General features: G+C 41.5%; 3 protein-coding genes and 1 pseudogene across 3 annotated transcripts in view; 1 reads left to right on the top strand and 3 right to left on the bottom strand.

Moving 5' to 3' along the window:
- Positions 1-527: 527 nt before the first annotated feature.
- On the bottom strand, positions 528-9,621 carry LOC139163270 (vomeronasal type-2 receptor 26-like). The gene is made up of 5 exons (XM_070744220.1): positions 9,460-9,621; positions 8,505-9,317; positions 4,550-4,759; positions 3,456-3,582; positions 528-1,423 (listed from the first exon to the last, which is right to left on the bottom strand). Exons 1-5 carry the CDS (start codon positions 9,619-9,621, stop codon positions 528-530), a joined length of 2,208 nt encoding a protein of 735 aa, XP_070600321.1.
- A 13,334-nt stretch (positions 9,622-22,955) lies between these two features.
- On the bottom strand, positions 22,956-35,771 carry LOC139163269 (vomeronasal type-2 receptor 26-like; annotated as a pseudogene).
- Positions 35,772-47,498: 11,727 nt separating this feature from the next.
- LOC139163268 (vomeronasal type-2 receptor 26-like) lies at positions 47,499-58,914 on the top strand. Its single transcript, XM_070744219.1, has 5 exons — positions 47,499-47,660; positions 48,663-49,472; positions 54,594-54,803; positions 55,810-55,936; positions 58,019-58,914. The coding sequence occupies exons 1-5, from the start codon at positions 47,499-47,501 to the stop codon at positions 58,912-58,914; spliced, it is 2,205 nt and encodes a 734-aa protein (XP_070600320.1).
- Positions 58,915-67,713: 8,799 nt separating this feature from the next.
- The window catches only part of LOC139159117 (vomeronasal type-2 receptor 26-like), a 20,425-nt gene continuing 16,049 nt past the window's right edge, over positions 67,714-72,089 (bottom strand). The window contains exons 4-6 of the mRNA XM_070736477.1: positions 71,849-72,076; positions 69,343-69,469; positions 67,714-68,609 (exon numbers count right to left, since the gene is read on the bottom strand). Coding sequence (XP_070592578.1) covers positions 67,714-68,609; positions 69,343-69,469; positions 71,849-72,076 — 1,251 coding nt within the window. The remainder of the gene's footprint in view (positions 68,610-69,342; positions 69,470-71,848; positions 72,077-72,089) is intronic.

Below are 72,089 nucleotides of genomic sequence, written 5' to 3'. Positions count from 1 at the left end.
TGTTTATGATTGCTGTTAGCCACCCCGAGTTTTTGGAGAGGGGCGGCATATAAATCCAATAAAACTAAACTAAAGTAAACTAATTGTCATTTGGGCATGTCCAAGGGGTATCAGCCACTGGATTCCTGCTAATAGGCATATACATGAGTGGATTGCTGTAGTAGAATGTACCAAGATGATGGATGAAGTTGTAATCAGAACATGAGGCTCTAGACATATTAATGGAATTAAATTCTTCTCTATGGGAGCAGTTGGCAGCACATAGAGAAACAAAGGTTGGGATAGAAAACTCTTTTACAGATTCAGCAATGTAAAGCAAAAGAAAAACCAAAATTTTGGAGAAAGAGCGAGGGAGAAATATTCCAACAGGAGATTTTTAGTAATCAAACACATACAAAAAGGAGGAAATGTGTTGATTAAAAATAGTATTTGTGTGAACATATATTTCTTGTTACAATTTTAAAGGACATATTAGTGTCTTTAGGTTATTTATTGGCATTTGAGGGAAGGTCAAGTTCATTTCTATTTTATTTTGACATCAAATGTTCTTTTGTATTCAGGTCTGGTCTTAAAAAAATAATGTAGCACTTAGGGATAAAGATGCAGCCTAGCAGGCCAGTGCTTGAAGCCAACATGGAGAAGACCTGTACAGCCACCATATACTTTCCCTTGGTGCTCAGATAGGTGGGAACAAAGGATATCCAGACACTGCAGAAGACCAGCAGGCTGAAAGTTATGAGCTTGGCTTCATTGAAGGCCCCAGGAAGATTTCTGGCCAGGAAAGCCACCGTGAAACAGATGAGAGCCAGGAAACCCATGTAGCCAAGGGCAAGGTAGAACATGGCAACAGAGCCTTGATTACATTGCAGGATGATCTCTGCAGATTGTGAGTACATGTCCGACTCAGGAAATGGGGGAGAAGTGCTCAACCAGATGCTGCAGAAGAGTACTTGGATACCAGAACATGAAAGAATGATAGAATTGGCCAAGGTCTTCCCTAGCCATTTCTGTATATTATTCCCTGGTTTTGTGGCAAAGAACGCTAATACCACAGTGACTGTTTTGGCCAAAACTGTAGAAATGGCAACTGTGAAGATGTTGCTGAAGGCTGTTTGTTGGAGAAGGCACATGGCTTTCCTTGGCTGGCCAATGAATAGGAACGATGTCAAGAAGGAAAGCAGGAGGGAGATGAGAAGGATGTAGGAAAGATCCCGATTGTTGGCTTTGACTATGGGAGTTTCTTGGAATTTAATGAAGCTTCCCAAGACTAAGCCTGTTAACAAAGACAGAAACAGGGCAAGTGCAGCTAGAACGATCCCCAGATTTTCTTGATAGGATAAGAAAGTATGAATCTTAGGTATACAGTCATCTTGATTGATGTTTGGATGCTGATCTGCTGGACATTTGGTACATTTTTTGGCATCTGAAATAGAAAAATTAAAATGTACCGTAAAGGAGGGTTCTTCCATTATGAGCACAGTTAGATTGAAAATGTTTATTGCATTGTTTATATCCCAAATCTCATTAATCATAACACTCAACAGACCCCTTAGCATTAATCCATGGAGAAATTGTCATTGGGACCTCCAAAACTGCACTATTTCAAGCCTAGGAAGGGGTAAAATGTTAGATTCAAGGTCTCTGTGTGTGCTTCCAGACCTGATTCATCTGGTCATTTATGAATAAATCGAAAGCTAGGAAACTTCTTTTACTAAATTCCCCTTTTCAAATGTCAATTTGATGCCGCCTGTCAAGAGCTCTTTGTTAGGTCACTGGGGAGGGGTTGCCATTCCCTTCCAGTTCCCCGATGGTGCCACTCTTCCTCCTCACTCATACAGGGTGGCTCTGACCCAGTGCTGATTGAACCAGATTGCTAGGTAATTATGAGTACAGGATTCCCGTCTTCTGCCTCATGTATCCCAGCGACCAGTCAGGGCCCACAGAGTTGGCCTTCTCTGGGCCATGCCCTCCTCCCAACGCTGGAAGTTTTTATGAAGATGTTGGATAACCATTTGTCTGAACTGGTCCAACCCCCCTAAGTGGGGGTTGGACTAGACAACTTCCAAGGGCCCTTACAATTCTGTTATTCTATTCTATTCTATTCTATTCCATTCCTCTCCACCCCATTCCACTCCATTCCACCCCATTGCACTCCACTCCACTCCATTCTACTCTACCCTATTCTATTCTAAATACCATCTCTATTCTAATTCCTGTTGTGTATACTCCCTTTCAGCCTGGGGAATCCTTGGATTTGGAGAGAGAGAGTGATTTAGAACTGGTCATTCTACCTGATTTAGAAACAGGGGGGAATGTCAGTGAAGAAGAAGAAGAAGAAGAAGAAGAAGAAGAAGAAGAAGAAGAAGAAGAAGAAGAAGAAGAACGTGACATTTATTCATTTATTTATTTATTTATTTATTTTGTCCAATACACAATGAGGGATTTAGCACACACACACACACACACACAGTAAAATACATGATGAAGGTTATAGAGGAGATACTCATAGTAAAATATATCTAAGAAAGGATAGAAAAGAAGATATAGTAATAGAACATATCAATGAAAGAATAGAAGAAGAGATATAGGAATAGAAGAAGAGGTATAGGAGATATAGGAGAGCAATAGGACAGGGGATGGAAGGCACTCTAGTGCACTTGTACTCGCCCCTTACTGATCTCTTAGGAATCTGGATAGGTCAACCGTAGATAATCTAAGGGTAAAGTGTTGGGGGTTTGGGGATGACACTATGGAGTCCGGTAATGAGTTCCACGCTTCGACAACTCGGTTACTGAAGTCATATTTTTTACAGTCAAGTTTGGAGCGGTTAATATTAAGTTTAAATCTGTTGTGTGCTCTTACACGAGTTCAGATGAATCAAATGGGCAGGATTGGAGATGGGTTAATCCCCACTTCAGGCACCACCAGAGACGATTAGAAGAAGTCAGAGGGAGGAGATTTTAAAGTATTTTAGAGAGTGAGGAAATAATTAATTAATTACCTCACATCTGGGGGGGGGGGAAATGGAAAAGACACTTTGATTGCGTCAATTTTGTCCCACCAAGATGGATTCGCCCCATTTGGCTCTGGCATGTAAGATACTGATCATGTGATTTATAACCTGTTTTATGGCTTGTTTCGCTAGCAATGATTAGCCCATAAGTTTTAGAATGACTTGTGGAATGCATTGAAGTAATTACTTAGAATAACTTCCTAACTGCTCAAGAGGGAAATAAGAATGAATGGTACCACTAGCAGTCAATTATTCCAATTCCAAGGCTTCTTTGGCCCTTTGTCTTTCAATACCTTCCTTCGGATTTAATCTCAAAGATTTATTTTTTCATTTATTATTCAAAAAATTAATTGGTTTTTAAAAGTCACAAACAAACTTTTGTGAGCAATGTAAGCTTCTATTGACACCCCCAAAGCCTGTCCCATTTTCTGGTGTCATCCACCTTCTATAGCAGAGATGGTTCCTTCTGCACAAAGGTGACAGTCATAGCAGCAGATGGGCTTCCCTTCTTGAGCTACTTTCATGAATCCAGGATGACAGCTTTCCACACAGGTAGAAGAAGGCAAGGGCTGAGGAGAGAAAAGGAAATAAAATTCTGGATTGTGAAATGGGTGGCATACATAAAATAAAATAATCCCCCAGGATATATTGCATGGACATTTTGCTTTGGCTAGGTAAACCACTTTATTTAAATGACTCCCTCCAGTCTGCTTTCCATCCCACAGACTCAGTGAATAGTTTGTATGAAAATTTAAGATTTTTGTTCTGCTCTCTGAATAGCCAATAAGAATCTGATGAGCTAATGTGAAAACTCAAAGACATTAAAAGCAGTCATCTGCCCCCAAATTACAATACTGAGTTTGCTCCCCTCAGTGGAATAATATTGATTTATTGATTTATTGATTTATTGATTTATTGATTTATTGATTTATTGATTTATTGATTTATTGATTTATTTTTGATTTATTTTATTTATTTTATTTTATTTTATTTATTCTTTGTCCAATATACAATATATATGGAAGAGAATAGACATTAAGTAATATATATAATGATAGAAAGTAAAAAAGAAGAGAAGTAGATGGGAGGGAGAAAATATATATGATATAAGAGATAAGGAGAGAATATGTATGATATATATATATAATAGATAGATAGATAGATAGATAGATAGATAGATAGATAGATAGATAGATAGATAAAGAGAGAATATATATGATATATGAGATAAGGAAAGACAATTGGACAGGGGACGATAGGCACATCAGTGCACTTATATATGCCCCTTACTGGCCTGTTAGGAACCTGGAGAGGTCAATCGTGGAGAGTCTAAGGGAGAAGTGTTGGGGGTTGGGAGTTGACACTATTGAGTCCAGGAATGAGTTCCACGCTTCGACAACTCGATTGTTAAAGTCATATTTTTTACAGTCAAGTTTGATTGATTGATTGATTGATTGATTGATTTCTAGGCTGCCTGCTCCTGAGACTCAGGGCAGCCTAGAATAATATTAGTCCCAATTTGCCCAACATTTCTACCTGTGTGATACTCTTCTGGTCAATGGAAAATTTTAAATCCTGGGATTGCTGTTTTATTAGACTGCCAGATTTCACTCTCTTGACAGATCTATTTGGGAAAACATTCCAGTTCACAATATCCAGGTCAGCTGTAATGTCTCCTTTCTCATCCAAGTATACTCCTTCTATGGAATCATTGTAAAACTGAGAGCTTTGAAGGAAGGGGTGAAGCTGATAAGATAAATAAGAGTTTTGAAGAGACGTCAAAGGTTATTGAACAAGATATGCACACACCCTTGGTCTATCCTGGTTGGGATTTCTGTCCCTCTGCTCAAAAAACAGATTTTATTTTTTGTTTCATATTTGGGTCAAAGAATATCTGAATAATGATTATAAAGGACAGAAGTTAAGATCATAATCCTGCTCCCACTGTTTTATCACAGCAATATACTCTAAAGACAAAAATCCAATTCTTTTTTCACTGATGTTTATTAATCTAAAAATAATTCAGCTATAAAAGACATTTCAACCATTCAAATTTCCCTTCAGATTGAGGGCTTTCGTTACACTTTTTGACTGTTTTGTATAATTAGCTGCATAAATAAAGCAGATAGCTTCTTTATTCTTATTTTCCTGTATTCCTTTTCAATGGTGCTATTCACCCATAACATCTCGGAGAGGGGCGGCATACAAATCTAAATAATAAATAAATAATAAATAAATAAATCTCTCTCCTAGCTGCTAGTCATTCCTATCTGAGAGCGGAGCTAATTACCTGATTGTATCAGATGCGCGAATCATGCCGCCTTGATTGCATCAGCGGAATCCCGCCCGGCCGCTCTGTTTAGGGTGACCCGCTCCCTTCTTAACCTGGGGGGAGTTGGGGAGCCCTTGCAGAGTAGTGCCGAGGATTTTAACACGTTTTTCGCTGATAAAATTGCTTGGATCCAGGCAGACCTCAACTCCAATTGGATAACAGAGTTGACTGACAACAAGTCAGTCGAGGTGACTGGGGCCTCGTACTTGTCCACCTGTCTGGGAAGAGTTTGATCTGGTGACACCTGATGAAGTGGACAAGGCCATTGGATCTGTGAGTTCTGCCACCTGCTTACTGGATCCATTTCCCTCCTGGCTGGTCTGGCCAGCAGGCAGGTGACACGGAGCTGGGTCCAGGAGATTGTCAATGCTTCTCTGGGGAGGGGGTCCATTCTGGATCCCTACAAGGAGGCACTTGTGCGCCCCCTCCTCAAGAACCCTTCCCTGGACCCAGCCATTCTTAACAACTATCGGCCAGTCTTCAACCTTCCCTTTATGGGGAAGGTTGTTGAGAAGGTGGTGGCGCTCCAACTCCAGCGGTCCTTGGAAGAAGCCAATTATCTAGGCCCTCAACAGTCAGGATTCAGGCCTGGCTACCGCACGGAAACTGCTTTGGTCACATTGATGGATGATCTCTGGCAGGCCCGGGACAGGGGTTTATCCTCTGTCCTGGTGCTTCTTGACCTCTCAGCAGCTTTCGATACCATCGACCATGGTATCCTTCTGCGCCGGCTGGAGGGGTTGGGAGTGGGAGGCACTGTTCTTCAGTGGTTCTCCTCCTACCTCTCCGGTCGGTCGCAGTCAGTGTTATTGTGGGGTCAAAGATTGACTTCTAGGTTACTCCCTTGTGGGGTGCCTCAGGGGTTGGTCCTCTCCCCCCTGCTATTCAATATCTACATGAAACCGCAGGGTGAGATCATCCAGGGGCATGAGGTGAGGTATCATCAGTATGCTGATGATACCCAGCTGTACATCTCCACCCCATGTCCAGTCAATGAAGCAGTGGAAGTGATGTGCTGGTGCCTGGAGGCTGTTAAGGTCTGGATGGGTGTCAACAGACTCAAGCTCAACCCAGATAAGACAAAGTGGCTGTGGGTTCTGCCTCCCAGGGACAATTCTATCTGTCCGTCCATAACCTTGGGGGAGGGGAATTATTGACCCCCTCAGAGAGGGTCCGCAACTTGGGCATCCTCTTTGATTCACAGCTCACATTAGAGAGCCATCTTTCAGCTGTGGCGAGGGGGGACGTTTGCCCAGGTTCGCCTGGTGTACCAGTTGCGGCCCTATCTGGACCGGGACTCACTGCTCACAGTCACTCATGCCCTCATCACCTCGAGGTTTGACTACTGTAATGCTCTCTACATGGGGCTACCTTTGAAAAGTGTTCGGAAACTTCAGATCGTGCAGAATGCAGCTGTGAGAGCAATCGTGGGCTTCCCTAGGTATGCCCATGTTACACCAATACTCCGCAGTCTGCATTGGTTGCCGATCAGTTTCCGGTCACAATTCAAAGTGTTGGTTATGACCTATAAAGCCCTTCATGGCATCAGACCAGAATATCTTCAGGACCGCCTTCTGCCACACGAATCCCAGCGACTGGTTAGGTCCCCAGAGTTGGCCTTCTCTGGGTCCTGTCGACTAAACAATGTCATTTGGCGGGGCCCAGGGGAAGAGCCTTCTCTGTGATGGCCCCAACCCTCTGGAACAAGCTCCCCCCGGAGATTAGAACTGTCCCCACCCTCCTTGCCTTTCGTAAATGTCTTAAAACTCACCTCTGCCATCAGACATGGGGGAATTGAGACACCTCCCCCAGGCCTATACAGTTTGCACATGGTATGTTTGTGTGTATGTTTGCTTTTAATAATGGGTTTTTTAGTGTTTTTAAATTATTAGATTTGTTTTACATTGTTTTATTTTTGCTGTGAGCCGCCCAGGGTCTACGGAGAGGGGCGGCATATAAATCTAATAAATAAATAAATAAATTGTCTCTAATAGTCTAAAGTGTGACTGTGAGAAAAAATTAGGGCCTATACATTCAGAAAACACTCTAAACCTGTAAACTTAAGAACCTTTGTTTTCAAAAATCAGGCCTTGCCGGGAAAAAGTTGCAAAATACTGCAAGAGAAGAGAAACAAGTTGATTTCGGGAAATATTTTGATATAAAAATTCTAAGAAATGTTTTAAAATAAAGATAAGGGCACAGTGACTTCCAAAAAGAGCCAGAAAAACAAAATAATTAAGGAGGTTATGTTAATGATTGATGACGTGGAAAAAACTCAGAAAGGGATGGTGAAATATAAAAATGAAGTAATATCTTTTGGCAAAAACAACACCATATATAGAAAGGGGAAGGAGGAGGTATCGATTTTGGTAAAGAATATACAGATATTCTGTATATTCAGATTCTTTGTGTAACCAAAATGTCTCAGTATCAGCAAGCCTGATCCAGGATCCGTTTTATGCATAATCGTTGGGGTTGGGGTTTCTTTTGTATTTTGTATTTTTTTTTGACAATAAAGTTTTTCTCCTTTATTGTGAAAACTCCTGGAGTTTTTTCTTACAGTGACCCCCTCAGTTAGCCTCTGCTTTGTACCACGTCATCATTTTGACAAAAAAAGAATGGCTGAAGAATCGAGTTAGCAGTGTTATCAAGTTATCAATTTTAAAGTTATCACTTTGAAAAACATAAAATCAAATAAGAAAATTTTGCAAAAAAAAAAAAAAGTGGGGGACATCATATGAAATGAAAATAAATAAATAAATTGGATTTGAGTTTCAGGATAACTTAGGGTTGGATTGTCTTTTCCCCCCCCAGAAAAAATAACCAAGGCATCTGTTTACAAAATTAATTCCTGTCTTTCAAGAAAAGAGGTCCAATGATTTAGCTTTACTAGATAAATGGTCAAAGCAATGGAAACTGCAGTTTAATGTTTCCAAATGTAAAATAATGCACTTGGGGAAAAGGAATCCTCAATCTGAGTATTGTATTGGCAGTTCTGTGTTAGCAAAAACTTCAGAAGAGAAGGATTTAGGGGTAGTGATTTCTGACAGTCTCAAAATGGGTGAGCAGTGCAGTCAGGCGGTAGGGAAAGCAAGTAGGATGCTTGGCCGTCAGACTTCTATGTTTCTATGTTTCTATGTTTCAATGGAAAAGAAATACCTGCCAAGCCTTCAGTCTTGGAGCTTCCATCTTCATACCGCTGTTCCTCACTGATCTCTGGAATGTGGATATGTAAGCTGAATTTAAGGCACTTCCCACAGCCCAGATGTTGTGGTAAATGAAGTAGCTGTCCAAAGCCAAGATCTGATCAATCTCCCCTTTCCTTGGAGAAATCAGATCATTTCTCTGTTTGCACCGTCTCCTGATTTTCATTGAAAAGACATCCTTAGTAGATGAACATCTGAAATTTTTCACTAAAAACTTAAGTAGGGATTCAACAAAGATATCAAAATCATCATAACTTGCCCATTTCCTTTTCTTTAGCAGAAAGGAAAAAATGCCACCAATATATTTGAAGGAATTCCCGCTAAACATAAAATTAAGACTGAAATCCCACTGCACTGTGGTGATCCACACTTTATCTGCAACATGTTCCGAAACATGTGTAAGTATCGCATATATAACTAGTATTCCTAACGAGAATGAACTAGTCTCCGAACCATAAACAAAGACATTGAGTTTGCTCCATTTCCTATATTCTTTTACATCAAAAGTCATATCTGCGACATTCATTGGAAAGCTTTGATATATAACTGTACAAATGCCATTCCTTAACATCAAAAAAGACATTGACTTTGTGAACCTCTCTCCCTGGTCAGTTTCTGGAGCAACAAGACCAACCAAGGTCCACTTGAAATGAAGGAGCAGCTTGACCATCCCTGGGTATTGGACTCCTTCAGCAGGGAGCATTGGGTAGAAGAAAGGAAAATATGTTTTATCCCCCAGAATCCTAGAAGCAAAACTATAACTGATCTGAAAGAAATGGAAGATGGTATTTTAAATATAAGAAGGATAATGCAAGTCCTACCATTTACATTAAAAGCCATGCTTTTGATTTGCAGATGATCTCTGATCAAAGTTATATAATTCAAACCTATCTTTGAGAAAGACACACCTGGGGGATTTTGTAGATGCCCAAAATGGTTGAAATCTGGATGGAGATGCCAGTCTCTGCCCCTTCCATAACAGCCACTGTGTTCCTCTGCCTTCCACACCTGTAGTTGGGCACATTGGATTCTCCATCTGAAAGCAGATCCAGCAAAGGATCTGTAGTCATTTCCACCTTGAAGAAATTTTCATAGACCTTATAACCCAGAGTGATGTTAGGTAAGAGGTGGCCCTTCCGGTTGATGTCCTCGATAGCAAAAAGGAAGGGCAAAAATTTCCAATAAAATTTGATTGGTATTCTGCAGGTACAAACATGTCAATGAAAATAACATTTACGTGTTAATGTGTGGAGGTGAATAAACCAACATTGGAAATAAAATATAAGGAAGAGTCAAATTATTATGAATGTTGGGGTGAGTGCTACTGCTGGCTAGAGAAAAGGAGAAAGTAAAAAATGTACATTTAGTAATAATAGTAGTAGTAGTTCTTGGTAATAAATGGCTTAAGGGAAAATAGATATAGGATTAGACACATAAATAAGATCAATGTATATGACTTGTCTATAATAATATGCAAAAATAGTTGTGTAATAGGTTGTGAGCTCAATAAGAAATGTAACAGATTTGCTACACAAATGTCCAATGTTTTTAAATGTCTTGTTTTGTGTGTTATGTATATATGTGTATAAATAAAACTTATTTTAAAAAAAGAAATGCAAAATAACATTTAGCTTTCATTCCATGATAATACATTTACTACACCCAGTCAACCTTTTTTCCAAACAATTTGCAATATTCCAGCATATTGACATATAAAAAGGGTAACAGCTATAAAATATTTTAAATCACACAATGTTATTTAAAAGTCACTCTCTTAGTCGGTTAAACTAGCACTGCATCAGTTTCTTTTCTTTTCTTTTGAAAATATTTTTATTGTTTTTCTTTAGACAGACAAGACGAACAACATTTAACATTTAAAGGAGCTACCATTGCTCTGCTCGTCATAGAAGTCTAACTGATATTTTAAAAAATATAACTATAGTCAGATCAATACAGAAATACAGTTTATAATATTCTACATTCTTATTAAATTTACCTCTATATTTCCATTTTTATATTATAATTCATATAACTCAAATGAGTTCTCATATCTATAAATTTTTCCAATTTATTTCTAAAATATCATTTTGATAATATAATTAAACTAGTTAAAGTCAATTAATTAAACAAATAAGAAAAATTGCATTTAAAATTTCTAAAATTACAAAAATACTCTATGATTATACTATTTTTAATCTACTTCAGTTTCATATGGTCATCTTCTAGCATTTGGTTCCATATTTGAACGATGAAGATATACCGCAAGATGAAGAGATGGTCAAAAAGATACTAGATTGTGCAGAAATGTATAGATTTACTTTGAAAATTAAACAGAAAGAGGATGTAGAAGATGATCAAACATGGAATTTATTTTACCAATGGTTGGAAAAAAGGGGTGGAGATTAAGAAGCAAATTGCATACCCAAGCAACACAATGCCTTTCTTCTGTTCGTCTATGTACAAACTCTGCTCATAGAACTGAATGGAAAGCAGATGGAGAAAAATATCTCCACTGGATTTTTATACTTTCATGTTTGAAATAAGTTTCACATTCTGCAGAGTGCAATAGAGATCCCAAGATAAAATCAAAAAATAAGTTAGCAAAGGGAGATCAGTTAGATTTATTCAATCAGTTTATGCCGCACGAATCCCAGCGACCGGTTAGGTCCCACAGAGTTGGCCTTCTCTGGGTCCCGTCGACTAAACAATGTCGTTTGGCGGGATCCAGGAGAAGAGCCTTCTCTGTGGTGGCCCCGACCCTCTGGAACCAGCTCCCCCCAGATATCAGAGTTGCCCCCACCCTCCTTGCATTTTGCAAGCTCCTTAAAACCCACCTTTGTCATCATTCCCTTCCCCCTAGGCTTATAGAATTTATACATGGTATGCTTGTATGTATGATTGGTTCTTTAAATTGGGGGTTTTAAGATTATTTTTAATATTAGATTTATTTACATTGTCTTTTTAATTGTTGTTAGCTGCCCCGAGTCTTTGGAGAGGGGCGGCATACAAATCTAATAAATAAAATAAATAAATAAAATATATACATAAATTATTGAAGTAGCTCTAATGCAATGCAGGAAAATTGACTTACGTGGAGAATATTGTTGACGGGCTTCTATCAAAGTATAATGGTTGAAACCTAGTCTGTATTTCAGAGACTAAGCCACTGATCATATAATCTCCTGGCTTGTAATGATTCTCTAGGTCCACTTCACTCTGCTCCAGAGTCAGGAGGTATTTGGCTCTGTGCATCACACCAGATCCGCATGTCCATTGAATTGGCACAAATAGAAGTAGCAGCAACATTTTTTGTGTGTTCCTGACTGAGCCTTCCCAGGGGCACCTGCTTTTTAAGAAAGAAAAAGAAGAGAGGGTGAGGCACACACAAAAATCTCTTTCCAGACAGAAGCTTCAGATATTGTCAGAATCAGCCAAAAAGTACAAACACACAATCCCTTTATCAAGAACTAACTTCACATTCTGATACAGGCACCAACCAACATCGTTTCTGGGTCTAATGTTGACATCAAACATCAAGAAATTTGCGGAAATGTCTCTCGTGCCCTAGAATAAATACAACAGATAAATCACTATGATTTATGATTTGGATAATTGAATAGAAGAGAATTTTTGCTTTTCTGAAACCTGTGTCAGCATTCCAATTAACATCTGAGAAGTAAATCAGAGACCAAACCTTGGCCTTCTTCCAAGGTCCAATTTATTGACAGAGCCATGTTGCTTACAAACTGTAGTCAACCCAATGCTAACTTTCTACAGTTCTCCACCCAGGTTAATGTCCATCCCTTGCCATCCTACACCCACAAGTTCGTCACATGGTTCCCTCAATGTCCACGATCCTCCCCTAAACTTCTGGCTTGTGCTGAACAAAAGATGATCTTGAATCTTTGGAAAGAATTAGTTGTGGCTAGTGTTTTTTCTCTATCATGCAACCAGCCTCCACCAATTCCCACAGTACTATTCTATTTGTGACAGGCCAAAGTCTCCAACTCAAAATGATGGTTTCGGCCTGACACCCTGAATGAAAAAATAGGAAAAATTAACAGATTCTACCCCCTGCTCCAGCAGGAGACCTTATATCGACTCTCCAGAGAGGAGCGGCATACAAATCTAATAAACAACAACAACAACAACAATAATAATAATAATAATTATTATTATTATTAATTGGATTTGTATGCCGCCCCTCTCCGGAGACTCAGGGTGGCTAACAGCAATAATAAGACAGCGTACAATAATAATCCAATACTAAAAACGATTAAAACCCATTAATATAAAAAACCAAACATACATACAGACATACCATGCATAAAATTGTAAAGGCCTAAGGGGAAAGAATATCTCAGTTCCCCCATGCCTGGTGGCAGAGGTGGGTTTTAAGCAGCTTACGAAAGGCAAGGAGGGTGGGGGCAATTCTAATTTCTGGGGGGAGTTGGTAGCAGAGGGCCGGGGGCTCCACAGAGAAGGCTCTTCCCCTGGGTCCCGCCAAGCGGCATTGTTTAGTTGACGGGACCCGGAGAAGATCCACTCTGTGGGACTTAACTAGTCACTGGGATTCGTGCAGCAGAAGGCGGTCCCTGAGATAATCTGGTCCGGTGCCATGAAGGGCTTTATAGGTCATAACCAACACTTTGAATTGTGACCAGAAACTGATCGGCAACCAATGCAGACTGCGGAGTGTTGGTGTAACATGGGCATATTTGGGAAAGCCCATGATTGCTCTCGCAGCTGCATTCTGCACGATCTGAAGTTTCTGAACACTTTTCAAAGGTAGCTCCATGTAGAAAGCGTTACAGTTGTTGAGCCTTGAAGTGATGAGGGCATGAGTGACTGTGAGCAGTGATTCCCGGTCCAAATAGGGTCGCAACTGGTGCACCAGGGCAAACCTGGGCGAATGCCCCCCTCGTCACAGCTGAAAGATGTTTCTCTAATGTGAGCTTTGGATCGAGGAGGATGCCCAAGTTGCGAACCCTCTCTGAGGGGGTCAATGATTCTCCTCCCAGAGTAATGGACGGACAGATGGAATTGTCCTTGGGAGGCAAGACCCACAGCCACTCCGTCTTGTCTGGGTTGAGTTTGAGTTTGTTGACACCCATCTAGGCCCCAACAGCTGCCAGGCACCGGCAAATCACTTCCACTGCTTCGTTGACTGGACATGGGGTGGAGATGTATAACTGGGTATCATCGGCATATTGATGATACCTCACCCCATGCCCTTGGATGATCTCACCCAGTGATTTCATGTAGATATTAAATAGCAGGGGGGAGAGGACTGACCCCTGAGGCACCCCACAAGGGAGAGACCTAGAGGTCGACCTCTGACCCTCCACTAACACCGACTGCGACCGACCGGAGAGGTAGGAGGAGAACCATTGAGGAACAGTGCCTATCGAAAGCCGCTGAGAGATCAAGAAGCACCAGGACAGAGGACAAGCCCCTGTCCCGGTTCTTAGATATTTTCAAATAAATATTAGATTTGTTACTGTATATTGTTTTTATTATTGCTGTGAGCCGCCCCAAGTCTGTGGAGAGGGGCGGCATACAAACCTAATAGATAGATAGATAGATAGATAGATAGATAGATAGATAGATAGATAGATAGATAGATAGATACCCAAATATACCTATGGGTGCATTATTTGGAACACTGACATCTAGTGGAATACAAGAGAAAGCTAGTACTGCAAATAATCAGGAATGACTAGTGCAGTGATGGCAAACTTTTTTCCTGAAGGTGCCGAAAGAGTGTAGGTGAGTGCTATCGTCAGGGATGGGCAGCAGGCAGGACGCGGTGGAATACAGTTCCACTGGTGAAAATGAAGCTGTGTGCCCAGCTCCAGCTGACCATCCCACCCTCCCATCCTCCTCCTCCTCCTTCTGGGAAACTGGCAGGGAGACCAGCACCAACAGATGTTGCAGGGGGCCCATTTCCTCCCTACCCTTTTCTCAACAGCTGATCGGCACCTGTTTGCCTAGCTACCCACTCTGAGGCAGGGGGTGATCCAGGAAGGAGAGTGTGGGAAAATCGAAGCAAATTTTCACCCCAGAGAGCGACACTGGTGAGGTTGTAAGTTGAGGACTTAACAGTTCACTTGAACAATGATGATTGTTCAAGCCACTCTCACCTGATCACATGGCCAGCAAGCCACTCCTACCCAGTCACATGACCATCAAGCCAGACCCACAAAATAAGCCACACCCACAGTGTGGCAGTAAAATTTTTGGCTCCCCATTACTGGCTATCGTGCATACGTGAGTGCCCACACCCATAATTCAGTGCCTGGAGAAGGTGTAAACAGCTTCCCCTGCCTTGTGGAGGCTCTCTGGAGGCCCTCTGGAGGCCGGAAATGGCCTGTTTCCCAACTTCTGGTTGGCCCAGTAGGCTAGTGTTTCACTCTCGCCAGGCTCCAAAGTCTTCTCTGAAGTTGAGGGAGGGTATAAACGCTCTTCCACATCCCCCTGGAGGCTCTCTGGAAACTAAAAACACTCTCCCAGCACCTCTGTGAGCCAAAAATCAGCTGACTGGCACACAGATGCACATTGGAGCTGAGCTAGGGCAACAGCTTGGTGCCAGCAGATATGGCTCCGTGTGCCACCTGTGGCACCCGTGCCATAGGTTCGCCATCATTGGGCTAGTGGGAGCAGTGTTAATATGATGTAATGAGTTGCACCCATAAGCATCCACAATCACTTATTATGGGCCACATATGTCTTTGCATGAGGATCAGTGAGATCTTCATGCAAAGACATATGTGTAGTGCATTGAAATAATCCTTGCAGGAAATGGAGCTAAGATGATTCTTCAAGTTTCAAAAAACTCAGATATTGCTAGAGATAATGATAATGATAACGATAACAACAACAACAACAACAACAACAACAACAATAATAATAATTTATTAGATTTGTATGCAACCCCTCTCCTTGGGGCGGCTCACAACAATCATAAACAATGTACAAATCCAATATTTAAAACACAATTAAAAAAACCCCTTATAATAAAATAATCACACAACCCAATCAAACCATACATCAACCAAGTAGTTAGGGGAGGTGTCAATTTCCCCATGCCTGGTGGCACAAGTGAGCTTTCAACAACTTACGAAAGGCAAGGAGGGTGGGGGCAGTTCTGATCTCCAGGGGGAGCTTGTTCCAGAGGGCCGGGCCGCCACAGAGAAGGCTCTTCCCCTGGGCCCCGCCAGATGACATTGTTTCGTCGATGGGACCCGGAGAAGGCCAACTCTGTGGGACCTAATTGGCCACTGGGATTCGTGTGGCAGAAGACGGTCCCAGAAAGCATGAAGAGGGCAAAGATGGACACCCCCCCCCAAAAAAAAATTTCACAGATTGTATCTACACTATGTTGCTGCACATAACTGTTTTAGGCTGCTAAGATTCTGTCTGTAGATGAAGGACAAGAAAGGAAAATTACTCAGAAGGAACTATTGTATTGGTCTTGGTTCTTGGGGCCTTATATCAATTTTGCACCCTTGAAGGTGCCAATAGACAGGACCACAGGTATTTTATCAATACTACAGATAGTAGGAAATTATCTCCAGGATCTTATTTCTCTTTAAACATTTTTTTTCATAAATGTAAGGTAAAAATTGTAAAGTTTTTGCTAATAGACTGCAATTTTTTTAAAAAAATAAACTGTTTAGTAATGCTATGGATCCTACACTTATGTTTTATTGGCTGTGGTAAGATAATTTGTTGGAATTCTTTTCAAGAATCTACGATTTGTTCACTATTTAAAAATAGTATTCGTTTGGCTAAGATCATATACAAAATGGTTGCTGAAATTGGGTATGTCTAGTTTGAGGAAAAGAAGGGCTAGGGTAGACATGATAGCAGTGTTCCACTATCTACTGCCAGGCATGGGGGAATTGAGATCCTCTTTCCCCCTAGGCCTTTACAATTCTATGCATGGTATGTATGTTTTTATATTAATTGATTTTTAATCATCAATACCAAATTACTATTGTACACTGTTTTATTGTCGCTGTTAGCCGCCTCGAGTCTCTGGAGAGGGGCGGCATACAAATCCAATAAATAAATAAATAAATAAATCTCAGGAGCTGCCGCAAACAAGAGGGAGTCAAGCTATTCTCCAAAGCAACTGTGGGCAGGACAAGAAGCAAAAAACTAATCAAGGAAAGAAGCAACTTAGAACCTCGACTCCAATTGGATAAAAGAGTCGACTGACAACGAGTCAGTCGAGGTGACTGGGGCACGTACTTGTCCACCTGTCTGGGAAGAGTTTGATCTGGTGACGCCTGATGAAGTGGACAAGGCCATTGGAGCTGTGAGTTCTGCCACCTGCTTACTGGATCCGTGTCCCTCCTGGCTGGTTTCGGCCAGCAGGGAGGTGACACGGAGCTGGCCTTTTCTGGGTCCCGTCGACTAAGCAATGTCGTTTGGTGGGACCCAGGAGAAGAGCCTTCTCTGTGGAAGCCCCGACCCTCTGGAACCAGCTCCCCCCAGATATCAGAGTTGCCCCCACCCTCCTTGCCTTTCGCAAGCTCCTTAAAACCCACCTCTGTCATCAGGCATGGGGGAATTGAAATTTCCCTTCCCCCTAGGCTTATAGAATTTATACATGGTATGCTTGTATGTATGAGTGGTTCTTTAAAGTGGGGTTCTTTAGATTGTTTTTTAATATTAGATTTGTTTACATTGTCTTTTTATATTGCTGTTAGCCGCTCCGAGTCTTCGGAGAGGGGCGGCATACAAATCTAATAAACAATAATAATAAATAATAATAAATAACTAAGGAAACATTTCCTGAAAGTTAAAATAATTAATCAGTAGAACAACTTGCCTCCAAAATTTGTGAATGTTTCAATACTGGAACTTTTAAAGAAAGATATTGGATAACCATTTGTCTGAAGTGGCATATGGTTTCCTGCCAAAGCAGGGGGTTGGACTAGAAGATCTCTAGTTTCCCTTCCAACTCTTTCATTCTAAATTTACAAAATACAAGCTTCCCATCATTGCTGCCTATCCTTCTATACACAAGATCCTTTGAATGAACACAAAGTCACTTCTCACTTTAAAAGATCCAAAACAAAGAGGATGGGGTCATGAGAGGTCCTTTGATCCTTGCCTTTCTCCATTTTTAAAATAAATAAATAAATAAATAAATAAATAAATAAATAATAAATAATAAATAAATAAATGGATGGATGGATGGATGGATAGATAGAAAGATAGATAGATACAGTAGATAGATAGATAGATAGATAGATAGATAGATAGAAAGATAGATTGATTAACAAATTAATAAATTAATAAATTTATTTATTTATTTGTTTGTTTGTTTGTTTTTTGTTTGTTTATTTGTTTGTTTATTTATTTATCTATCTATCCATCTATTTATTTATTATTATTTATTATTTATTATTTATTATTTATTTATTTACTTACTTATTTACTTACTTACTTACTTACTTACTTACTTACTTACTTACTTACTTACTTACTTACTTACTTACTTACTTACTTATTTATTTATTTAATCCACTCCTCTGCTCACAATAGAATGCCTTATGTCACCAGGCTTGAAATTTTGGGCTTGGACAACCTTGAACCCATCACCTATGGTCTGACTTTAGCATAGTACACAAAATTATCTGCTACCATGTCCTACTTTTTAACAGTAACTTCAGCTTCAAATGCAATAATATACAGGCAAACAAAAGATGCAAACTTTATTTATTTATTTTATTTATTTATTTTGTCCAATACATAATACACATTGAAGAGAATAGATATGTAATAATATAAATAAAGAAAAGAATAGAAGAAAAGATATAAAAGTATAGGTGAACATATTTGAAAGGAAGAAAAGATCAATGAGATAAGGAGAGACAATTGGACAGGGGACGGAAGGCACACTGGTGCACTTATGCACGCCCCTTACTGACCTCTAAGGAACCTGGAAAGGTCAATCGTGGATAGTCTAAGGGGAAAATGTTTGGGGTTAGGGGTTGACACTACTGAGTCAGGTAATGAGTTCCACGCTTCGACAACTCGGTTGCTGAAGTAATATTTTTTACAGTCAAGTTTGGAGCGGTTAATATTAAGTTTGAATCTGTTGAGTGCTCTTATGTTGTTGCGATTGAAGCTGAAATAGTCATTGACAGGTAGAACGTTGCAGCGTATGATCTTGTGGGCAATACTTAGATTGTGTTTTAGGCGACATAGTTCTAAGCTTTCTAGATCTAGGATTGATAGTCTGCTTTCGTAGGGTATTCTGTTTTGAGTAGAGGAGTGAAGGGCTCTTCTGGTGAATTATCTTTGGATATTTTGATTTCCAACTCATAGCCCTGACACATAAAATGGCCCTAGTAAAAAGCAATGGTTTCCATGGAGAAGATATGGTTCCACCACTACACTCACTTTACCAGATAGAGAAACACACACACACACACACACACACACACAACCTGGAGCACTTTGTAGCTGCCTAATAATGTTGTCATCTGCATGGAAATCTCCCTTTTAGCTGCATCAATAAGAGTCAAAAGGTTGTCCTTCTTTCCACAGCTGTAGTTGGGAACATTGGTTTCTCCAGTAGAGAGCATGTCCAGCAAAGCATCTGAGGTCTCAAATGTGTTCAAAGAGTTATCATGGATGTTTTTATTTATTTTATTTTATTTATTTATTTATTTTGTCCAATACAAATTGAAAGTTAAGGAGAATAAAACGTGTAGTAGTAAATATCAGGGTAGGGATCAAAGAAGAGATATGAGAATAGAATACATCAATGAAGAGTAGAGGAAGGATATATGGATGGGAGAAAAGATATATAAAATATAGGAGAGACAATTGGACAGGGGACGGAAGGCACACTAGTGCACTTATGCTCGCCCCTTACTGACTTCTAAGGAATCTGGAGAAGTCAACCGTGGAAAGTCTAAGAGAAAAATATTGGGGGTTGGGGGTTGACACCACGGAGTCTGGTAATGAGTTCCATGCTTCAACAACTCAATTTCTAAAATCATATTTTTTACAGTCAAGTTTGGAGCGGTTGATATTAAGTTTGAACCTGTTGCGTGCTCTTGTGTTATTGCGGTTGAAGCTGAAGTAGTTGTTGACAGGCAGAATGTTGCAGCATATGATCTTGTGGGCAATACTTAGATCATGTTTAAGGCGTCGTAGTTCTAAGTTTTCTAGACCCAGGATTGTAAGTCTAGTTTCGTAGGGTATTCTGTTTCGAGTGGTGGAGTGAAGGGCTCTTCTGGTGAAGTATCGTTGGACCTTTTCTAGGGTGTTGATGTCCAAAATTTGGTGTGGGTTCCAGACAGGTGAGCTGTATTCGAGGATGGGTCTGGCGAAAGTTTTGTAAGCTCTGGTGTGTGAGATTGCTGGAGCAGAAGCTACGTAGGATCAGGTTGACAATTTTAGAAGCCTTTTTGGCAATATTGTTGCAGTGGGCTTTGGCACTTAGGTCATTTGATATTAGTATTCCAAGGTCTTTTACTGTGTGCGGGTTGTTTGTCAGATTTTGTTTATTTAGTTTGTATATGTTAGACCCCCTGCAATTTGCATACCGAGCAAATAGATCAACAGATGATGCTATTAATTTGGCTCTACACTACATCCTTCAACATCTTGAATCTCCAATGACCTACGCCAGGGTCCTCTTTGTGGACTTCAGTTCAGCATTCAATACCATCATACCGGACATTCTCTTAACCAAACTAAATCAGCTAGCGGTACCTGAACACACTTGTAAGTGGATCACAAGCTTCCTAACAGACAGGAAGCAGCAGGTGAAGCTAGGAAAAATCACATCAGATATATGTACAATTAGCACAGGTGCCCCCCAAGGCTGTGTACTTTCACCACTTCTCTTCTCTTTATACACTAATGACTGCATCTCATACGATCCATCTGTTAAACTACTGAAGTTTGCAGATGATACAACAGTGATTGGACTCATTCGAGACAATGATGAATCTGCATACAGACGGGAAGTTGAACAACTATCCTTGTGGTGTGACCAGAACAATCTAGAACTGAACACACTCAAAACTGTAGAAATGGTGGTAGACTTTAAGAGAAACCCTTCCACCCTTCCACCTCTCACAATACTAGACAACACAGTATCAACTGTAGAGACCTTCAAATTTCTAGGTTCTATCATATCTCAAGACCTAAAATGGTCACCTAACATCAAAAACATCATCAAAAAAGCACAACAAAGAATGTTCTTTCTGCGCCAGCTCAGGAAGCTCAAACTGCCCAAGGAGCTGCTGATTCAGTTCTATAGAGGAATCATTGAGTCTGTCATCTGCACCTCTATAACTGTCTGGTTTGGTGCTGCAACCCAACAAGACCGACACAGACTTCAGAGGATAATCAGAATTGCAGAAAAAACAATTGCTGCCAATCTGCCTTCCATTGAGGACCTGTATACTGCACGAGTCAAAAAGAGGGCGGGTAAAATATTTACTGACCCCTCACATCCTGGACACAAATTGTTTCAACTCCTACCCTCAAAACGTCGCTACAGAGCACTGCACACCAAGACAACTAGACACAAGAACAGTTTTTTCCCGAACGCCATCACTCTACTAAACAAATAATTCCCTCAACACTGTCAGACTTTCTACTAAATCTGCACTTCTATTCTACTAGTTTTCCTCATCATTCCTATCACCCATTTCCTCCCATGTTGACTGTATGACTGTAACTTGTTGCGTATATCCTAAGATTTTAATTAATATTGCTTCTTCATTGCTTATTTGACCCCTATGACAATCATTAAGTGTTGTACCACATGATTCTTGACAAATGTATATTTTATTTTATGTACGTTGAGAGCATATGCACCAAGACAAATTCCTTGTGTGTCCAATCACACTTGGCCAATAAAATTCTATTCTATTCTATTCTATTCTATATGAGGTTTGGATTCTTTTTGCCGATGTGGAGAACAGAGCATTTGCTAGATGATATTTGAAGTTGCCAAGTGTTAGACCAATCTGAGATGAAGTCAAGGTCTTTTTGGAGAATAGCTGTGTTGTCTGTGGTATTGAAAAGTTTTACATCATCGGCAAAAAAGAACACAGTTGCTTATGATATGATTGCAGAGGTCGTTGATGTAGAGAATGAAAACAGTAGGTCCTAGTACACTGCCTTGGGGAACACCACTTTTAACAGGGACGGGGGTGGAAATGGTGCTTCTAATTTTGACAACTTGTTTTAGCCCATTGTGAGATTGTGCAGAATTTGGGCACTCTTGTTAATTTGTTGAAAAGCAAAAATGTACCACAGGAGATCTGATTCTCCAAAAGGTAAACTATCGTAAAAAAATGTTCACATTGTTATTATCATTATCCATAACAAACCAAAATAATGTTTTCAATTTTATCCTGTTTGTCCTCAGAAGCTGACTGGATGTTAAGTTTGTATTGCATAAAACTGACCCCAAAGCAGAGGTAAATAAAACCCATCACTATTTATTTATTTATTTAATTTTTACTGTCAAGAAGATGGGATGGAATCCACCACATATAAGAATCACAAATAGACAAACCACTGAATTACAGAGCAAAATTGGAGAATTGGAGTACAAATTACAAATCAACCCCAAAAATAGCAAAAGTAAAGATGAAAAAGACTTACTTAAATATAAGATAAACCTAATAACACAAGAGGAAGTAGTACAAATGATAAAAATGGTTAGACAGAATAATTTTGAATATGCTAACAAGCCAAGGAGATGGTTATCTTATAAACAAAGGAAAGAAAAAGAGAATAAATATATAAACCAATTGGAGGATGAAAATGTTAATATTAAAACAGGGATAGAGGGAAAAAAGGACATCATAATCAAATACTTTGGTAAACTATACAGAAAATATTAAATAAAAGAAAAGGACATACAAAACTATTTGCAAGATACAAATATAGAACAGATAACTCAATTGGAAAAAGAAATCCTAGATGATGAAATTATAATGTCTGAATTGAAAAATGAAATTCATAAACAAAAAAACCCAATATCAGGTCTGGATGGTATCCCGGGGGAATGCTATAGAGAACTGCAAAATGTCTTTAAAAATTTATTATTAGTAACATACAATGAAGTTCTACAGAAAGGAGGAATCCAAAATTTATGGATAGAGTAAATAATTATTTTTAAACAAAAAGCAGGTGAATTCTAGCATCTTCAGAAAAGTTCTATGAAAAGTTCACTTTTATGTTCTTTTCTATATAGCTCTGATCTTAAGTGGTTTAATTGGTTTATTTATGTTGGAATGTGAAACAAAAACTGTATCAATGCATATTTTTAAAGAATTTTGAGGAGAAATTAATATATTTGACTTGTTAACTGACATTTGAAGGAAAATCATAAGAAAAGTTCATCTCTGTTTTATTTTGACATCAAATGTTCTTTTGTATTCAGGTCTGGTCTTAAAAAAATAATATAGCACTTGGGGATGAAGATGCAGCCTAGCAGGCCAGTACTTGAAGCCAAGATGGAGAAGATCTGCACAGCCACCATATACTTCCCCTTAGTGCTCAGATAGGTGGGAACAAAGGATATCCAGACACTGCAGAAGACCAGCATGCTGAAGGCGATGAGCTTGGCTTCATTGAAGGCCCCAGGTAGATTCCTGGCCAGGAAAGCCACCGTGAAACAGATGAGAGCCAGGAAACCCATGTAGCCAAGGGCAAGGTAGACCATGGCAACTGAGCCTTGATTACATTGCAGGATGATTTTTGCAGATTGTGAGTACATGTCTGACTCAGGGAATGGGGGAGAAATGCCCAACCATATGCTGCAGATGAGAACTTGGATGCCAGAACATGAAAGGATGATAGCATTGGCCAAGGTCTTCCCTAGCCATCTCTGTATATTATTCCCTGGTTTTGTGGCAAAGAATGCTAATACCACGGTGACTGTTTTTCCAAAACTGCAGAAATGGCAACTGTGAAGATGTTGCTGAAGGCTGTTTGTTGGAGAAGGCACATGGCTTTCCTTGGCTGGCCAATGAATAGGAACAATGTCAAGAAGGAAAGCAGAAGGGAGATGAGAAGGATGTAGGAAAGATTCCGATTGTTGGCTTTAACTATTGGAGTATCTCGGAATTTAATGAAGATTCCCAATACAAATGATGCTACTAAACACGGGGACATTCCCAGGGAAACTAGGATGATTCCCAAATTTTCTTGATATGATAGGAAAGTTTCAGTCTTAGGTATGCATTCATCTCGCTTGATGTTTGGATGCTGATTTGCTGGACATTTTGTGCATTTTTCAGCATCTGAAAAAGAGAAATATTAAAATTTAACAACAAGCGGGTTCTTCCCTCAGAGGTATATTTGGAGTGAAAATGTTTATTAAATCGCTTCCATCCGAAACTTCATTAACCACTCTTCAGAGAAGAAAAGAGCACTCCACTGAACCATGATCATTAATCCATGGAGAAATAGTCATTGGGATCTCCAAAACTGAACTATTTCAAGACCAGAAAGGAGTAGAATGTGACCCCTTCCAGATTTGATTTGTCTGGTCTTCTGTATCAATAAACTGAAGGTTAGGAAAACTCTTTTACTAAACCTCCCTATTCAAATGTCAATTTCCCCCAACTGCTTTGACAAAGAAAATTGGACATTACTATATTGGACACCTTGTTTCAAGGTTTAATCTGACTCAGTCCATCTGCAAAGCCCCATCATAATCTGAAAGCCTGGAAGACTAAACTTTGGTCCCAGTGATTGACTCAGATTGGAACCTGCAACATTATCTTGGTGCGTATACTGTATATTTGCCTCTATTCCTCTGTTTCTTTATCCCGCCACCCATTTCCAGGAAAACAGATACTAATGGCTTCTGTCTGCTTGGGCATCTCTTTTGAGGGTTGAGGGAAAAGATGAGTTTTAAAATTCTTGCTGTGAGACCAGCTAGAAGAGGAAATTCTTGTAAAATTCTTGCAAAAGACAAACTCACTGATGAGGAAGGAAGGAAGGAAGGAAGGAAGGAAGATGGATGGATGGATGTGGGACTGTTTCTGGGATTCTTAAACAAACAAGTTCATCCTTCAAGACTGCTAGATTCACCGAGAGAGGTCGGAGGGTAGAGGAGAAGAAAGTATTTCTCCATTTTGTTTCAGAAACACCAAAGAAAACAATGGTAGAAGTTGAAATAAGATGAGCATAACACTCCATCTCTCTTTTAATTCCAAGATTCTTTGATTCTCTGTTTTTAAATATCTGCCTACTCATTTAACCTTCAAGACCACAATATGATATGAATCTGATATGCATGATAGTGTGATTCTAATGTGATATTAAATTGGTTTTTATACTATTTTATTGTTGTAAACCACCCAGAGTCCTTCAGGATTGGGTGGCATACAAAGATAGATAGATAGATGGATGCGTGGATGCGTGGATGCGTGGGTGCGTGGGTGCGTGGGTGCGTGGGTGCGTGGGTGCGTGGGTGCGTGGGTGCGTGGGTGCGTGGGTGCGTGGGTGCGTGGGTGCGTGGATGCGTGGATGCGTGGATGCGTGGATGCGTGGATGCATGGATGCATGGATGCATGGATGCATGGATAGATAGATAGATAGATAGATAGATAGATAGATAGATGATAGATTGATTATTATTATTTATTTATTTATTTATTACTTAGATTTGTATGCTGTTTGATTTGTTGTTGTTGTTGTTGTTGTTGTTGTTATTGTTATTATTTATTATGGAAAAATATATTATTTTTAAAGGACCCATGCCTATTAACAAAACATTCACGAGCAATGTTTGCTTCTACAAACATTTCTAAACTTGCTCCATTTTCTGGTGTTATCCACCTTCTATGTTGGAAATGGTTCCTTCTGCACAAGGCTGACAATCATAGCAGCAGATGGGCTCCCCTTCTTGTGGTACCTTCTTAAATCCAGGATGACAGCTTTCCACACATGTAGAAGGAGGCAAGGGCTGATGAGAGAAAAGGAGAGCAATCACTGATTTAAATACCCAGAAAATTAACTGATTTCCAGAAAAGTTGCAGAATGTTTAGTACAAGATTTAGCTTTGACTATGTAGAAGCCAATAGGAAAGGTGTGGAAGATGAAAAAGATTGAACTGCACAGTCCTCCCCTGTTTCTCTTTCCATTAAATGTTTCACACATGCAATTTAGACTTTTATTTGAAAGTTGGATACAGTAATTAATTGTCTGGGATTATTGACTGTAAAAAATATGACTTCAGTAATCGAGTTGTCAAAGCGTGGAACTCATTACCGGACTCCATTGTGTCATCCCCAAACCCCCACCAATTTACCCTCAGATTATCTATGGTTGACCTATCCATATTCCTAAGAGGTCAGTAAGGGGCAAGTACAAGTGCACTAGAGTGCCTTCTGTCCCCTATCCTATTGCTCTCCTATATCTCCTATACCTTTCTTCTATTCCTATATCTCTTCTTCTATTCTTTCATTGATATGTTCTATTACTATATCTTCTTTTCTGTTATTTCTTAGGTATATTTTACTATGAGTATCTCCTCTATAACCTTCATCATGTATTTTACTATGTGTGTGTGTGTGTGTGTGTGTGTGTGTGTGTGTGTGTGTGTATGTATATATATATATATATATATATATATATATATATATATATATATATATATATATATGTATCAAATGTTTTTAGCTGAAATTTTTTTAAAATTAAGGGAGACTAGGATGGCATCATTTCGGCCTTGTTCTGGGATTATTCCATGGCGAGTACCAGTAATAATGATGAGTAAATGGTTGTTAAGGGAATGGGAAATGGTAATTTAGGGATGACTTCCTCGGTCTATCTTCCTTTCCATAGACTCAATGAATAGTTTCCATACAAATGGAAGATTGGTATTCATGGCCAATGAATAGCTAATTAAAAAGTTTTCACTTTTTATTTCTCCCCCCCCCAAACTTTACATCTATACATATACCATAATATCAAAACATTACATACTTATAATGTTGAGTTCTGATACTGAAAAGTCAGGAGACTTGCATAGTGACAACTCTTTATTAAGAATAGTGAGAACTCCATCAAAAGTTCAGGCAATGGCTCCTACTTAAATAGGGAGCTCCAGCTTGGAAGAACCAATCAGTGTTCAGCACTCTCCTGCTCAATAGAGCAGACCTGTTTGGAAACTTACACGCTAGCATACAAATCTCAGGACATAACATATACATTTATCCAAAATGCCATAAGAAAATATCCTAAATTTGCACCTTTTATAACTTTATTTCCTATCTCTTCCCTCTAGCTTCTTTCTCCCTCACTCCCTCACCTACTTCCCTTCTGTATCTTTCCCCTTCCTTTCTACATCTTCTTCCTCCTGCTTGTCCTTCCCTGAGGACTGTTCAGTCTAAAACATTATGTGGTTAACAGATGAGCAATCCAAAACCCTGACATCATTCCAACATCGGTGCTATTAATAACAATAACAATAACAATAACAATAACAATAACAAGAACAATAACAATAACAATAACAATAACAATAACAATAACAATAACAATAACAATAACAATAACAATAACAATAACGAAAAGGGGGAACATGATCGAAACATTTAAATATGTTAAAGGGTTAAATAAGGTTCAGGAGGGAAGTGTTTTTAATAGGAAAGTGAACACAAGAACAAGGAGACACAATCTGAAGTTAGTTGGGGGAAAGATCAAAGGCAACATGAGAAAATATTATTTTACTGAAAGAGTAAAGATCCTTGGAATAAACTTCCAGCAGACGTGGTTGGTAAATCCACAGTAACTGAATTTAAACATGCCTGGGATAAACATATATCCCTCCTAAGATAAAATACAGGAAATAGTATAAGCGCAGACTAGATGGATCATGAGGTCTTTTTCTGCCATCAGACTTCTATGTTTCTATGTTTCTAATAACAATAACAATAACAGCAACAGCAACAGCAACAGCAACAATAACAATAACAATAACAATCATCCTTATCCTCCTCATCATCATCCTCCTCATCATCAAAAGCAACAACAGAGTTGGAAGAGACCTTGGAGATCTTCTAGTCTAACCCCCTACTTAGACATGAAACCCTTCATTACTTCAAACAAATAGCTATCCAACATCTTCTTAAAAACTTCCACTGTTGGAACATTCACAACTTGTCTAGAATCATTCCAACTCTGAGTCCCTTAGATCAGCGTTTCCCAACCAGTGTGCCGCGGCACACTAGTGTGCCGCGGGACATGGTCAGGTGTGCCGCGAGCCCGGCCTGGCTGGAGCTTCCCTGGCTGTGACGGGAAGTGAACTTTTGGGGCTCGGTGGGAGGGCGCCGGCCACTATTGTTTCTAAGCTGCGTGGGCGTGCGCACGCAGTCATTAGGAACAACCCCCCCCGGCAGAAATTTGTGAAGTGGCGCAAAGCCACGCAGTCCTGAATCGCTCCCTTCTCCGGCCAACAAAGTCGGCTGCCCGGGAAAGCGTCACCTTTGAAAAGTGCGCGTTTAAAAAGCGCGCCGTTTTCCCAGGCAGTCAGCTTGCTGGCCGGAGAAACGAGCGATCCGGGACTGCGTGGCTTTGCCCCGTGATGACAACGGTGCCGTGGTGGCCTCCAAGTGCCGCCCTTCGTGGCGCCCCACCACCCGTTCCTGAAGGTAGAAGTCGGGCGGGGTACCGGGAGGCGGAGGCGGTGTGTGGCCGGGCGCTGAGCGCCATAGACACCTGGGAGGGCAAAGGGTTGGATGTGGCTGCTGCCTCTTAGGCGGAGGCGAAGGCAACGGCGGAGTTTGTGCTGGGGCCATGCGGGGCTGCTGATCCAGGGGGCCGCGGACCGGCAAGCCGCCCTCCACTCTCTCTCCGCTCTCTCTTTCTCTCTATGTTGCCGGTGTGGTGCACGAGCGAGAAAGAGAGAGAGAGAGAAAAAGGAGAGTTAGAGAGAAAGCAAGAGAGAAAGAGGAAGAGAGAAGGAAAGCGAGAGAGAGAAAGGGAGAGAGAAAGAAAGAATAAAAGAGATAGCAAGAGAGACAGAAAGAGAGAGAGAAAGAATGCAAGAGAGAGAAAGCGAGAAAGAAGGAGGGAAGGAGGGCGAGAGAAAGCAAAAGAGAGGGGAAGGAAGGAAGAAAGAGGGATGGAGAGAGAGGGAAAGAAAGAGATAGGGGAGAAATAGGGTGAAAGGGAGGAAGAGAGGGTTTTTTTGTCCAAACATTTTTAGCCCCTCCCCCCCTTCAGTGTTCCCCCGGATTTTGTAAGTGCGAATAATGTGCCGTGGCTCAAAAAAGGTTGGGAAACACTGCCTTAGATTACATCTGGGTCAAAACCCCATATCACATCCCCACACCCACAAGTGCAGTCACAAGGAACAATCCTATGCCGGATTCCTAATTCCTTCCTGTTCAGTTGCTATGGACTCTGCAGAAAGGAATGTGTGATGGCCTCTCTCTCACACACACACTCCCAAACTGTGTCAGGCCAACCTTTGACTTCACATAATGACTTTGGGCCTGACATTGGTATTAACACTTCATGTGATCTTGATTCTAGTCCCACCTGGATCCTCGTTTCCACCTGTGCGATCGCCTTCTTGTCAATGGATAATTTAAAATCCTGTGATTCCCATTTTATTAAACTCCCAGATTTCACTTCTACATAAGATTTGTTTTTTAATGTCACCATGTATACAATATTCAGGTCAGGTGTAAGATATTCTTTCTCATCCAAATACAGTATACCCCTTCTATGGAATTATTGTAAAACTGAGAGCTTTGAAGGAAAGGGTGAAACTGTAAAGAAAATAAGATAAATCAGAGTTTAGAAAGGACATCAGAGGATCTTTGAAAAGACCTCCTTAGCCTGTGATAGGAGGGATCCAAACATTCCTGTCAATTAGATAAAACAAACCAGGATTTTTTTGTCAGATTTGTTTTTTGTTAGAAGAATATCAATAGACAGAGGAATAATAACAGTGGCTAACTTAATGTTTAAATATATAGCAATAGCACTTAGATTTCTATATTGCTTCACAATGCTTAACAGCCCTCTCTACAGGGCTTTCCTTACAGAGTCAGCCACCAACAATCTGAGTCCTCATTTTACCAACTTTGGAAGGTGTTGTGGTTAGCTCTGGCCCAGCTCCTGCCCCAAGGACTGTGGATGTGGGGGAGACATCCACATGCTGCAGGCCTGTTTTGCCCCTGGTGGAATCTGCTGATGAAGGCTCCTCTGTCCAAGAAGACATGAGTGACAGGGAGGAGGAGAGTGTGGCAGACAGCTCAGAAGGAGATCAATTCTCTAGCTCCTCCTTGGATTCAGAACAAGAGTTAATGATACAGCCACGCATGCGGAGAGCAATGCATAGGCAACAACAACTGAGAGATTATTATCAAAGAAAATGAGGCTACCTGTGGTTGGGTGGGGCTGTGGTGATTAGTGATTATTTATAGCAGCCTGTGGGTTTGGCCATTGTGGAGGATTATCTGATCATTGTGTTTCGTGACTGCTTTACTGACTTTGACTTTTTGTATGCTGATTTTTCCCCGCTTTGAAACTAAACCAGAGCAAAGTGTGTTTCACTTTGTGAAAGAAGGACTGTGAATTGCCTCACAGCTGCAAGCTAAGTATCACAGAACTGATAAGGGACTTGTACAAATTACCAGTTTGTTTGGAGACGAGTGCTCTTTGCTATACCAAAAGAGGGCTTAGTTTAAGTGAATTTTCATTGTAAAGAACATTGTTTTGAATTTTCAAACGTCTGTGTGTCTGAAATTTGTACCTGTGAATTTTTGGGAGGAGTCTACCAGAGAGCCCAACAAAAAAGAAGGATGGAAGACTGAGTCGACCATGAGCCATTCAGAGTTGAACTCCAGGGGTGAATAGGGAATTCACCTGCATACTGCATTCTAATCACCTCACCAATATTTATTCTTTCAATGAATTTTTAATCAATCTAAACAAAATCGGATTCACTGTTAGTCCCCCTGCAATTTGCACATCAAGCAAATAGATTGACAGATGATGCTATTAATATGGCTCTGCACTACATCCTACAGCATCCTGAATCTCCAAAAACCTACGCTAGGGTCCTCTTTGTAGACATTAGTTCAGCGTTCAACACCATCATACTGGACATTATTTTAACTAAACTAAATCAACTAGTGATACCTGAACACACTTGTAAGTGGAACACAAGCTTCCTAACAGACAGGAAGCAGCAGGTGAAGCTAGGCAAAATCACATCAGATACTTGTACAATTAGCACAGAGGCCCTCTCCCCTGTTTGTTTGTTTGTTTGTTTGTTTGTTTGTTTCTTTCTTTCTTTCTTTCTTTCTTTCTTTCTTTGTTTATTTATTTATTTATTTATTTATTTATCCCAGCATATTGCCCCCACAATCTGGGTCCTCATTTTACCCACCTCAGAAGGATGGAAGGCTAAGTCAACCTTGAGCCGGTGATGAGATTTGAACCGCTGACCTTCAGATCTACAGTCAGCTTCAGTGGCCTGCAGTACAGCACTCTACCTGCTGCGCCACCCCGGCTCTTACCACAGAGAGTACAGAGCATCTATATACCAATGACTGTATCTCAAATGATCCATCTGTTAAACTACTGAAATTTGCAGACGATGCAACAGCGATTGGTCTCATTTGAGACAATGATGAAACTGCATACAGATGGGAGATTGAACAACTAATTTGTGGTGCGTCCAGAACAATCTAGAACTGAACACACTTAGAACCGTAAAAATCATGGTAGACTTTAGGAGAAACCCTCCAATCCTACCACCTCTCACAATACTAGACAACAAAGTAGAGACAGTACAGACCTTCAAACTTCTAGGTTCTATCATGTCTCAAAACCTAAAATGGTCACCTAACATCAATGTCATAGAAAAAGCACAACAAAGAATGTAATCCAATTACTACTACTATTACTATTAGTTTTTTTCTCATCATTCCTATCACCCATCTCCTCCTACTTATGACTGTATGATTGTAATTTGTTGCTTGTATCCTTAAGATTTTTATTAATATTGATTGTTTTCTCATTACTTATTTGATCCCTATGACAATCATTAAGTGTTGTACCACATGATTCTTGACAAATGTATCTTTTCTTTTATGTACGCTGAGAGCATATGCACCAAATTCCTTGTGGGTCCAATGAAGAATTCTATTTTATTCTTTAAAAAAGCCCTTTAACCCTGTTGTGCTGTTCGGGTCGGTGAGACCCGAAATCAAAATTTGACACCCTGTAAATAATTTTCATAACTTTTCATCATTTCAGGGGTTCTCTCTATGAGAATTTTTTTGGGGGGTGGGGGGTTTCTTTCTTGCTGAAAAAAAAGTCACACTTGTACTGTTCCCGGGTCATCCTGACCTGGACCGAAAATTCTTCATTTGAAGTGCTTATGTTTGGTCAATTTGAAAACCTTTTTCACTTGGAAAGTAGTCTGAACATTTCCGCCCACAATGATATGAAAATTGACCTGAAAAAAATTATGCATGTTGCTTTATTTTGATTATAAAAGGCAGACCCCCCCTTTATTTGTGAAGTTTTTTTCAATTTATGGATAGTTTAGCTTGCAAAATGTGTCCAATTTTACTAAAGTTGGTGTGGGATTGGTAGTTTGAACATTTCTGAACATAAGAAAAATATAAATGAACTGAAAGAAATGATGCTTATTGGTTTTTTAAAATAAGAAATAAGCCCCCCTCCCCCCCTGGCTGCTTGCAACCATTTTCACTTTATATTTTTTTAGGCTCCAAATCCGAAATATTTTTAATATCTTAGGCATTCATTTACTCAATTTAACATTGCTGGTCATCATAAAAATATTTGTGGGGGAGAGGGCTAATTTTTTCTGGGCAAAGAAAGAAATCACATTGAGTCTGTTTCGGGTCGTATACGACCTGGACCAAAATGATTTTTTTTAGGTACTTGAATTTGGTCTTTTTGAAAACGTTTTTCACTGGGAAACATGTTTGAACATTTCTGAACGTAAGGATATGAAAATTGAACTGAAAACATTGAGGCTTATATTTTTATTTTGATCAAAATTCTCCCCCCCCCAATTTTTTCTGAAATTCGTGTAAATTTATATTTGTTTAGGCTACAAATCTCTAAGGAATTTCCCCCCAAAAGTTTTGATATACTAAATTGAACATTCCTGATCATATGAAAAATAGAAATGAACTGAAAAAAATGATTCTTATTTCTTTATTTTGGCCACAAAAGGGCCACCCCCTCTCTCGACCTTCCTGTGTTATTTTCACTTTTTATATATATTTGGCTAGAAATATTTGGAATATCCTTTTGAAAAGCAAGCACATGATAGCCAGACAACTACTTTTATGAAAGAAATCCTTTTACTAAAAACAAGTATGTAAGTTTGGAAATAACAATAAATAAATTGAAATAATTGAACACAGGGGGGGGGAGAGACATTTATGTGCAAAATAAACAAATATGCATCAGTTTTTCCAGTTCAATTTTCATATCATTATGTTCAGAAATGTTCAAGCTACCAATCCTACCCCAGGTTTAGTAAAATAGAATGCATTTTGCAAGCAAAACTATGCATAAATTGAAAAAAAATTACAAAAACGGTAGCGCATACATTTTATCAGCAAAATAAACCAATAAGCATTAATTTTTTTCATTTCAATTTTCATTTCAATGTGTGCAGAAATGTTCAAACTTGTTTCCAAATGAAAAAAAGCTTTCAAAAAGACCAAATATAAGTACTTAAAAGGATCCATTTTTGGTCCGGGTCAAATAGACCAGGGAAAATAACATTAGGGAGTTTTTTTTTAATAACACAGCAGACGTTTCAGCCATTCATATTTTCCTTTAACTTGAAGGATGTTGTTAGATTTTTCTCTCATCTTGTATCATTAGGTGCATAAATAAACTAGAAGCTTCAGTAGTCTTACTTTCCTATGTTGTTCTTCAGCCGTGAAATTTGTCCAAAACAACTCTATTCTGGCTGCTTATCATTGCTTTCTGAGAGTGGAGAGAATTACCTGATTGTCTCTAGTAGTCTAATATGTAAACTCGAGTTGATTTCTTGTTTATACATATCCCATCAGTTTGAGTTTTAAAAAAAGATAGCTGAACAACCAAGCCATCATTAATTTACTTTGACAAGTTGAAACATGAAAATATTGCTAAAACAAAAAGATCATAGTGAAATGTAAAATAAAATGAAGTAAATGGAAGGTTGGAATGAAATTGGTTTTGACTTTCAGGATAATTTTTTTTTTCAGAATGAATAACCAAGGCATCCACTTATGAAACTAATTCCCATATTTCAAGGAAATGTGACTAATGGAAAGGAAATACCTGCCAAGCCTTCAACCTTGGAGTTTCCATCTTTATACTGTCTCTGTACTTCACTGGTCTCTTTGATATGTGAGCTGAATTTAGGGCCCTTCCCACAGCCCAGATGGTGTTGTAGAGGAGATATCTGTCCGCATTCAGGATCTGATTAATCATCTCTTTCCTCACAGCCACCAGTTCTTCTTTCTGTCTACACCGTCTCCAGACTTTCACTGAAAAGGCATCCTTGATGGATGAACATCTAAAAGTTTCCTTCAAAATGTCAACTAGGAAGCCAACAGATACAGCAAAACCATTATAATTTGCCGTTTCCTTTTCCTTTATCAGAAAAGAAAAAATGCCACCAAAGTGTTTCAAGGAATTTGCATGAAGAATAAGTTGAAAATCAAAATCCCACTGAGCTGTTTTGATCCACACTTTACCTACCACATGTTCAGAAATATATGTAAACGCCCCATCTATGATTCTCAGTCCCAAAAGGAATGAACTAGTGTCTGAACCAAAAACAAAGACATTGACTTTTACCCATTTGTAATATGCTTCTGTATTTAATTTTATATCCGCAGCATTCACTGTAAAGCTTTGATATATAACTGCACAAATGCCATTCTTTAGCATCAAATGAGACATTGTCCTCATGAACCTCTCCCCTTGGTCAGTTTCTTCAGCAACGAGACCAACCAAGGTCCACCTGAAATAGAGGAGAAGCTGGACCATTCCTGGGTATTTGACTCCTTCAGTAGGGAGCATTGGGTAGAAAAAAGGAAAAGGAGTTTTATCCATCATAGTCTTGGAAGCAAAAGTATAACTGATCTGAAAGAAATGGAAGATGGTATTTCATATGTAACAAGCAATATCCAACTTTTATTAATTAATTAATTAATTAATTAATTAATTAATTAATCCGTTCATTCATTTGTCCAATACACAAATACATAGGAAGAAAAATAGACATGTAGTAATATATATAGGGGTAAAGTGAACTTAGAGGAGAGGATATATGAAAGAAAGAAAATATATATGATAAGTGAGAGAAAGGAAAGACAATTGGACAGGGGACGAAAGGCACACCAGTGCACTTATGTACGCCCCTTACTGGCCTCTTAGGAACCTGGAGAGGTCAATCGTGGAGAGTCTAAGGGAGAAATGTTAGGGGTTAGGGGTTGACACAATTGAGTCCGGCAATGAGTTCCATGCTTCGATAACTTGATTGTTGAAATCATATTTTTTACAGTCAAGTTTGGAGCGGTTCGTATTAAGTTTGAATCTGTTGCGTGTTCTTGTGTTGTTGCGGTTGAAGCTGAAGTAGTCATTGACCAGTAGGACATTGCAGCATATGATCTTGTGGGCAATACTCAAATCGTGTTTTAGGCGCCGTAGTTCTAGGCTTTCTAGGCCCAGGATTGTTAGTCTATTTTCGTAGGATATTCTGTTTCGAGTGGAGGAGTGAAGGGCACTTCTGGTGAAATATCTTTGGACATTTTCAAGGGTGTTGATGTCTGAGATGTGGTATGGGTTCCAGACAGATGAGCAGTAGTCTAGGATGGGTCTGGCAAAAGTTTTGTAGGCTCTTGTGAGTAGTGTGAGATTGCCTGAGCAGAAGCTGCGTAGGATCAGGTTAACAACTCTAGAAGCTTTTATCATTTCCATGAAAGAGACATGTTTTTCATTTGCAGAGGAACTCTGTTTCAAAGTTGTCTCCCCAAGAAAAACACACCTGAGGGGTTTTGTAGGTGCCCAACATGGTCAAAATCTGAATGGAGATGCCAACCTCAGAGTCTTCCAGAACAACCATTGTGTTTCTCTGCCTTCCACATCTGTAGTTGGGTACATTGGCCTCCCCACCTGAAAGGAGATCCAGCAAAGGATCCATAGTCATCTCTACCTTGAAGAAGTTCTCATAGATATTATAACCCAGGGTGATGTTGGGTAAGAAGTGGTCATTCTGGTTGATGTCCTCAATGGCAAAAAGGAAGGGCATAAATTTCCAACATTGCTTCATTCCATTTCTGCAAATGCAAATATATTGATGAAAATAACATTTATCTTTCATTCCATGGTAGCACATTTAATATACTCAATCATAATTTTCCTTCCAAACTATTTGCAATATTCCAAAATATTAAAGAAAAAGAATAAAACCAGTAAAACATTTTAAATCACACAGCATTATTTAAAAGTCACTGCCCAAATTGGTTAAATTAGCACAAGCTCAGTTTCATGTGCTGCTCTTCTATTCGATGAACTATCTCTTCTGTCTTAGAAAGATAAAGAAAATATTTTTTATCTTTTTATATTCTAGAAATGATGAATATTTTTGGAGTTGGGTCAAGAGTTTAGACTGATTCTGAACGGCTGCTCCATTGAAGATATTAAAAGTTCCTAAAGACTACAAAACTTTTGCCAGACCCATCCTGGACTACTGCTCATCTGTCTAGAACCCATACCACATCTCAGACATCAACACCCTTGAAAATGTCCAAAGATATTTCACCAGAAGAGCTCTTCACTCCTCCACTCGAAACAGAATATCCTACGAAAATAGACTAACAATCCTGGGCCTAGAAAGCCTAGAACTGCGGCGCCTAAAACACGACTTGAGTATTGCCCACAAGATCATATGCTGCAACATCCTACCGGTCAATGACTACTTCAGCTTCAACAGCAACAATACAAGAGCACGCAACAGATTCAAACTTAATACGAACCGCTCCAAACTTGACAGTAAAAAAATATGATTTCAACAATCGAGTTATCGAAGCGTGGAAATCATTACCAGACTCAATAGCCTCATCCCCTAACCCACAACATATTTTCTTCCTTTCATATATTCTCACCTATAAGCATAGTTCCCTCTAAGCTGAGCAGTGAGCAATCGCTCACTTAAAAATCATCATCAACTCAGAGTTTTCCAAACCTGTCCAGAAGCCGAGAGGGAAAGAGTGAGAGGGAAGGGGAGAGAGAGGAAGAGAGAGAAACAGATAGAAAAATGAGAGGAAGGAAAAGATAAAGAATGGGAGTAAGGAAGAGAGAAAGAAAATCAAAATCTAGTTTGAAACTAGCTCAATTATTTAAGTGGCATTTTGATATTGATAGAGTTGCCCTATTATGAGCTCACTGTTATAGACACACAGTACAGTATTTTATTTTGATATTCTCTGAGGCAAAAGAGGGTGGGTTTTTTATTTGTTTGTTTGTTTGTTTGTTTATTTATTTATTATTTCTGTGCCGCCAAGTCCCAAAGGGACTGCCGCTCAGACACTGTACTTTTCCGCCCACCCCCAAAAAAAATTAGAGGGAACACTGCCTATAAGTTCACTTTTACCCTTATCTATATTACTACATGTCTATTTTTCTTCCTATGTATTTATGTATTGGACAAATAAATACATAAAATAAATAAATAAAATAAATAAAATAGATTATTTTTACTCTGTCTTAGGCAATCAAGGTTGAATCCCTGTTGCTGGTTTTTATTTTGAGAGGGTGTTCTTTTCTTCTTTTCCATTTCTTCTTTTAATTATGTCACCCAGAGAACATGAATTCTAAAAAAAAAAGTAAAATCTAAAGCAATCAATGGACGAACCAACCAGTAGATTTTTCTTCCTTTCTTTTTTTTTTAAAAAAGATTCTTTTGGTCCCTGGCATTAACTCAGGAATGAAAATGAGATATAGTTTCCCTTTCCATAAATTCCTATGTTCTTAATTCAAACACATTCACCCCAGTAGCCAAGTTCAGTGGAGAGAAACAATGGTGGAGTTATTATCTGATGCATAGAGAAAATATAGCATTCTGCTGTATTTGGACCAGGTTTTTCACACATATACCAGCTCAATGCTAGAATGGAGTAGGAAAGAGATTCCATTGTTTCTTCTGTTTCTGCACTCTAGCTCTGTTTATAGCAAAGAATGAATAGCTGATGGGAGAAATATGTCAACTGGGTTTTTATACTTTAAGGCAACATGCAACAAGGAGCCCAAGGTGGAATCAGAAGTAAGCTAGCAAAGAGAAGAGATCAAGAAAAAAGCACCCTGTGTTTTTCAAGGGCAACACCTGCAGACATGAATTGTTAATACCACTTTATAAGGCCTTGGTACGGCCACACTTGGGATACTGCATTCAGTTTTGGTAGCCACATTGCAAAAAGGATATTGAGACTCTAGAAAAAGTGCAGAGAACAGCAACAAAGAGGATTATGGGACTGGAGGCTAAAACATATAAAGAACGGTTGCAGGAATGGGCATGCCTAGTTTAATGAAAAGAAGGACCAGGGGAGAGATGATCGCAGTCTTCCAGTATATCAGGGGTTGCCACAAAGAAGGAGTCAACTTATTCTCCAAAGCATCTGAAGGTAGAACAAGAAACAATGGGTGGAAACTAAATAAGGAGAGAAGTAACTTAAAACTAAGAAGAAATTTCCTGACAGTCAGAATGGTTGACCAGTGGAACAGCTTGCCTCCAGAAGTTGTGAATGCCCCAACACTGGAAGTTTTTAAGCAGATGTTGGATAACCATCTGCCTGAAGTAGTGTAGGGTTTTCTGCCTAACCAGGGGGTTAGACTAGAAGATCTCCACGGTCCCTTCCAACTTGTTGTTGTTGTTAGTATTAGTATTAGTATTATTACATTTATTGAAATGGCTGTCATGCACTGCAAAATAATTCTTCCAACTCTGTTAATCTATTAATTCACTTACATGTAGAATTTCATTGAAGGACTTATATCAAAGTTTAATAATGGAAACCTAGCATCCATTGCAGAAACTATGCCACTAATCATGTAATCTCATGTCTTGTAATGATGCTGTGGGTCCACTTCACCCTGCTGCAGAGTCAGGAAGCATTTGGCTTTGTGCCTCACACAAGATCCCCTCGTCCACAGAATTAGAACAAAGAGAAAAGGCAGCAACATGTATTCTGTTACTAACTTAGCCTTCTCTGTGATACCAGCTTGTAAGCAAGAAAAAAGAGGAGTTAGAAAGCAAGATCAATGTTCCAACAGAAGCTTCAGATTAAATCACAATCAGCAATGTCCATAAACACAGAATCGGTTTGATCTGAAAGTATCCTGAGATTTTTGTACTGAATATTTCTGATGCAGACTCCACCCATGTTGTTTGTGAGTCAATCTGACACTAAGTTTGCAGAAAGGTCTCCATAGTTTTAAAATAAGGACAGCAAATAAATCACTATGATTTGGATGATTGCATGGAAGTGAACTTTCACCTCTCTGAATTCTGAGAACTTACATCTGTAACTCCAAAGTTTGAAGATTGGCTATGAGGGACACTAAAGAATTTGGCTTAAGTCCTTAGATTAAAACACTTCTAGAGAACCCATGATAAAAAGAGATTTTTAGTTTCTTATTATAAGTTTAGGTAGGCTTTTTACCCAGGAGAATTTACAGGTAGATCTGTCGGTAGGGAGGCAAGAATTAAGCTGAAATTACTACAAGACTATGCCCGCTGGCGACTTACCAGCCGGCAGTCGTTGCGGCGCGGCCGGGGAATGGAGGCCGCCATTTTGGGGCAGAGTGACGGCGTTTGGGTGCGCTGGGCACCGATTGGTCCGGGCGAGAGGGAGGCAGCCCTATAAAAGGGGCTGCCTCGTGGAACAGTTCCTCTTCGCCCGGCATCGTGGGACAGCCCAGCAGCACCCGGAGACAGCAGCGCGACAAGGGACAAGGCCCGAAGGCCGAAGAAGGCATCGGACGGCGCAGCTGGCACTCGGCTTCTGCGCTCAGGCCGGCAGCGGGCGGAGGGCTAGCGGTTTGGGCAATGGGGGAGCAGGCCGGCAAGCAGGGCACCCCCCCATCGAGCCTTGTCGTACGGGGAGGAAGAGGGCCCCCAAGAGGGCATGGATAGAGGCCCCTGGGGCTAGGCAGGCCGGGAGGCCTGAGGGAGAGGGAAGCTCCAAGGGGAAAGGAGGACACAGGGTGCGGGCGGCCAGCCGCCGGGGGCCAACCTCGAGGGCAAGAGGCCGCCACCAGGGGCGGGCCCCATCTCGGGGGCCACGTGGTAGGTTTTCTGAGGTATCTGGACCTGAGGAAGGGGAGCCCAGCGGCTCAGAGCTTAGCTTATCTGATGAGGGGGCCCCTGCTGTGAGGACAGCCAGGAAGGAGGGTGCAGGGGATGATTCACTTTCTGTTTCCTCACAATTGTTATCTGCCTTACTCGAGAAACTGGATAAGAAGCCGAGGAAGAGGGGCAGGCCCCGGCATGAGGGTGCCACGGGCGCCACAAGCGCGGAGGGGACACGGAGCTCCTCAGAATCAGCGGAGAGGTCCCAGAAGGACCGATCAGAGCGTCACGCGAAGAAGAAGCGCAAGAGAAAGCGGGTAAGCAGGACAGCTTCCTGCTCTAAGGATGCCGACGACGACTCTTCGCATTGGGGTGAGTGCCCTGTACCTAAGCATCGGTGGTCCCGTCCAAGGGGGCCACGAGGCAGGCTGCAGGCAATTAAACGCACAACACACAGGGCACACAGGACATGGCGTTCGCGCACGGCAGCCCAGGTGTGGGGGAGGGGGCGCAGACGGGAGGTGACAAAATGGGGCAGGAAGAGAAGGGACACATCGAAGGATAGCTCCGAGTCGACCACAACGGAGTCCACTGACCCTTACGAGGGCGACAGTGACAACCCTTTCGCCCCTGGCCTCCCAGACACCCCGCTGAGCATGCATATGTCGCAGGCCCTTAAGCGAAAAATTTGGCGTGGGGCTTATGTGGATATCTTCAGTATATTATTACCTGAGAAGTCCAAGAAGGACAAGGATAGTAAGAAGGGGTCCGATGAACCAAAGGACACTAAGATGGATAAGGGGATATTAGCGTGGTCATATGCCTTTCTGGCTTACCATTCAGTGGTAGTAGAGGATGATGTGCACAAGACCCACGAACTTATACTATATATGAACATGATTTTGAAGGCGTACCAGGAGTTTGGGGGTGAGGCATGGAAACAGTACGACGAGACATTTCGCAGATTTGCCGCACACAATAGGCATTGGCCTTGGGACATGAGGCACAACGATCTGTGGCTTCAGGCTACGCAGCAAGCAGCTACCCCGGCTAGCGGGTGGACGCCCACTGGCCACTTGCTGCTGACACAGGGAAAGGAAGCTACCCTCCCCCACCCTGCAGTGGGTTCGGGGACCCAGGGCTCTACACAGCGTAGTGGGTCGGGTTCGTCCTTTCGGAGCCCGACATACTGTTATGAGTACGGCGCTAGGGGGGCCTGTTCAAGGCCAGTTTGCCGCTTTCGCCACGCCTGCGCTTTGTGCAACGGTAGGCACCCTACCTCGGCATGTTACAGGGGCAGGGGGGAGGCGGCAACAAGGAAGCAGGGGGCTCCTCCAAACCCCAGCCAGGAGGAGCTCAGAGTAAGGGGCCCAACCCCCATTAGGTTGGACAGGTTAAAGGACAGACTTACCGGCTATTGACCCAGGAAAGGTGCTGAGTTTTTGATTTCAGGTTTTTCTGAGGGCTTTAGGTTACCATATGAGGGGCCTAGGAATGCCTGCCTAGCGGATAATTTGAAGTCAGTAGCTGGCATGGGGCATGTGGTACGCGAAAAGATTATGAAGGAGGTGCGGGAGGGCCGGGTGGTGGGCCCCTTCACGGAGCCGCCTCTGCCCTCCTTGCAAGTATCCCCCTTGGGGGGGTGCCCAAGAGAGCAGCCGGGGAGTTTAGGCTCATTCACCATCTGTCCTTCCCCCCGGGTGAATCAGTAAATGACCACATCCCGGAGGAACTGTGCTCAGTGCGCTACACACCCTTTGAGGCGGCTGTAGCGATGGTTCGAGGGTGTGGAGTGGGGGCCCTGATGGGCAAATGTGATATTAAGTCGGCCTTTCGACTTTTACCAATTCACCCCGAGGATTTTGACCTCCTGGGTTTTCAGTTTGAGTGGGGCTTCTTCGTGGACAGGGCCCTACCGATGGGTTGTTCGGTGTCGTGCTCTTTATTTGAGAAATTTAGTTCGTTTCTTGAGTGGGCCCACGTGAAGGGCACAGGGATTCGGTCAGTGGTACATTATCTGGATGACTTTCTCTTCGCAGGGCCGGCTGGCTCTGACGAATGTCGGCAGGGGATGGCAGGATTTCAGGACTTATGCGTTGATCTGGGCGTGCCTCTTGCCCATGAAAAAACCGAGGGGCCCACCACCAGGCTTACATTTCTAGGCATTGAGGTAGATTCGGTAGCGCAAACGTGCAGGCTACCGGAGGACAAGTTGGCCAGACTTAAGGACACGGTGAAGGTTGTTCGAGCTGCCAGGAGGGTGACTCTCAAGCAGGTTCAGGAGCTAGCCGGACTGTTGAATTTCGCTTGTCATGTGATAGCGCTGGGGAGGGCGTTTATGTACAGACTTTACCAGGCGACGGTCGGCCTGAGTAAGCCACACCACAGGATCCGCTTGGCGGCTAGCGTTAGGAAGGATCTAGGGGTGTGGCAACAATTTCTAGACACATACAATGGGGTATCTTTTTGGAGACAAGACATGCTGCTGAAAGGGGACTTGCAGGTGAAGTCTGACGCGGCCGGGACTGCTGGTTTTGGCGTCATATGGAAGGATAGATGGTTTCGGGCGGACTGGCTGCAGGAGTGGCGGGGTACCACGGTTTGCAGGGATTTGACATTTCTAGAACTATTCCCGATTGTCGTGGCCATTGAGCTTTGGTCCCCTAGTTTCGCTGGGAAGACGATAACATGGCAGTGGTACATGTGGTACATGTTATCGCACTTCTGGTGCGATAACATGGCAGTGGTACATGTGGTCAACACACTCTTCTCCAAGAATGAGCGGGTGATGGGGTTGTTCCGGCATATGGTAATGAAGTGCCTGGCCCACCATGTCCCTGGGATTAGAAACGGGGTGGCTGACGCATTATCAAGGGGGCAGTTGGCTAGGTTCCGGCTGCTTGCCCCACAGGCCGAGGAGCACCCGGAGGAAGCCCCCCATCACCTGTGGCTGATTGGAGGGTCGACGTAAACAGGGCAATGGATATGTCCATAGCCGCAAGCACCAGGAGGTCATACCAGCGGGCAGGTAGGGAATTTTGGGCTTTCCGTCACCTCAGGGGATACGAACAGCTATGGCCGGCCCCGGTGGAGCACCTGCTTGAGTTTTGCGCACTTAGCAAACACCGGGGGTTGGCAGCCAGGACAATACGGGGCAAACTGGCAGGCTTGGCTTTTATAGCCAAGTCAAGGGGTTTCTCAGACACCACGGGGAACTTCAGGGTTAGGAAAACACTGGAGGGCTGGATCAGGGAGAAGGGTCAGGTACAGGGTGACAGCAGGCGTCCCCTCAAGTTAGCTCACCTATTGGGGCTGCGTGACTTGTGGGACAGGCTGTGCCGCTCTGATTACGAGGCAGCATTTTACCACGCGGCTGCGGTTACCTTGTTTTTTGGGGGCTTTTCGTATCAGCGAGGTCCTGGCGGCATCCAGGACTGATAGCTCCGGCCGCGCCTTGATGGCTAGGGATATTAGATTCAGGCGGGGCTCGGTGTTCCTGCGGCTGAGGAGATCCAAGACTGATCAGAGAGGACGGGGGGTTACAGTTCAGCTTTCCCGGACTAACAACAGGAGGGTGTGCCCTGTGGGGGCAATCTCAGCATACTGGGCCCTTAGGGGTGGAGATCCGGGCCCGCTTTTCTGTCATTCCTCTGGGGAGCCCCTCACCAGGTACCAGTTTGGGGCAGTAACGACTAAGGCCTTGTCCCGGCTGGGCTTGGACCCCAGGCGTTATGGGACGCACTCTTTTAGGATTGGAGCAGCTTCCTTTGCAGCTGAAGAGGGTTTCAGCACACCGGACATACGTGCCGTGGGCCGATGGAGATCAGCGGCCTTCCGGACATACATCCGCCCTTAGATGAGTAGGGTGGGAAAGGGTGCAGTCTGCGCCGCCACTTCTGACGCTGCTTTGTTTCCTCCCTTCCTTTAGATAACAAACAGGGTGCACACCACAGGATTCTGATCTGTGGCCACAGTATGGTATACTTGGCCAAGAAGAGGGCCCAGGAGATGATTCCCGGCATGCAGTTGGAGCTGGCCCAGCATGTGATGGTCCAATGGTTGGGCCGTAGAGGACTACGGTGGTTTGATTTGCTTCCCCTGTTATTCAACAGCGGGAAGGTGCAAGGGGTGCCGGGATGGTTGGTTTTACACATGGGAGGTAACGACCTGGGAGCAATGACGGGTGTCGACTTGTTGTGGCACATGTGGGATGGCTTACAGGTGATTTGGGAATGGTGGCTGGACATGCGCGTGTTGTGGTCCAATATTTTACTACGGAGGTGCTGGAGGCATGCCACAGACCCTAAGGCGGTAGATAGGGCTAGGAAGAGAGTCAACAGAGCAGTTAAGAAGTGGGTACTCCAGGCAGGGGGTGGAGTGATAGACCACCCTGACATCAGAGCATCCCAGATTGAGTTATATAGACAGGACGGGGTACATTTGACAGACAAGGGGAACGACAAATTCATAGCGGACCTGCAGAGGCTCCTGCACATTCATGTGCAGGGGGGGAGCAGGGGGAATAAATTATAATTTCACCCCCTGCTGTGGCCAATAGGGGGCGGAAATGAGCGTAAGCAGCAACTGTGTGATCTCCTTTAGGGGCACCTCTACTGAGGTGAGGGGTGATCTCCTTCTCGGATTACAGGGCTCGACCAGCTTGGGTTCGGGGAGGGGGTCGCTCCTGTGGCTCGCTGGCTGGGGCTTACCAGAGACCAGTGGCGAGTCATCCCACACGCCATAGGGGCGTGGCAAGGGGCAGGGAGCAGGTGTAATTTTACCATGACCCTGCACCCAGGCAAGGAGCTTTCGCCCTAGAGTTGCTCAGTTGAGGTTGTTGGAAAGTTAACTCCGCCCCCATTTGATTTATGCACCCCTGCAGGTCACGTGGTTTAATTGGTTAAATAGTTAATTTTGAGTTTGGTTTAATAAAAGTGACCCTATTATACCCATACCTTTGTGTCCGACTGTTACTCCGCCTGCGCCGCAATGCCCGCTGGTGACTTACCAGCCGGCGGTCATTGCGGCGCGGCCGGGGAATGGAGGCCGCCATTTTGGGGCAGAGCCTGTGGCCCCCACGTCATCCCCGGGGGCCGCAGTGACGGCGTTTGGGTGCGCTGGGCACCGATTGGTCCGGGCGAGAGGGAGGCAGCCCTATAAAAGGGGCTGTCTCGTGGCGCAGTTCCTCTTCGCCCGGCGTCGTGGGACACCCGCCCTCCCTCCCTCTGTTACAGGGTGCATATGATGGGTCGCCCCTTGGGGGCCGAGTAGGAATTTTTTGCAGTCACAGTAAATTGGCCGAGCTGTGGTTGTTTTTTCGCCAACTCCACTCTGTGCGTGGGAGTGTGGTTAGGGGGTGGACTCACCAACTAGTGCCCCCCCTCAAGGTCACTGGGGGGGAAGGTCGATAGGGGGCAGAAATGGGCGTAAGCAGCAACTATGTGATCTCCTTTAGGGGCACCTCTACTGAGGTGAGGGGCGATCTCCTTCTCGGATTACAGGGCTCGACCGGCTTGGGTTCAGGGAGGGGGTCGCTCCTGTGGCTCGCTGGCTGGGGCTTACCAGAGACCAGTGGCGAGCCATCCCACACGCCATGGGGGCGTGGCAAGGGGCAGGGAGCAGGTGTAATTTTACCATGACCCTGCACCCAGGCAAGGAGCTTTCGCCCTAGAGTTGCTCAGTTGAGGTTGTTCACTCCTTCAGAGTTTAGAGAGGTGAAAGTTCTCTTCCATGCAATCATCCAAATCATAGTGATTCATTTGTTGTCTTCATGTTATGTCCCTCAAGACCGCTCTGCAAACTTCCCCAAAGTTCACACAAACACGTCGGGAAGTATTTTGATGTAAATTTCAGAGACACAAGCAATGTTGGGTGGAGTCTGTATCAGAAATACTCAGTACAAAAATGTCTCTGGAAACAGGAGAATTTCAAACCAATTCTGTGTTTATTGACATTGGCTGATTGTGATTAGATCTGAAATGTCTGTTTGGAAATAGATTTTGCTTTCTTCCACCTCTTTTCTCTCTCTCTTAAAGAGCAGGTACCACAGAGAAAGCTCAGTCGGGAACAGAATACATGTTGTTGCTGCTGCTCTTCATTCTGACTCTGTGGCCATGGGGATCTGGTGTGATGCACAAACCCAAATGCTTCCTAACTCTGCAGCTGGGTAAAGTGGACCCAGAGCATCATTACAAGGCAGGAGATTATATGATTAATGTCATAGTCTCGGCAACGCGGGCTAGATTTCAGCCATTAAACTTTGATAGAAGTCCTTCAACAAAATTCTACGAGTAAGTGAATTGTCCTGCAATCCATTACAGCCACTTTAATACATGTCTACAGGATCTACTCTTCAAAAACAAAAGGTGCTCTCTCCTGATCTCCTCTTTGCTAGCTTACTTCTGATCCCTCAACACTGTCAGACTAGTCTTTCCTACTATTAATCTTCTCATCATTCATATTACCCATCTCCTCTCACTTGTGACTGTATGACTGTAAGTTTGTTGCTTGTATTATTATGATGTGTATTGATGGTTTTCTAACATGGTTTGATTGCTTATTTGTACCTTAAGACTATCTTTAAGTGTTGTACCTTATGATTCTTGATAAATATATATTTTATTTTATGTACACTGAGAGCATATGCACCAAAATAAATTCCTTGTGTGTCCAATCATACTTGGCCAATAAACAATTCTATTCTATTCTATTCTATTCTATTCTACTCTATTCTACTCTATTCTACTCTGTTCTGTTCTATTTATCTTGGGGTCCCTGTTGCACACTGATCAGGAAACTATTCAGGTTTAAAATATAAAAACCAAATCATAATATTTCCCCCCATTCATTATTAGTTGTGAGCAGAGCTAGAGTGTGGACTCAAGAAATAATGGAATTACTCTTCCACCCCGCTCCAAAGCTGAGCTGGTACCTATGGGTAAACCTTATCAAGTACAGCAGAATGCGATATTTTCTCTATGTATCAGAAATAAGCAGACAAACATCAATCACTCCAATGCCCCTTTAGAGGGGGGAATAAGGTTTTCTTATCAACCAAATACATTCAATTGAGAATGCCTAGCAAAAAGGTAGGACCAAAATTTTTGTGCCCTTTCCCAATAGTAAAGGTGATAAACCCGATTACTGTGCAGCTGGCATTATCTAGAATCCTAGAGAAAATCCACCCCATATTACACTGCAACTTACTTAAACCAGTGATCAGGTCCTATATTAGGCCTAACCCACATCAATATAGCCTCTAAGGTCCATTGCTGCTGGTCTTAAGGAGAGTGAGTTTTAAACAATGCTGTGTGATTTAAAATATTTTATTGTTTTAATTCTTTTTTGTTGTTGCTATTTTGGAATATTGCAAACTATTTGGAAGTAAAATGGTGATTGAGTGTAGTTAAAGTATTATCATGGTATGTTAAATGTTATTCCTATGTTCATATCTGCAGAAAAGTAGTAAAGCAATGTTGGAAATTTATACCCTTCCTTTTCACCATTGAGGACATCAACAGGAATGGTCATTTCTTACCCAACATCACCCTGGGTTATAATATCTATGAGAACTTCTTCAAGGTAGAAATGACTACAGATCCTTTGTTGGATCTCCTTTCAGATGGGGAGGCCAATGTGCCCAATTACAGATGTGGAAAGCAAAGAAATACAGTGGCTGTTCTGGAAGAGTCTGATGTTGGCATCTCCATCCAGATTTCAACCATGTTGGGCATCTACAAAATCCCTCAGGTGTGTCTTTCTTGGGAGCCATTTTGGAGTCATACATAGAAACATAGAAGACTGACAGCAGAAAAAGACCTCATGGTCCATCTAGTCTGCCCTTATACTATTTCCTGTATTTTATCTTACAATGGATATATGTTTATCCCAGGCATGTTTAAATTCAGTTACTGTGGATTTACCAACCTGTATTTTATCATACAATGGATATATGTTTATCCCAGGCATGTTTAAATTCAGTTACTGTGGATTTACCAAACATGTCTGCTGGAAGTTTGTTCTAAGGATCTTTCAGTGAAATAATATTTTCTCATGTTGCTTTTGATCTTTCCCCCAACTAACTTCAGATTGTGTCCCCTTGTTCTTGTGTTCACTTTCCTATTAAAAACACTTCCCTCCTGAACCTTATTTAACCCTTTAACATATTTAAATGTTTCGATCATGTCCCCCCTTTTCCTTCTGTCCTCCAGACTATACAGATTGAGTTCATTAAGTCTTTCCTGATACATTTTATGCTTAAGACCTTCCACCATTCTTGTAGCCCGTCAATATCTTTTTGTAGGTGAGGTCTCCAGAACTGAACACAGTATTCCAAATGGGGTCTCACCAGCGCTCTATATAAGGGGATCACAATCTCCCTCTTCCTGCTTGTTATACCCCTAGCTATGCAACCAAGCATCCTACTTGCTTTCCCTACTGCCTGACTGCACTGTTCACACATTTTGAGACTGTCAGAAATCACTACCTCTAAATCCTTCTCTTCTGAAGATTTTGCTAACACAGAACTGCCAATGCAATACTCAGATTGAGGATTCCTTTTCCCCAAGTGCATTATTTTACATTTGGAAACATTAAACTGCAGTTTCCATTGCTTTGACCATTTATCTAGTAAAGCTAATACAACTTTGATTCAAAGTTCCTCTGCAAATGAAAAACACGGCTTTTCCATGGAGGTGATAGGGGTTGGATGTTGCTTGTTACATATAAAATACCATCTTCCATTTCTTTCAGATCAGTTATACTTTTGCCTCCAAAACACTCATGGATAAAACTCATTTTCCTTTCTTCTACCCGATGCTCCCTACTGAAGGAGTCGAATACCCAGGAATGGTCCAGCTTCTCCTCTATTTCAAGTGGACCTTGGTTGGTCTCATTTCTGAAGAAACTGAGCAGGGAGAGAGGTTCATGAAGACAATGTCTTCTTTGATGTTAAGGAATGGCATTTGTGCAGTTATATATCAAAGTTTTACACAGAATTTAGCAGGTGTGGAATTCCATACAGATATATACTACAAATGGGTAAAAGTCAATATCTTTGTTTTTGGTTCAGATATTAATTCATTCTTTTTGGGAGTGAGAATTATGGATGGGTTATTTACATACCTTTTTGAGCATGTTGTAGGTAAAATCTGGATCAAAACAGCTCAGTGGGATTTTGATTATCATATTATAATTCATGCAAATTCCTTGAAACACTTTGGTGGCGTTTTTACTTTTCTGATAAAGGAAAGGAAATGGGCAGACTATGGTAGTTTTGCTGTCTTTGCTGACGTTCTAGTTCACTTTTTGAAGGAAACGTTTAGATGTTCATCTACCAAGGATGCCTTTTCAGTAAAATGCTGGAGACGGTGTAGACAGACTAAAGGATTAGCAACTCTGAGGAAAGAAGTCATTGATTGGGTGATGTCCCTGGACAGCTATCTCATCTACAACACCATCTGGGCTGTGGGAAGGGCCTTAAATTCAGCTCTCATATCAAAGAGACCAGTGAAGTACAGATACAGTAGGAAGGTGGAAGCTCCAAGGCTGAAGGCTTGGCAGGTATTTCCTTTACATTAGCCATATTTCCTGTAAATTTATTTATTTATTGGACTTATATGCTGCCCTTTTACAAAGACTCAGGGCAGCCCACAACATATCTAAAAACAGTACAAAAACATCTAAGTCCTGTTGTGGTTAGCTCTGGCCCTGCTCCTGCCCCAAGGACTGTGGATGTGGGGGAGACATCCACATGCTGCAGGCCTGTTTTGACCCCGGTGGAATCTGATGATGAAGGCTCCTCTGACCAAGAAGACATGAGTGACAGGGAGGAGGAGATTGTGGCAGACAGCTCAGAAGGAGATCAATTATCTAGATCTTCCTTGGATTCAGAACAAGAGTTAATGATACAGCCACGCATGCGGAGAGCGATGCATAGGCAACAACAACTGAGAGATTATTATCAAAGAAAATGAGGCCACCTGTGGTTGGGTGGGGCTATAAATAGCAGCCTGTGGGTTTGGCCATTGTGGAGGATTATCTGATCGTTGTGTTTCGTGACTGCTTTACTGACTTTGACCTTTTGTGTGCTGATTTTTCCCGCTTTGAAACTAAACCAGGGCAAAGTGTGTTTCACTTTGTGAAAGAAGAAGGACTGTGAATTGCCTCACAGCTGCAAGCTAAGTATCACAGAACTGATAAGGGACTTGTACAAATTACCAGTTTGTTTGTTTGATATAAAAACCCAAGTTAAAATCATACAGCCCCACTGATTCATATTACAATCATACTGACAGCTAGAGCTCAACGGCCCCAAGCCTGCGGGCAAAGATGAGTTTTTAAACCTTCCAGAAGGCCAGGACAATGGGGGCAATGTGAATCTCTGAGGGGGTTGGTTCCAGAGGGCCTGTGTTAGCACAGAGAAGGCCCTTCCCCTAGGTCATACAAGACAGCATTGCTTGGCTGACGGGACCTGGAGAAGACCAAATTTGTGGGCTCTGACCAGTCACTGGGATAGATGAGGCTGGAGATGGTCCCGTAAGTAGTAGTAGTAGTAGTAGTAATAATAATAATAATAATAATAATAATAATAATAATAATAATAATAATAATTTATTGGATTTGTATGCCGCCCCTCTCCGCAGACTCGGGGCGGCTAACAACAATAATAAACACAACATGTACAATCCAAAAATAAAAAACAACCAGAAACCCCTATTATAAAACCAAACATACACACAAACATACCATGCATAACTTGTAATGGCCTAGGGGGAAGAGCTATCTCAACTCCCCCATGCCTGGCAGTATAAATGAGTCTTGAGTAGTTTACGAAAGACAATGAGGGTGGGGGCAGTTCTAATCTCCGGGGGAGTTGGTTCCAGAGGGCCGCGGCCGCCACAGAGAAGGCTCTTCCCCTGGGGCCTGCCAAACGACATTGCTTGGTCGACGGGACCCAGAGAAGGCCAACTCTGTGGGACCTTATTGGTCGCTGGGATTCGTGCGGTAGCAGGCAGTTCTGGAGGTAATCTGGTCCATTGCCATGTAGGGCTTTAAAGGTCATGACCAACACTTTGAATTGTGACCGGAAACTGATCGGCAGCCAATGCAAGCCACGGAGTGTTGAAGAAACGTGGACAAATCTTGGAAGCCCCATGATGGCTCTCGCGGCTGCGTTCTGCACGATCTTTTCAGAGGTAGCCCCATGTAGAGAGCGTTGCAGTAATCGAACCTCGAGGTGATAAGGGCATGAGTGACTGTGAGCAATGACTCCCTGTCCAAATAGGGCCGCAACTGGTGCACCAGTCACAGACCATATAGGGTTTTATAGGTAACAACCAACACTATGAATTGCATTCAGAAACAAATCGGTAGCCAATGCAGCTCACAGAATGTTGTAGATACATGGGCAAACCTTGGTAGGCCCATGACAGCTCTCATGGGTGTGTTTTGTAGTCTCTTCAAAGGTAGCCCAGTGTAGAGAGCATTGCAATAATCAATCCTCGAGGTGATAAGGGCATGAGCAACTGTGAGGAGAGACTCCCTGTCCAAAACAGGGCCACAGCTGGTACACCAGGCAAACCTGTGTGAATGTCCCCCTTGCCACAGCTGAGAGATGGTGTTCTAAGCTCAGCTGTGGATCGAGGAGGACTCCCAAATTGCAGACCCTCTCTGAAGGGGTCAAAAGCTCCCCCCACCCCATGGTAATAGCTTCATAATGGGATGGCTTGGTTATTCATTCTGAAAAAAAGCTAAATTATCATGAAAGAACAGAATAGAACCGAATACCATCCTTGTTAAACATCTCTAAGCAACATTGTTGCTACAGAGACACATGCATAGAATAGAACTCTTTTTTGGCCAAGTGTGATTGCACACACAAGGAATTTGTCTCTGGTGCGTATGCTCTCAGTGTACATAAAAGAAAAAGATACATTTGTCAAGAATCATGAGATACAACACTTAATGATTGTCATAGAGGTCAAATAAGCAATCAGGAAACAATCAATATTAATAAAAATCTTAAGGATACAAGCAACAAGTTACAGTCATAAAGTCATAAGTGGGAGGAGATGGGTGATAGGAATGATGAGAAAAGACTAGTAGTAATTGTAGAGCAGACTTAGTAAATAGTTTGACAGTATTGAGGAAATTATTTGTTTAGCAGAGTGATGGCGTTTGGGAAAAACTGTTCTTGTGTCTAGTTGTCTTGGTGTGCGGTGCTCTATAGCAATGTTTTGAGGGTGGGAACTGATGTTTATGTCCAGGATGTGAGGGGTCTGTTTGTTTGTTTGTTTGTTTGTTTGTTTATCTATCTATCTATCTATCTATCGATTGATCGATCGATCGATCGATCGATTTGATTTGATTTGGTTTGATTTGTATGCCGCCCCTCTGCGTATACTCAGGGCGGCTCAACAACACAATAAAACAGTTCATAACAAATCTAATAATTTAAAATTTAAAATATTTTAAAAAACCCATTATTAAGCAGACATAGGTACAAACATACCATACATAAATTGTATAGGCCTGGGGGAGATATCTCAGTTCCCCTATGCCTGATGACAAAGGTGGGTTTTGAGGAGTTTACGAAAGGCAAGGAGGGTGGGGGCAGTTCTAATCCCTGGGGCCCGCCAAATGTTTTAACAGCCCTCTTTTTGACTTGTGCAGTATACAGATCCTCAATGGAAGGCAGGTTAGCAGCAATTATTTTCTCTGCAATTCTGATTCTCCTCTGAAGTCTGTGTTGGTCTTGTTGGGTTGCAGAATTAAACCAGACGGTTATAGAGGTGCAGATTACAGACTCGATTATTCCTCTGCAGAACTGTCTCAGCAGCTCATTGGACAGTTTAAGCTTTCTTAGTTGGCGTAAAAAGAACATTCTTTGTTGTGCTTTTTTGATGATGTTTTTGATGTTAGGTGACCATTTTAGGTTTTGAGATATGATAGAACCTAGAAATTTGAAGATCTCTACTGTTGATATTGTGTTGTCTAGTATTGTAAGAGGTGGAAGTAGGAGTGGGTTCCTCCTAAAGTCACCATTTCTATAGTTTTGAGTGTGTTCAGTTCCAAATTGTTCTGGTCGTACCACGAGGCTAGTTTCATCATTGTCTCAAATGAGACCAATCACTTTTCTATCATCTGCAAACTTCAATAGTTTAACAGATGGATCATTTGAGAAGCAATCATTGGTATATAGAGAAAAGAAAAGTGATGAGAGTGCACAGCCTTAGGGGTGGGGGCGGGGGGCTGTGTTAATTGTATAGGTATCTGATGTGATTTTGCCTAGCTTCACGTGCTGTTTCCTGTCTATTGTGCTGGCAATATTTTCATGTTTTAACTCTTCAAAGTTAATTCATTGATGACTTGGTTGTTCAGCTTTTTTAAAAAAACTGATGAGATAGTATAAACAAGAAGTCAACTTGAATTTACATATTAGACTATTGAAGACAATTATTCGTTTCAATGACAGAGTGGATAGACTAGCAGCCCAAAAAGAGATGTTGTGAACAAATATCACCAGTAAAGAACTACACAAGAAAGTGAGAATACTGAAGCTTTCTACTTTATTTATGCAACTAATATTACAAGATGAGAAAAATATAACAACAACCCTCAAATTAAAGGGAAATCTAAATGGCTGAAACTCCAATTAACTATTAGCTATTTTTAGATCAATTAAAATGTCAGTGAAAAAATAAATGTAGCTTTTATACGAATTATATATTAGTGATATTAGTGTTGCTGTGATAAATTATTATTATTATTATTCTTTATTATTCTTTATTGGATTTGTATGCCGCCCCTCTCCGCAGACTCAGGGCGGCTAACAACAATGATAAAAAAACAACATGTAACAATCCAATTTAATAAAACAACTAAAAACCCTTATTATAAAAAACCAAACATACACACAAACATACCATACATAACTTGTAATGGCCTAGGGGAAGGAATATCCTAACTCCCCCATGCCTGGCAACAAAAGTGGGTCTTGAGTAATTTGCGAAAGACAAGGAGGGTGGGGGCCATTCTAATCTCTGGGGGGAGTTGATTCCAGAGGGCCGGGGCCGCCACAGAGAAGGCTCTTCCTCTGGGGCCTGCCAAACGACATTGTTTGGTCGACGGGACCCGGAGAAGGCCAAGTCTGTGGGACCTTATCGGTCACTGGGATTCATGCGGTAGAAGGCAGTTCCAGATGTATTCTGGCCCAATGCCATGAAGGGCTTTAAAGGTCATTACCAACACTTTGAATTGTGACCGGAAACCAATCGGCAGCCAGTGCAGGCCGCGGAGTGTAGGAAAAGTAGTAGGAAAAGGAAACTGGCCAGATGCTTAATTTCTCTCCTTTTTAGTCCTTATTATGAATGTGGCGGTGCAGTGGTTAGAATGCAGTACTGCAGGTGAATTCCCTACTCGCTCCCAGAGTTCGATTCTGAATGGTTCAAGGTCGTCTCAGCCTTCCATTCGTCCGAGGTTGGTAAAATAAGGACCAGATTATTGGTGGCAACATGCTTACTCTGCAAGAAAAACACTTAGAGATGGCTGTAAAGAACTGTGAAGCGGTATAGAAGTTCTACTGCTATATATTTAAATATTAAACATCATAGACTAAGGATGTCTTTTCAAAGATCATCTGATGTCCCTTCTAAACTCTTATTTATCTTATTTTCTTTTCAGTTTCACTCTTTCCTTCAAAGCTCTCAGTTTTACAATAATTCCATAGACGGGGTATATTTGGATGAGAAAGGAGATCTTACACCAGACCTGAACATTTTATACTTGATGTCATTTGGCAACAAATCTTCTACAACAGTGAAATCTGGGAGTTTAATAAAACGGGAATCACAGGATTTTAAATTATCCATTGACAAGAAGGTGATCGCAGAGGTGGAAATGAGAATCAAAGTGGGACAAATATTTATCTTACTCCACCAAAGGTGATAGAGACAGTATTACCATTTATGGATGGGCACGGGATTGCTTTCATTGCCTTGGAATTTTTGTATCATGTGATCAGATTCTCAAGAGTGAGAACTTCTTTATCAGCTATTCATGTGGCCGTGAACATTAATCTTCAATTTTAATGCAAATTATTCCCTAAGTCTATGAAAAGGGAGGAATACTGAGGGAATCATTCAAATAATGGGATTTAGCTAGTCAAAATAAAATATCTATCGCAACAACACAAGAGCACGCAACAGATTCAAACTTAATATTAACCGCTCCAAACTTGACTGTAAAAAATATAACTTCAACAACCGAGTTGTTGAAGCGTGGAACTCATTACCTGACTCAGTAGTGTCAACCCCTAACCCCCAACATTTTTCCCTTAGACTATCCACAATTGACATCTCCAGGTTCCTTAGAGGTCAGTAAGGGGTGTGCATAAGAGCACCAGTGTGCCTTCCGTCCCCTGTCCAATTGTCTCTCCTTATCTCATTTATCTTTTCTTCCTTTCAAATATGTTCACCTATACTTTTATATCTTTTCTTTATTTATATTATTACATATCTATTCTCTTCAATGTGTATTATGTATTGGACAAAATAAATAAATAAATAAATAAATAAATAAATAAATAAATAAATAAATAAATAAATAAATAAATAAATAAATAAATAAATAATAAAATATAACCCCAGGCAATTAACTACTGTCTCCAATTTTAAAACGAAAGTCTAAATTCGTAGCATGTGTGAAACACTTAATGGAAAGAGAAACAGGGGAGGACTGTGCAGTTCGATCTTTTTCATCTTCCTCACATTTTCTATTGGATTCTACATAGTCAAAGCTAAACATTCTGTAACTTTTCTGAAAATCTGTTGATTTTCTGGATATTTAATTGCCACCTATTACACTAACCAGAGATTTTTCTTTTCTTTTCTCTCCTCAGCCCTTGCCTTCCTCTATATGTGTGCAAAGTTGTCGTCCTGGATTTAAGAAGGTACCTCAAGAAGGGGAGCCCATCTGCTGCTATCATTGTCATCCTTGTGCAAAAGGAACCATCTCCACCATAGAAGGTGGGTAACACCAGAAAATGGGACAGTCCATAGAAGCAGACATTGCTCATGGGAGGGTTTTTTAAATAGACATGGGTCTTTTAAAATAATCTCTTTTTTCCATTACAAGTAAAATAATAATAATTTTGGAGGTTAAATGAGGAGCTAGATATTTAAAAACAGGGAATCAATGAAGCCTTGGAATTAAAAGAGTGATGGCATTTTATGCTCTTAATCTTATTTCAACCTCGACCTTTGTTTTCTTTGGTATCTCTGAAAAATGGAGACATCTTTTCTTCTCCTCTACCATCCCACCTCTCTCCCTGAATCTAGTAATCATGAAGGATGAACTTGTTTGTTTTTAAGAATCTCAGAATCAGTCCCAAATCCTTCCTTCTTTCCTTCCTTCCTTCCCTCCTTTCTTCTTTCCTCCCTCCCTCTCTTCCTCCGTCCCTTCCTTCAACAACCTTGATGAGAAATAAGGGAGTTTTGTCTTTTGCTTAAGTGGGTGAAATGGACAAGAATTCCCTCCTCTAGCTGGTGTCACAGCAAGAATGTTAAAACTAATCTTTTCCCTCATCCCTCAAAAGAGATGCCCAAGCAGACAGAAGCCATTAGTATTTGTTTTCCTGGAAATTGGTGGCAGGATAAAGAAACAGAAAAATGGAGGCAAATATACAGTATATGTATCAGGATAATATTGCAAGATCCAATCTGAGTCAATCACTGGGACCAAAGCAGTGGGGGAGGGGGGGATTGAAATTTGAAAAGGTGGATTTAATAAAAGAGTTTTCCTAACCTCCAGTTTATTGATACAGAAGACCAGACAAATCAAATCTTGTGTTGCTTGTGTTGTATGGTTTTTTTAAATGATGGGTTTTTAGGTGCTTTCTTTTAAATATTAGTTGCATTATCACATTGTTATTATTATTGTTGTGAGCCTCCCCAGGTCTACAGAGAGGGGTGGCATACAAATCTAATAAATAATAATAATTATGATTAGATTAGATTAGATTAGATTTATATGCCGCCCCTCTCCGCAGCTCACAACAATGGCAACACAGTACATAGTAACAAATCCAATACCCACCAATCCAATTACAATTTTAAGCTAAAAAATTCATAAAACATCCCCAGAATATTAAAAAACAAGCACACAATCAATCCAACACCAAAACAACATGGGCAAGGGGGAGATGTTTCAGTTCCCCCATGCCTGACCGCAGATGTGGGTTTTAAGGAGTTTGCGAAAGGCAAGGAGGGTGGGGGCAATCCTAATCTCAGGGGGAGCTGGTTCCAGAGGGTCGGAGCCACCAAAGAGAAGGCTCTTCCCACCAGACAACATTGTTTAGTCGACGGGACCCAAAGAACGCCAACTCTGTGGGACCAAACGGGTCGCTGGGATTCGTGCGACAGAAGGGAGTCCCGAAGGTATTCTGGTCCGGTGCCATGAAGGGCTTTATAGGTCATAACCAACACTTTGAATTGTGACCGGAAACTGATCGGCAACCAATGCAGACTGCGGAGTGTTGGAGTAATATTGGCATACTTAGAGAAGCCTATAATTGCTCTCGCAGCTGCATTCTGCACGATCTGAAGTTTCCGAACACTTTTCAAAGGTAGCCCCATGTAGAGAGCGTTACAGTAGCCGAGCCTCGAGGTGATGAGGGCATGAGTGACTGTGAACAATGACTCCAGGTCCAAATAGGGCCGCAACTGGTGCACCAGGCGAAGCTGGGCAAACGCCCCCCTCGCCACAGCTGAAAGATGTTTCTCTAATGTGAGCTGTGGATCGAGGAGGACGCCCAAGTTGCGGACCCTCTCTGAGGGGGTTATTATTATTATTATTATTATTATTATTATTATTATTATTATTATTATTATAATATCTGGAATGAGTCCTGGTGATCTTGAGTCTCACATTCTACTCCTTCCTGGAAATAGTCCATGGATTAAAGCTCAGGGTTCAGTGGAGTGCTCTGATTTTACTCTCTAAACAGTGTTTGGGATGCAAACAATGCAATAAACATTTCCATTCCAACTATGCCTCTGATGGAGGAACCTGCTTCTTGTTAAATTTTAATGCTTTTTTTTTCTTTTCAGATGCTGAAAAATGCACCAAATGTTCGGCAGATCAGCATCCAAACATCAAACGAGATGAATGTATACCTAAGACTGAAACTTTCCTTTCCTATCAAGAAAATTTGGGAATCATCCTAATTTCCCTCGGAATGTTCTTGTGTTTAGTAGCATCATTTGTATTGGGAATCTTCATTAAATCCCGAGATACTCCAATAGTTAAAGCCAACAATCGGGATCTTTCCTACATCCTTCTCATCTCCCTTCTGCTTTCCTTCTTGACATTGTTCCTATTCATTGGCCAGCCAAGGAAAGCCATGTGCCTTCTCCAACAAACAGCCTTCAGCAACATCTTCACAGTTGCCATTTCTACAGTCTTGGCCAAAACAGTCACTGTGGTATTAGCCTTCTTTGCCACAAAACCAGGGAATAATATACAGAGATGGCTAGGGAAGACCTTGGCCAATTCTATCATTATTTCATGTTCTGGCATCCAAGTTCTCATCTGCAGCACCTGGCTGGGCATTTCTCCCCCATTCCCTGAGTCAGATATGCACACACAATCTTCAGAGATCATCCTGCAATGTAATCAAGGCTCTGTTGCCATGTTCTACCTTGCCCTTGGCTACATGGGTTTCCTGGCTTTTGTCTGCTTCACAGTGGCTTTCCTGGCCAGGAATCTACCTGGGGCTTTCAATGAAGCCAAGCTCATCACCTTCAGCATGCTAGTCTTCTGCAGTGTCTGGATATCCTTCGTTCCCACATATCTGAGCACCAAGGGGAAGTATATGGTGGCTGTGCAGGTCTTCTCCATCTTGGGTTCGGGTACTGGCCTGCTAGGCTGCATATTCATCCCCAAGTGCTACATTATATTTTTAAGACCAGACCTGAATACAAAAGAACATTTGATGTCAAAATAAAATAGAAATGAATTTTTCATATGACCTTTTCCCAAATGCTGGTACATAACCCAAAGAAATTACTATGTGTTCACACACACACACACACACACTTTTTGTAAAAGTTTTTTCCCCTTCCACTTTGAATTCATGCAAATATCAACGCATATTTATTTATTTATTTATTTATTTATTTATTTATTTATTTATTTATTTATTTATTTATTTATTTATTTATTTATTTATTTATTTATTTATTTATTTATTTATTTATTTATTAGATTTGTATGCCGCCCCTTTCCATAGACTCGGGACGGCTCACAATACAATAAAAACAGTTCATGACAAATCTAATAATTTACAATTTAAAATATTTTAAAAACCCCATTATTAAGCAGACATACATACAAGCATACCATACATAAATTGCATAGGCCCAGGGGAGATATCTCAGTTCCCCCATGCCTGATGACAAAGGCGGGTTTTAAGGAGTTTACAAAAGGCAAGGAGGGTAGGGGCAGTTCTAATCTCTGGGAGGAGCTGGTTCCAGAGAGCCAGTGCCGCCACAGAGAAGGCTCTTCCCCTGGGGCCCGCCAACCGACATTGTTTAGTTAACGGGACCCGGAGAAGGCCGACTCTGTGGGACCTAATCGGTCGCTGGGATTCGTGCGGCAGAAGGCGGTCTTGGAGATATTCTGGTCCGATGCCATGAAGGGCTTTAAAGGTCATAACCAACACTTTGAATTGTGACTGGAAATTGATCGACAACCAATGCAGACTGCGGAGTGTTGGTGTAACATGGGCATACCTGGGGAAGCCCATGACTGCTCTCGCAGCTGCATTCTGCACGATCTGAAGTTTCCGAACACTTTTCAAAGGTAGCCCCATGTAGAGAGCATTACAGTAGTCGAACCTCGAGGTGATGAGGGCATGAGTGACTGTGAGCAGTGACTCCCGGTCCAAATAGGGCCGCAAATGGTGCACCAGGCGAACCTGGGCAAACGCCCCCCTCGCCACAGCTGAAAGATGTTTCTCTAATGTGAGCTGTGTATCGAGGAGGACGCCCAAGTTGCGGACCCTCTCTGAGGGGGTCAATAATTCCCCCCCCCAGGGTGATGGACGGACAGGTGGGATTGTCCTTGGGAGGCAAAACCCACAGCCACTCTGTCCTATCAACATATACCTTGATGAGGGAATAGAGGGTGAACTCATCAAATTTGCAGATGAAACCAAGCTGGCAGTCTGCAAAATACAGAAAGATCTAGATTACTACTTGTGGGCTCAAAAAAACAAAATAAAATTTAATGTTGAAAAAAAGCAAAATTTTACACCGAGGCAAGAAAAACCTAAGACACATATACAAATTGGAAGAAACTACATTTAACAGCAGCGACTGTGAGAGAGATCTTCGAGTCTTGGTGGATAACCAACTAAATATGAGCCAGCAAAGTGCAGTGGAGGCTAAAAAAGCCAACAAAATCTTAAACTGCAACAACAGGGGGAAACCAAGACATATGAACAGAGGTTGCTGGAACTGGGCATGGATAGACTAGCAAAAAGGAGGGCCAGAGGGTACGTGATATCAGTATACAGATATTTGAGAGGTTGCCACAGAGAGAAGGGGGTGACAGTATTTTCCAGGGCTGCAAAGGGCTAGACCAGGGAGCAATGGATGGAAACTGACCAAGGAGAGATTCAACCTAGAAATAAGGAAGAACATTCTCACGGTGAGAGCAATTAACCAGTGGAATGGCCTGCCAGCGGAGCTTGTGAATGCCCCATCACTCGACACATTCAAAAGGAAATTGGACTGCCATCTGGCTGGGATGGTGTACAGTTTCCTACTTGAGCAGGGGGTTGGACTTGATGACCTGCAAGGTCCCTTTCAACTCAAATAAATAATAAACAAATAAATAAATAAATAAATGAACCCTACATACATCTCAAAGACATACAAAGTTACATATTTCTTTTTAAAAAAATATTTTTATTAATTTTCAGAAAGAAGACAGACAAGACATACATACATTTAACGTATATTTGGGGCTACAATTGCCCCACATATTATAGAAGTCTTTCTAATACAGAAAAGGAATATACTAAAATTTATACAATCAACATAATAAGATGAATGGAAAGAAGAATTTTTGTTTTTATATAGTTTAACCATTAATAACTATGATTATTAAAAAATGAACTATTTCTATATATTTACATTACTTTTAGGTCATTTAGTATTTTTTTTTAATTTAACCATATATAAACTTTATTCCAAATATTGTAAAAATCAGATTCTTCTTGATTGTTTAACTGCCTTGTCATCATATCCATTTCAGCACATTCTATAATTTTCCTTATTACATCCTCCTCTTTGGGAATGTCTTCTCCCTTCCAATTTTGTGTGTAAACAATCATATTACTCAAAATATGAGTAATTAAAAACAAAATGTCTTTTTTATATTTTTGTTTTGTTATACCTAATAAAAAAAATTCTGGAGTTTTCTTTATATTTTGTAGGGTAATCTGCAATCAACTCCCCCCCCCCCAGAGATCAGAACCGCCCCCACCCTCCTTGCCTTTTGTAAGTTACTGAAGACCTAAGTTGTGAGCCACTGCGAGTCTCCAGAGAGGGGCATTATACAAATCTAATAAATTAAATTAAATTAAATCAGATTTCCAGTGGTCCATAGTGTTCCGTCCAAGCAATGAGCCCTCCAAGAAATATGTCCACACCCAGAGAGTTTACAAGATTTAAACATATATTCTAATATTTTATAAAGCAGGGAGGTATTAAAATGCAAAGAATGTGTTTTCTGTGCCAGCTAATTATAATCCGAGAACAGATATCAAGTTCACAGCTATTTCTCCTTCGATCACAAAGCTCTTATCTTCACTGACTCGCTTTGAGTTGGCAGGAAGCCCGGAGATAGGACTTCCCTTATTCTTGTTTGGTAATTGGAACAAGAATATCTCCGGGACCGCCTTCTGCCGCACGAATCCCAGCGACCAGTTAGGTCCCACAGAGTTGGCCTTCTCTGGGTCCCGTCAACTAAACAATGTCGTTTGGCGGGACCCAGAGTCTTCGGAGAGGGGAGGCATACAAATCTAAGTAATAAATAAATAAATAAATAAATAAATAAGAGCCTTCTCTGTGGCGGCCCTGACCCTTTGGAACCAACTCCCCCCAGACTCAAACTCAACCCGGATAAGACGGAGTGGCTGTGGGTTTTGCCTCCCAAGGACAACTCCATCTGTCCGTCCATTACCCTAGGGGGAGAATTATTGACCCCCTCAGAGAGGGTCCGCAACTTGGGCGTCCTCCTCGATCCACAGCTCACATTAGAACAACATCTCGCAGCTGTGGCGAGGGGGACGTTTGCCCAGGTTCGCCTGGTGCACCAGTTGCGGCCCTATCTGGACCGGGACTCACTGCTCACAGTCACTCATGCCCTCATCACCTCGAGGTTCGACTACTGTAATGCTCTCTACATGGGGCTACCTTTGAAAAGTGTTCGGAAACTCCAGATCGTGCAGAATGCAGCTGCGAGAGCAGTCATGGGCTTACCCAGGTATGCCCATGTTTCACCATCACTCCGCAGTCTGCACTGGCTGCCGATCAGTTTCCGGTCACAATTCAAAGTGTTGGTTATGACCTTTAAAGCCCTTCATGGCACTGGACCAGAATATCTCCGAGACCGCCTCCTGCCGCACGAATCCCAGCGACCAATTAGGTCCCACAGAGTGGGCCTTCTCCGGGTCCCGTCAACTAAGCAATGTCGGTTGGCGGGCCCCAGGGGAAGAGCCTTCTCTGTGGCAGCACCGGCCCTCTGGAACCAACTCCCCCCGGAGATTAGAACTGCCCCTACTCTTCCTACCTTCCGTAAACTTCTTAAAACCCACCTTTGCCGTCAGGCATGGGGGAATTGAAACATCCCCCCCTCTGGGCACGTTGAATTTATATATGGTATGCTTGTGTGTGAGTCTGTTAGTTTGTGGTGTTTTTTAAATCTTTAAAATTTTAAATTGTTGATTACTTATGATTTGTCTTTTTACATGTTGTGAGCCGCCCCGAGTCTTCGGAGAGGGGCGGCGTACAAATCCAAGTAATAAATAAATAATAAAATAAATATCAGAGTTGCCCCCACCCTCCTTGCCTTTCATAAAGTTCTTAAGACCCATCTCTGTAGTCAGGCATGGGGGAACGGACACATCTCCCCCGGGCCTATACAGTTTATACATGGAATGTTTGTGTGTGTGTTTGCTTTTGATAATGGGTTTTTAGTGTTTTTTTTAATTATTAGATTTGTTTTTTACATTGTTCTTGTTATTGTTGTGAGCTGCCCGAGTCTGCGGAGAGGGGCGGCATACAAATCTAATAAATAATAATAATAATAATAATAATAACAACAACAACAACAACAACAACAACAACAACAACCTACCAGCGGATGTTGTGAACTCCAATACTCTGGACATTTTAAAGAGGAAATTGGACTGCCATTTGGCTGGGATGCTATAGGGTTCCTGCTTAGGCAGGGGGTTGGACTTGATGACCCGCATGGTCCCTTCCAACTCTAACAATAAATAAATAAATAAATAAATGAATGAATGAATGAATGAATGAATAAATGAATAAATGAATAAATGAATAAATGAATAAATGAATAAATGAATAAATGAATAAATGAATAAATGAATAAATGAATAAATGAATAAATGAATAAATGAATAAATGAATAAATGAATAAACGAATAAACGAATAAACAAACGAATAAAAAATAAAAAATAAAAAAATAAAAAAATAAAAAATAAAAAAATAAAAAAATAAAAAAATAAAAAAATAAAAAATAAAAAATAAAAAAATAAAAAATAAGTAAATGAGTAAATGAGTAAATAAGTAAATAAGTAAATAAATAAGTAAATAAATAAGTAAATAAATAAGTAAATAAATAAGTAAATAAATAAGTAAATAAATAAATAAGTAAATAAATAAGTAAATAAATAAGTAAATAAATAAGTAAATAAATAAATAATTTATCATAATAAACTAATTAGTCCAATATCCAACTCCAGTCATCCATCACTCACATTAGAAAGTTGACTTCTGCACTAGCTTGTCATGAGGCTCATCCAAAAAGGCATGGCCAAATGTTCTAAAGATCTATTCATGCAGAACCCTCTTCCTTCTCAGCCACTCCTGTCTTGTGACACTCCTGCATACCCTTGCTTCGAGAAGAAGCTCTTCCTCTTCTCCGGAGTCACTCATGGACACCTCTAGGAGTGCTACAGGCCCTGGTTGGCTTTCAGCCTCTGATTCCACATCCTCTCCAACTTTCTCGCTATCAGACTCAGGTGCCAAGTACACTGGCCTAGCATACCAAACCATACCTATCTCTCAATCTTCGAAATCCGTGATCAGCTGAACAGGACATGGACTGAACACAACACTATCCCTCACCACAGGGCCTTTCCCCCAGATCCATCGGAGGGAGTGCAGTCTGCACAGAAACTGTACATGAAATGTGCAAACCAAATCAGGAGCTTGAAGAGAAATCACATCCACCCAGGTACAATTGTCTGGTCCATCCTCCTTCCACTTGATGAGGTACTGGAACGGCTCCTTTATCCACCGGGAATCTCAATGCTGGTGATCTCTGACTTGGGCAGATCATTTTGAATATAGGCACTGGCAGGGCTTGAACAGCAGGACATAGAAACATAGAAGTCTGACGGCAGAAAAAGACCTCATGGTCCATCTAGTCTGCCCTTATACTATTTCCTGTATCTTATCTTAGGATGGATATATGTTTATCCCAGACATGTTTAAATTCAGTTACTGTGGATTTATCTAACACGTCTGCTGGAAGTTTGTTCCAAGGATCTACTACTCTTTCAGTAAAATGATATTTTCTCATGTTGCCTTTGATCATTCCCCCAACTAACTTCAGATTGTGTCCCCTTGTTCTTGTGTTCACTTTCCTATTAAAAACACTTCCCTCCTGAACCTTATTTAACCCTTTAACATATTTAAATGTTTTGATCATGTCCCCCCTTTTCCTTCTGTCCTCCAGACTATACAGATTGAGTTCATTAAGTCTTTCCTGATACGTTTTATGCTTAAGACCTTCCACCATTCTTGTAGCCCGCTCAATTTGGACCCGCTCAATTTTGTCAATATCTTTTTGTAGGTGAGGTCTGAACACAGTACTCCAAATGTGGTCTCACCAGCACTCTATATAAGGGGATCACAATCTCCCTCTTCCTGCTTGTCATACCTCTAGCTATGCAGCCAAGCATCCTACTTGCTTTCCCTACCGCCTGACTGCACTGTTCACCCATTTTGAGATGGGACGAAGCAGACAAGCAAAGTCAGACAATAAGTCACCTGGTTGATGACCTTTTCCACTGGGAATGGACTCACAAGCCAATGAGCGAGCTTTCAGTGCAGTTTTTCTGAGGATAAATATTTGGGGGGAAGCCAAACTCAGTCTCCAACAGCCAAAAGTGGGGTGTCTCAATGAGAGCAGTTTGCAAATCTATTGTAATCCTCTTTTGTCTTATTCAAGTATTGCTTCACCATCTGGTGAATGGCCTGGAGCTTGGACAAAAACTCCTCTGCCACAGAACTGGAGAATCGAATCTGGGATGATAGCCATAGCTGCCGAAGAAAGGAGTGATCTGAGTGGAAGTTTGCTGAGAGTTTTTATAAGCAAATTTGGCTACAGCAAGGTACTCTGCCCAGTCTTTCTGCTGGTCATTAACAAAACAATGCAGGTACCGCACCCATTTATTTCTGTTTGATGCAACATAAAAGTGTGTGTGTGTGTGTGTGTGTGTGTGTGTGTGTGAACACAGGCTTTTTAATGAACTTAAAAGTACATACTTGTTCTGTCCCAGCGATGAGCACCCTAAGAAATAGACCCATGCATGCTGATTTTGCAAGATTAAAGCATATACTTCCAATATTTTAAGAGCAGAAGGGTTTGGATTTAGAAATCCAGCAACGAAGCAAGAAATAAATCTGTTTGATGCCAGCTGCTAATTACAGTTCAAAATAGAAAACCAACCCTCCACAGTCTGCATTGGCTGCCAATCAGTTTCCAATCACAATTTAAAGTGTTGGTCATGACCTATAAAGCCCTTCATGGCATCGGGCCAGAATATATCCGAGACCGCCTTCTGCCGCACGAATCCCAGCAACCGGTTAGGTCCAACAGAGTTGGTCTTCTCCGGGTCGCGTCGACTAAACAATGTCGTCTGGCGGGACCCAGGGGAAGAGCCTTCTCTGTGGTGGCCTTGACCCTCTGGAACCTGCTCCCCCCTGAGATTAGAACTGCCCCCACCCTCCTTGTCTTTCGTAAACTTCTTAAAACCCACCTCTGCTGCCAGGCATGGGGGAACTGAGACATCTCCCCCGGGCCTATACAGTTTATGTATGGTATGTTTGTGTGTATGTTTTCTTTTTTTAATAAGGGGTTTTTAATGACTTTTAATTATTAGATTTGTTACATATTGTGTTATTATTGTTGTGAGCCACCCCGAGTCTACGGAGAGGGGTGGCATACAAATCTAATAAAAGAAAGAAAGAAGAAAGACAAAAGTCACAGATATTTTCTTTGATCACACAGCTCTTATTAACCGACTCACTTTGAGTTGGCAGGAAGCCCGGAGATAATGACCCCAACTCCCCAGTTCACAATTCATCATTGAAATAATATTCCAAGAGAGAAATCCAAGTGGACATCTGGAACATAACCAGTGAAGGGCTACCAAAATGTTTACTACCACACTATGGGTGTGGCTTATGCAGGACGGCCTGCATTTTCTTTCAACATCTTTCAGTGCAAATTGGGTGCTCTGGGATGGAGCTCCATTTTCAATACCACACTGCATCTCCCCACCCCATCTAGGCAGTAGCCCAGCCCTGAACATAACGAAAGTTGACTTCCATACTGAATTCATCACTTGGCTCAACTTTACATAGCCTAAAGGTGTGGCCAATTGTTTAAGAGATATCTTCATGCAGTGACCTCCTCGCTTAGCCACTCATGCTTTCTGGAAACTCTGCGTACCCTAGCATCAAGAAGAGGTTCCTCCTCTTCTTCTGAGTTATTCATGCGTACCTCAGGATGTGCAGAAGGCCCTGGTGGGCTTTCAGCCTATGACACCACATCCTGTCTGATCTCCTCACTATCAGACTCGGATGCCAGATACACAGGCTTAGGGTACCAGCCCACACCCATCTGATTTTATTTTATTTTATTGGATTTGTATGCCGCCCCTCTCCGTAGATTCAAGGTGGCTAACAACAGTAGTAAAACAGCATATGACAATCCAATATTAAAACAGTTAAAAACCCTTATTGTAAAACCAAACATACATACAGACATACCATGCATAAAATTGTAAAGGCCTAGGGGGAAAGAGTATCTCAGTTCCCCCATGCCTGGCGGCAGAGGTGGGTTTTAAGAAGCTTATGAAAGGCAAGGAGGGTGGGAGCAATTCTAATCTCTGGGGGTAGTTGGTTCCAGAGGGTCGGGGCTGCCACAGAGAAGGCTCTTCCCCTGGGTCCCGCCAAGCGACATTGTTTAGTTGATGGGACCCGGAGAAGACCCACTCTGTGGGACCTAACTGGTCACTGGGATTCGTGCAGCAGGAGGCGGTCCCTGAGATAGTCTGGTCCGGTTCCATGAAGGGCTCTCAATCCTCGGGATCTGTGACCAGCTGTGTGAGATGCATACAAGCCACAACACACACTAATATCTTTGAATTATTAACTAGCATTTGAGGGAAGGTCATATGATAAGTTCATTTATATATTATTTTGACATCAAATATTCTTTCGTATTCAGGTCTGGTCTTAAAAATATTATATAACATTTAGGGATGAAGATGCAGCCTAGCAGGCCAGTACTTGAAGCCAAGATGGAGAAGATCTGCACAGCCACCATATATTTCCCCTTGGTGCTCAGGTATGTGGGAACAAAGGATATCCAGACACTGCAGAAGACTAGCAGGCTGAAGGTGATGAGCTTGGCTTCATTGAAAGCCCCTGGGAGATTTCTGGCCAGGAAAGCCACTGTGAAGCAGATGAAAGCCAGGAAACCCATGTAGCCAAGGGCAAGGTAGAACATGGCAACAGAGCCTTGATTACATTGCAGGATGATCGCTGCAGATTGTGAGTACATGTCTGACTCAGGGAATGGGGGAGAAGTGCTCAACCAGATGCTGCAGATGATAGCTTGGATGCCCAAACATGAAAGTATGATAGAATTGGCCAAGGTCTTCCCTAACCATCTCTGTATATTATTCCCTGGTTTTGCTGCAAAGAATGCTAATACCACAGTGATTGTTTTGGCCAAGACTGTAGAAATGGCAACTGTGAAGATGTTGCTGAAGGCTGTTTGTTGGAGAAGGCAAGTAGCAGTCCGTGGCTGGCCAAGGAATAGTAAGGAGGTCAAGAAGGAAAGCTGGAGGGAGATAAGGAGAATGTGGGAGAGATCCTGATTGTTGGCTTTGACTATGGGTGTTTCTTGGAATTTAATGAAGATTCCTAAGATTAAAACTGTTACCAATGACAGAAGCAAGGCAAGGGTAACGAGGATGATCCCCAAATTTTCTTGATAGGATAGGAAAGTTTCAATCTTAGGTATGCAATTATCTCTGTTGAGGTTTGAAAATTGATCAGCTGGACATTTGGTACATTTTTCGGCATCTGTAAACAGCAAGATTTACATCTGCTATAAAGCCGTTTCTTCCATCAGATGCATTTTACTAATGAACCTGGAACTGGTATACAAATAGAAGAGAACTACAAACTGATAACAAGCAACAGCTTAATCAAAGAATTATCATGAACAATTCCATTAACATTGACAGGGCAAACTACATATATAAATAGACAGCAAACTCCCCTCCCTTCTAGCATTGATGATGTTGCCTAATCGGAGAGGGGCGGCATACAAATCTAATAAATATATAAAGAAAATAAAGAAAAAAAGAAATGTCTGCAAGAAAACAACAAAGCTCAGGGAGCACTAAGGACCCAACATGGTGATGGTGTACATGAATGTGTATGGACAATGTATTGGGTAGTATGCAACAATGGTTATATATTTAAGTGTTTAGCTACTTTTAGAGGTTACATCTTTTGCATTCAGGCAAGGCAAGGTGAGGCAAGGCAGTTCTCAATTTCTCCAGAGGTTAATCAGTATATAAGATGAAGCACAATAAATTATATTGAGTCTTCGTGGAGGGGTGGCATACAAATCTAATAAATTGTTATTGTTATTGTCATTGTCATTGTCTTTGTCATTGTCATTGTTATATCTCCCTTTTTATGCTAACCTCTCCTCGATCCCTATCTTTTAATATTCTGTTCACAATTAAAATTCCAGGATTACTGTCAGAGTAGTTTTCCCCAAAAATCTGCCTCTTCTTTCACCCACCTTCCACAGTGGAGACAGTTCCTTCTGTACAAGGAAAACAGTCATAGCAACAGATGGGTTTCCCTTCCTGACCCACCTTCATGAAACCAGCATGACAGCTTTCCACACACCTGGAAGGAGGTAGGGACTAAAGACAGGGAGGAGAAATATCAAGAAAATTAACTTATTTTCAGAAACAGGGCAAAGGAAGAAGTGTTTTGCGATCTCCAGTTCAAGATTTAATGTTGACTAATTACAAGTCAATATGAAATGTGAGGTTCATTGAACAGATTGTGCTGTGAGATGTCCTTGTGCTCTCTGGGCTTGATTATTTCCTTGCAAACATTTCCTAACCTGAAATAAGTTGTGTCCTGATGATGTTACCTAGTTCAAGTAATGAAATGTCTGCAAGAAAACAGCCAAGCCCAGAGAGCACCAAGAGTCCCTCATTTCAATCCTGAAATATTCTTCTTTATTAGTTTAATCAGTGTTATTCCATCTTGGTTTCTTTCCCACTTTGATGTTTCATGCATACTTTGAGTTTTAGACATTCATTTAAAATTTAGAGATGGATTTCATTTTTGATTGGACTCTATATGGGATAACTAAATGGCACAACATGACTGGCTCAAACAACCTCTCTTTCCATAGGCTTTGTGAATAGTTTGTATGAAAATTGAAGAGTCTGTTTTTCTTGGGCTCCTCAATAGCTGATAAAGAAGATATTTACCCTTGTGATCATCTGATGCAAAAGCATGATATTCAAAGCAAATGCCACCCATCCAAAAAGTGTACCATATTTTTCAGAGTATAAGACGCAGCAGAGTATGAGATGCACCTTAGTTTTAGGGGAGGAAAATAAGGGGGAAATCGACCTAGCAGGTATTCCTCTGGCTAATGTCCTTAGTCCGATCAGCTTCGGCACATTATTTTAGTTAGGATTGAAAAAAAACTTCTTTGGGGTGGGTAGGAATGAAAAAAAGCCTACAAAGATGTAGGACTGCAAAAAAACCTTCTTTGGAGGGAGTAGGAATCCTGCAAGCCAGGAAGATGGTTAGCACCTCATTAGGACTAGAAAAAAATATTTCAAAAAAGCTACATTCAGAATATAAGATGCATTCAGCCTCTTTTTTTTGGGGGGGGGGTGCATCTTACATTCCGAAAAATATGGTAATCCTGTTTTTGCCACCTTCATAGGAATAATCTACAGTATCTCCAATTGTTTGATACTCTTCTTGTCAGTTGTAAATTTCAACTCCTGGAATGACTAATTTTTGAGAGACTTCACTCTCTTGACAGATTTGTTGGGGAAAACATCCCAGTTCACAATGTCCAGATCAGTTGTAAGATTCCCCCTTCTCGTTCAAATATATCCTATCTATGGAAGTGATCTGCACATTTCTTTTCTAAATATTCCTTCTTGGTCTCTCTGCCCTTCTTTGATCCCAAAGATAAAGGGCAACTGGATTTTCTTTGTTTTTCCTTGTCGACATTTCACTTCTCATCCAAGAAGCTTCTTAAGTTCAGAACTTCAAGGAAGAACCAAGAAAGTCCAGTTGTCTTTTGGAAAAGCACCTTTGGGATAACCATATCCTGGATGACTGAGAATCTCCTTCGACATTTACTATTCTGGTGTTTCATACAGGCTACAAATTTGGGTTTTCATTTTAAATGAAGACGTAAAATTTATCGGACAACTATTGGACGGATTCTTTGCTTTGGCAAAGTTAAGCAGGTTATTTGCCTAAATGGATCAGGCTATCTCCCTGTTCTGAGCCAGCTCCCCAAACATGACAATCCCTCTGACATGGACTCAAAAGATTCATTTATTAGGAATGCTGGCAGCCTCAGTAAAAAGTTTCTCTCACAGGCTAACAAGTCTATCCAGCCAAAAGATCACTAGTAGCATGCCACACCTATTCATCTCTACTCCCTGCCTTCAGAGCTAGGGTGGGGCCTTGCTAGCAGTGATGGTTCTTCCTTTCCCAGGATTAGCCCATGGTTTTCCACTGCTCTCTTCTTCTCTACCTTCAGGCACTGGGGCCAGCTGTTCCTCCTCTTCATCAGCCAATGCCAGACATGGAGGCTGTTGACTCTCCATCTCAGGGCTGACATATGGCCCAGGCTCTGCCTCTGTATCTCTCTCTCTCTCTCTCTGCCAGCTCCATTCCATCTTCTCCTTAGAGTTCCCAGGTTGCCCTGATGCAGACCCTGACTCCCACACATCCTCATCCTCCTCTAATTTGGGTGCTGGAGGTACCAGCGGCTGACAAGCCACAACACTCCCTTTCTATAAACTTGGTGAATCATTCATTCATTCATTCATTCATTCATTCATTCATTCATTCATTCATTTATGTGTTTTGTCAAGTATTTATTGGTGGTTTATTTAAAGATCTGAAAACTATATATTTTATGGGTACTTAAACAGCCCAAAAGCATTGAAAGCAAACCCACATCATACCACACCATCAAAGTGGAATCTTCTTGTTGCACCTTCAGCGTAATAAAACATATTTTGCCCCACCTTGTTCAGCATTTCCATCTGTGTGATACTCTTCTGATCTACTGTAAATTCAAAATACTGGGATACCCCTTTTACTAGTCTCCCAAATTTCACTTTTGTAACAGACTTGTTGGGGAATACAACCCAGTTCACAACATCCAGGTCAGCTGTTAAATCTCCTTTCTCATCCATATATACATCATCTATGGAATTATTGTAAAATTGGGAGCTTTGAAGGAAGTAGTGAAGCTGAAAAGTAAAG

Source organism: Erythrolamprus reginae, chromosome 2 (genome assembly GCF_031021105.1).
Source record: "Erythrolamprus reginae isolate rEryReg1 chromosome 2, rEryReg1.hap1, whole genome shotgun sequence".
NCBI classification, from domain to species: domain Eukaryota; kingdom Metazoa; phylum Chordata; class Lepidosauria; order Squamata; family Dipsadidae; genus Erythrolamprus; species Erythrolamprus reginae.
Note: the sequence above shows the minus strand (reverse complement) of the source record. Positions and strands in the feature narration are given on the sequence as shown.

Excerpts from the sequence above, each read along its gene's own strand:
- LOC139163270 (XM_070744220.1), bottom strand. The coding sequence starts at position 9,621 with ATGACTACAGATCCTTTGCTGGATCTGCTTTCAGATGGAGAATCCAAT. Across the intron at positions 4,760-8,504 it reads CAAGACTGAAGGCTTGGCAG|CTTCACCCCTTCCTTCAAAG; the intron begins GTATTTCTTTTC and ends TTATCTTATCAG. Across the intron at positions 1,424-3,455 it reads AACCATCTCTGCTATAGAAG|ATGCCAAAAAATGTACCAAA; the intron begins GTGGATGACACC and ends TTTCTATTTCAG.
- LOC139163268 (XM_070744219.1), top strand. The coding sequence starts at position 47,499 with ATGACTACAGATCCTTTGTTGGATCTCCTTTCAGATGGGGAGGCCAAT. Across the intron at positions 47,661-48,662 it reads GCATCTACAAAATCCCTCAG|ATCAGTTATACTTTTGCCTC; the intron begins GTGTGTCTTTCT and ends CATTTCTTTCAG. Across the intron at positions 54,804-55,809 it reads ACAAGAAGGTGATCGCAGAG|CCCTTGCCTTCCTCTATATG; the intron begins GTGGAAATGAGA and ends TTCTCTCCTCAG.